The sequence below is a fragment of the Gossypium hirsutum genome, chromosome D03 (assembly GCF_007990345.1).
Source record: "Gossypium hirsutum isolate 1008001.06 chromosome D03, Gossypium_hirsutum_v2.1, whole genome shotgun sequence".
Lineage (NCBI taxonomy): Eukaryota > Viridiplantae > Streptophyta > Magnoliopsida > Malvales > Malvaceae > Gossypium > Gossypium hirsutum.
Window position 1 is genome coordinate 50,756,278 of NC_053439.1, and position 71,393 is coordinate 50,827,670.

At 34.2% G+C, this 71,393-nt stretch overlaps 6 protein-coding genes and 1 long non-coding RNA gene across 16 annotated transcripts in view; 1 reads left to right on the top strand and 6 right to left on the bottom strand.

Annotated features, from left to right (window-relative positions):
* Positions 1–8,796: 8,796 nt before the first annotated feature.
* Positions 8,797–10,747, bottom strand: LOC107927112 (CBL-interacting serine/threonine-protein kinase 11). The gene has a single exon (XM_016858088.2). The coding sequence runs from the start codon at positions 10,528–10,530 to the stop codon at positions 9,307–9,309; it is 1,224 nt and encodes a 407-aa protein (XP_016713577.2). The 5' UTR covers positions 10,531–10,747; the 3' UTR covers positions 8,797–9,306.
* A 7,483-nt stretch (positions 10,748–18,230) lies between these two features.
* On the bottom strand, positions 18,231–21,951 carry LOC121215586 (uncharacterized). Of its 5 annotated transcripts, none has more exons than XM_041090449.1 (3): positions 20,953–21,951; positions 20,470–20,831; positions 18,231–19,908 (listed from the first exon to the last, which is right to left on the bottom strand). In XM_041090449.1, exon 3 carries the CDS (start codon positions 19,791–19,793, stop codon positions 18,627–18,629), a length of 1,167 nt encoding a protein of 388 aa, XP_040946383.1. In that variant the 5' UTR covers positions 19,794–19,908; positions 20,470–20,831; positions 20,953–21,951; the 3' UTR covers positions 18,231–18,626. The 5 variants fall into 5 exon arrangements, with proteins under 5 accessions (XP_040946383.1, XP_040946384.1, XP_040946385.1 ...); XM_041090450.1 differs by having other exon boundaries at positions 20,926–21,951; XM_041090451.1 differs by having other exon boundaries at positions 18,241–19,912.
* An 8,624-nt stretch (positions 21,952–30,575) lies between these two features.
* Positions 30,576–32,480, bottom strand: LOC107927047 (uncharacterized). 4 transcript variants are annotated; one of them, XM_016858016.2, is made up of 3 exons: positions 31,907–32,480; positions 31,636–31,685; positions 30,576–31,019 (listed from the first exon to the last, which is right to left on the bottom strand). In XM_016858016.2, the coding sequence occupies exons 1-3, from the start codon at positions 32,019–32,021 to the stop codon at positions 30,753–30,755; spliced, it is 432 nt and encodes a 143-aa protein (XP_016713505.1). In that variant the 5' UTR covers positions 32,022–32,480; the 3' UTR covers positions 30,576–30,752. The 4 variants fall into 4 exon arrangements, with proteins under 4 accessions (XP_016713505.1, XP_016713506.1, XP_016713504.1 ...); XM_016858017.2 differs by having other exon boundaries at positions 30,576–30,992; positions 31,636–31,688; positions 31,907–32,456; XM_016858015.2 differs by having other exon boundaries at positions 31,636–31,688; positions 31,907–32,452.
* A 3,455-nt stretch (positions 32,481–35,935) lies between these two features.
* Positions 35,936–37,465, top strand: LOC121215587 (uncharacterized). Its single transcript, XR_005911515.1, has 3 exons — positions 35,936–36,202; positions 36,998–37,082; positions 37,172–37,465. It is a non-coding gene; the product is annotated as an uncharacterized lncRNA (long non-coding RNA).
* Positions 37,466–45,793: 8,328 nt separating this feature from the next.
* Positions 45,794–54,759, bottom strand: LOC107927136 (nardilysin-like). Of its 3 annotated transcripts, XM_041090453.1 has the most exons (19): positions 54,292–54,759; positions 54,141–54,216; positions 53,998–54,044; positions 53,647–53,759; positions 53,385–53,458; positions 53,100–53,195; positions 52,891–53,010; positions 52,273–52,506; positions 51,620–51,768; positions 51,125–51,281; positions 50,554–50,703; positions 49,848–50,227; positions 48,957–49,106; positions 48,515–48,697; positions 47,753–47,956; positions 47,540–47,646; positions 46,943–47,096; positions 46,714–46,835; positions 45,794–46,323 (listed from the first exon to the last, which is right to left on the bottom strand). In XM_041090453.1, exons 1-19 carry the CDS (start codon positions 54,619–54,621, stop codon positions 46,074–46,076), a joined length of 3,096 nt encoding a protein of 1,031 aa, XP_040946387.1. In that variant the 5' UTR covers positions 54,622–54,759; the 3' UTR covers positions 45,794–46,073. The 3 variants fall into 3 exon arrangements, 1 of the variants encoding a protein (XP_040946387.1); XR_005911516.1 differs by lacking the exon at positions 46,943–47,096 and having other exon boundaries at positions 46,180–46,323; XR_005911517.1 differs by lacking the exons at positions 45,794–46,323; positions 46,943–47,096 and having other exon boundaries at positions 46,775–46,835; positions 47,740–47,956.
* A 7,297-nt stretch (positions 54,760–62,056) lies between these two features.
* On the bottom strand, positions 62,057–63,364 carry LOC107927026 (uncharacterized). Its single transcript, XM_016857992.2, has 3 exons — positions 62,846–63,364; positions 62,508–62,611; positions 62,057–62,404 (listed from the first exon to the last, which is right to left on the bottom strand). Exons 1-3 carry the CDS (start codon positions 63,362–63,364, stop codon positions 62,125–62,127), a joined length of 903 nt encoding a protein of 300 aa, XP_016713481.1. The 3' UTR covers positions 62,057–62,124.
* Positions 63,365–64,963: 1,599 nt separating this feature from the next.
* The window catches only part of LOC107927129 (B3 domain-containing transcription repressor VAL1), a 7,167-nt gene continuing 737 nt past the window's right edge, over positions 64,964–71,393 (bottom strand). Inside the window, exons 3-13 of the mRNA XM_016858132.2 lie at positions 70,760–70,841; positions 70,556–70,672; positions 69,562–70,220; positions 69,344–69,440; positions 69,042–69,216; positions 67,971–68,044; positions 67,556–67,873; positions 67,389–67,438; positions 66,684–66,797; positions 66,501–66,568; positions 64,964–66,062 (exon numbers count right to left, since the gene is read on the bottom strand). Coding sequence (XP_016713621.2) covers positions 65,332–66,062; positions 66,501–66,568; positions 66,684–66,797; positions 67,389–67,438; positions 67,556–67,873; positions 67,971–68,044; positions 69,042–69,216; positions 69,344–69,440; positions 69,562–70,220; positions 70,556–70,672; positions 70,760–70,841 — 2,485 coding nt within the window. The 3' untranslated portion in view covers positions 64,964–65,331. The remainder of the gene's footprint in view (positions 66,063–66,500; positions 66,569–66,683; positions 66,798–67,388; positions 67,439–67,555; positions 67,874–67,970; positions 68,045–69,041; positions 69,217–69,343; positions 69,441–69,561; positions 70,221–70,555; positions 70,673–70,759; positions 70,842–71,393) is intronic.

Here is a 71,393-nt window from a genome sequence, read left to right on the forward strand (position 1 = left end):
CATATTTCAACCAGTATAATAATAAATAATAATGTACAATGATAATTAATATATTATGTATTACTATTACAGTATGTGATGTAGTATTACATAATGTAATAATTGGTCCAAAATCAAAATCAAATTTACCAAACGGTTTGCTTGAATTGGCTCGATTTGGTCAGTTTAATTGGTTTTAATCACTAACTATAATAGATGATAAACTATTACATAATGTAATAATATAGTATGCGGGGAGGGGATCCACTTACATTAATGTAAAACTAACTAAAGTAGTTGTATTCCCTTTCATATCTCTCTGTATGATTAATATTTTAACAATTCAACCATTGAATTTATCAATAAAATTATATTTGTCATGCATGTAAATTTTCAAACCGATCTGATATCTCTATCATATTGATCTCAAACACTATATCTATTAGTATTTATTGAATGATTAAAAGTTTTTACATAAAACAAATAATTAGAAAATTTTAATTTACATGATGTAAATTTGACATATATGATCTATATAAAATGTGACGATTGAAATATAAAATATGAATTGTGTTACTATCGTATAAAAATAAAATGAATATTTATGTTCGAAATTAAAATATTTAAAATTAAAAAAATTTAAAATTATTTGAATGTGTCAAAACCCATCTAACTTGACTCGAGTTCGAATCTAAAAATATTTGACCCGAAAAATTTTAAATCTGAAAAATCTTGAATTTGAAAAAGTTCAAACTTAGAAAAAATCCAAAATCTAAACTGATTCCAACCCATACACTCAGATATGTATAAATTACCACTTCCCCGAGATTGGTATCAGAGGTGCACGTGTAACAATTTCTTGGAAAAATAATATCATAGTGTTCATTGTAAGTCTTTATCTTTGATTTACAGTTCTGTTTATTTCATGTTTATTTGTCTCAAAACCCATGTATTTGTTATTATGTCTTTCTATTGTCGTTGAGTCCAGGGAAGACGTTAGGCCTTTGAGAGAAGACGTTTAAGATAACAGACGGTTTTAGGTACCTGAGATAAATAATATGGAAGAAATCAACTGTTTATATAAAGATAAAACTTGTAATCATACTATGCATATAGACTCTAAGAATGAAAATAACATTTCATCTCTGAGTAAGGGTTTTAATAGTAGTTTAGTAGATATAACTTCTGTATATTTTTATAAATTATATAATAAGTTTAGTAATATAGAACAAAAAGTAAATAATATAGGAGAGGTTAAAAATTTAGATTTGAACAACGAATCTAAAGAAATATTAACTAGTGTTAATAATAAACTAGATTAGGTCCTTGTTAATAATAATAATATAGAACAGGATGTAGATTTTGGTCATTTATATTTTGGAAATAGTAACATAATATTAACTTTATCTGAGGAAGAAGAAACTTCATCAGATGAATCGTCATCTACTAATAAAAATATAAAAAACATAAAAAAAAGAAAATATAAATATCAACAAGAATATGATTTCCAGTCCTATAAACAACTTATAGAACATTGGAAATATAAATTTACTAAAAGTAAGGATAAATTAGAAAGAATAGAATATTTAAAACTTATAGAACAACTTTATGAAAAACATAAAGATTTGTTCACTTTGTTTAATTATCATTATATGTTAAATTATGACACTATAGATAGTAGTAGTTCTAGTAATTCTGAGATAACTCTATAAATAAATCTAGAAGATTTAAAAGTTACTAGTTATAAATCAAATGAAGAAAATACTTCAACTGATGAGGATGAAAATATAGATATTCCAGAACCTATGAATACTGAACAAATAGATCCTTATGGAAAAAGAAAAATAGAACCAGATCTTCAAAAAGATGATTATATGAGATCTTTTAATAAAGATTTTGAAAATGTTGAAAATACAACTAGAATTTTTGGTAACAAAACAAAAAATATAGCTACAAATGATGTAAAACCTGAATATCCAGGAGAAACATTAAGTCAACCTATTCAACAAAGAATAGATGATTTAAATAAAAGAAATGTGGCTAAAGGAGGAATATATTTAGACCTAACTAATATTCCTATTTCAGACTATGAAAAAACCATAAACGATTATATTCCTATTTCAGACTATGAAAAAACCATAAACGATTGGGCACAGTCTATGACTATTGTTGTAAACAATAATACATGGTCAAAAGAAAATTTTTAAAATTATTTTGTAGGAACATTTCAAGGAGATGTTCTACAATTTCTCAGACGATGGGAAGAATCTGAGAAAGGAAAAGAACAAAAAGGGCAGTTAATCAACCAGATAGGAACTCTCAAAGATCTTTTAAGAGGATTAACTCTTATTCTAAAAATAGAATTTTGTGGTTATAATGATAAAAAAAAGATCAGGATAGTATATCTAATTATACCTTATCAAAAATTAAATTATGTGATATTAGATATTTAGAAGAATTTTCTAAAAAATTTCTTCATGAATATCAAAAACTTAAAAATGAAAATATAGAATTTTAGAAAAACCAATATTTTCATAAATTACCACCTCCATGGGATGAGATATGTATAAAAAAGTGTGTATTTTATTTAGAGAAACATAGTAATATACCATTAGAAAATATTGATACTATAGGAAATAAGATAAATTTTGCAAGAGAAAGAATAACTTTACACTGTTTGCAAAGTAAAGCTGCTAAACAAGTTAAGCATAAATTAAGTACTAATTATTATACAAAAATTCTAGAAAGTGAGTGGGAATTTGGATGTAAAACCGATACGTCCTAATAATTAAAAGAAAAATAAAAAATATGAACTAGTTAAATGGAAACCAGAAAATAAAAAATATACTAGTTATAACAAAAAGTTTGTTAGAAGAAAAACTTCTAAACCTAAAAAATAAATATATAAATGTTTTATATGTGATGAAGAATGTCATATAGCAACAAATTGTCCTAACAAAGGAAAAAATGCTAAAAAAAATGATTAAAAGTCTTGAAGAACAAGATTTAGAAATATGTAATCAAAATGAAATAGATCCTGAAGAAATATTATATGAATTAATATCAAAAATAGGTTCTGATGAAGAATATATATTTATGTTTAATATAGGAAGAAGTTCTAATAATCAATTAGAAGAAATTCCTAATTCTGAACAACAGGATATAAAATTAGGAAATTTGATTGGAGAAGAAAAAAAATTTTCCGATGAAATAATAGAAAAAATTTATAAAAATCATATTTCTAAAGAAGAAATATATAAAATATCTAAGTTCAAAATATGGACCGGGAGACAAACAGAAAAGATAAGTGGGAATACTGTAGCTAATGATACAAGAGGAGGATTAACAAAAATCTCATTATTTACCAAAGATAAAATTAAGAAGATTAAAAAGAAATATCCTCAAGTACGATATATCCATCTAGGGATAATAATGATTACTATTGGAGCACTATTTAGGAAATGTCATGATATTCCTATAATAGCTGTTCTTTTAGATAAAATATTTAAAAATCTAATAAAAGCACTTATTGGAGGAATTCAGTCTAATTTGCATACGGGTGTAATAGGATTTAAGGTTAAACCAAATTATTTTATATCCATTACAGATCCTCTAATAGAAGAGTGTCTATGCCTTAGAATTCAGACAAAAAATTTTGATATTAATGATCTAGCAGAAGATCAAGATTTTGATATTAATGATCTAGCAGAAGATCAAGCAATAATTTAGACTTCTATTAATGAATATACAAATACTATAGAGGTCGAAATCAAAGAGATAAATAACAAAATTATTGAGCTTCGAACCTAATAAATTTACTACAGAAATACAACCTAAATTATTAAATTTAAGGGATCTATCAATTCCAAAATATTGGATGATAGAAAGAATAGGTAGTGCAAGTATTTCTAAACCAGTAAGTACTATAGAATATATGTTATCAGGAAATAAGTTATACTTTAAAAACCTTGCTATAACTAATACAAATGAAAATTTAATTTTACCCTCTAATAATTCAATAGAAGAAGAAGATGATAATATTAGTAATAATTCTACACCAATAGGAGTAAAACTAGTTCATATCCTATTTTTCCTACAGAACCAAGTAGGAATTCTAGGAACTCCAGAATGGAAGAAATACAAACTTCAACGATTAAGCAACAAATGAAAGTTTGGGTAAATAATTTCCAATCCAGGAAATATAATACATATATTGAAATTACATTTCAATTTAAAAAATATAAAAATATTCTTTACATGCTTTATTAGATACTAGAGCTACAATTAGTAGTTGTAGAAAAAATGTCATTTCTGTAGAAAAATGGGAAATTATTAAAAATCCTATAAGAGCAATATGAATAGATGGTAATGAAACCATAATTCAATATAAAGCTAAAAATATTCCAATTTACATAAATAATGTAAGATTTGTCATTCCTAAAATTTTATGTTTTCCGGAAATGCATGGAGATATATTATTAGAAAATAATTTTATATGTCAATATTTACCATTTTCTATTAATAAAAAGTCAATTAGTTTATCTGTAGAAAATTTTTATATAGAAATACCATTAGTTAATAATAAATTTGTGTGTAATAAAACTTTTACACAATTAAAAGAATAAATTATGTATTTTTATGTACTAATAAATTATTGCTAATTATCTTAGCAGGCCTTATGGATAGAGGTAAAAAATCTCTAGAAACAGTTGGTGAATGGACTACTGTTTATAAAAAACCTAACAAAGGGAAAGCAACAAATTTCAAACAAGGATTTGTACCTGCATAAGTACCATTTTATCCTAACCAAGGATACTATGTACCATATCCAATGGTAAATCAACCAATTGAAACTTCTTTATCATTGACACCAAAAACGGTTAGTCAATCACAATGGTCCCAAAATCCAAATTCAGCGTTTCAAGCCAGTTATGCTGAAATGATTAAAGGAACAGAAAATTTGTTGAAACAACAACAAATTCAAGATACTAAAGATCTTTCTAAAATAAAAGATTTTTATAATCCTGGAAAAATAAAAGATTTTTATAATCCTGGTTTATCACCAGAATTTTATAATTTTATTAATGAAATATGAAAAACTCATGTTTCTGAACAAAGAACAAATTTCAGAAGAGCTCTTGTCAAGTTTTCATAATTTTTGGTTGAAAAAACATCCAAAGAAAATGAAGCTGATGAATTTTTATTAAAATCTATTTAATATAGGGATTGAGATGAATTCCAAATATTTATTATGGATATTAAGGAGATAAAAAATCTTCTTGATATATTTCAATATTTTATTAATAAAGAGAAAAATATTCCCATTATGAATAAAATGTTTAGGTTATGTTTACATAATAAAGCTAGAAATATTTTACTAGTAGAGATATTTAATAAAATAGATGGAGCATTAGCAACCAGCTAGCTCTATTTCAAAAAACATTTTCAGAATATTTCTTACAAGTTTATATTTTTACAAATGATATAGGAGAAGAATTTCCTACTATCAAATTTAGATTAGATCATGAACCGTTCGATATAACTAGTATTGAATGAGATTTTATAAAAGAAATAATAGTACAAAATTTTTCTTTTCATCTTTTAAAATATTTTCCTGCAGCTGTTAAATCAGCATTATCAAGCATCATACGCAATGATGATTTTTTCTACTATTTTTATATTCAAATAAGCAGCCTTATTGGTATTGCTGAAAAAGAAAGATTTTATCAGCCATATCAACTATGGATTATTCAAAAGATGATTGCAAGCCCATGATTATCTGCTATCAAAGAAAACAAAGAACACTTGGCAAAAACAATTGACAGGTGTCATAATGATTTTAGCTATTACCAAACCCAAGCTGGGATTGATTTAATAGCTAAAGCCAAATATCTTCTCCAAGAAAAAGATTATCGACTCTGGACAGATGGAAGAAGAATATTGGCATACCATTCTGGAATTATTGAAGAAAGAGATGAAGAATCCATGTGACTACTAAAAAAGATAGCCGACATAGAAATTGAATATTTTCCATCTCATATTCTGAAAAAAATCAAAAGCACATGGAAAAATTAGAATTCACCAAAACTTTCATTTGATTCATTAAATTTAGAAGAAATCGAAGAAATAAATCTTGATAACATCCAACAAGGATAAAAAAAAAAAAGGCTGACACCAAGAAAGAGGAAGCAACTTGAAAAAACAAGTCATCCAATACAAACAAAACTATCATCAAACTAATGATGATGTAAGCAATGATGATGCAATTAATGATGGAAGCAACCATTAATTCAACCATGCAAAGTGGAAGCAACCAGGTTCATGCAATTAAAGAAGTAATACAACAAATGCAATGTGGAAGCAACCACATCCATAAAGAGATAAGATTCTTATCAGAAACATTGTGCGAGATTCAAAGAACAATTGTATAGAGTTTTGAAACTCAATTATAAATAGAAGGAAATCAATTGTATAGCATCGAAAAATACTTAGCTTTCTTCTCTTTTGCTAATAGTTTTTCTTTGTAAATTTCTCTACTTTAATATCCAAGCCTTCCACATAAACCCACTGACTAAACCTTAGTATATGTATAAAAAGAGCGAGGAGACTATTGGCTACCGACCAGAGAAAATTAGAGAAACAGTAGGCATACTATTGTATAGCCCCTGTTTTTTTTTCCGGATAAGTACAGATTTTATGCAGCACTGACACTGTTAAGCTACATAAACAAACTCCAATCAACCAACTATGATTTTATTTTTGATGAAACCCAATTATTCTCCATGTCTAAAAATTAGTTGGTGAAAACTAATTCTTTTGGGATTGTGATCAAATGCTAAAGTTGCATATTTTATGTAATTAAATTGATTAATTTGTGAGAGTGCACCACTAATTTTTTCATGTTTATATAGAATTTTGTTCAGAGGAGCAATTTGGGGCTAAATAGAAGAAAAAGGAAACAATTGGGCTAGATTGAAGAAAAGAGCAAAGAAGGCGGGCCAAAGAATAATTTTTCCAAGATTTAATTAGCTGAAATTGACTTAGTGGGAGATTATGTAGGGATATTTTTATCATGGAATATTTTATTTTCTTGATTTTCTATGGCTAGTGGCTCTTAATTTAGCAAAGCCACTAGTATAAATATGAGACTACTTTGTTCATTTAATCATCAAGTCATAAATCAAACTTTCATCTTTGAATGCAATCTCTTCTTCACGTAGCTATTTGTTGTTTTTAGTTCTTTTTTCTTCAATTTATTAATTTCTAGTTAGTCACCAACTTAAACCATTTACAATTTCTTTTTCTAATTCCTTTTTCATTTCTAGTAGCTAACCATCCCACTTTAATACATTACCAAATTTCCAGCCCCCATACTTAATCACGCCACCCATCCTTTTCACCCATTTTTACATTATTTAATTTATCCAATACCAACATGCCCCAAACCTTAGCCAACTAAATCCATTTTTAGGTCGGAATTAGCCTCATCAAGACCCGTGAGTTACGAATCCGAGCAAATTAATTCCTAAATTCGAGTACTTTTTATTTCTTCGGATTAAGAGTATGATTTTGTCAACTCACAAAGTCAAATCAACACTAAGTCAGAAAAGATGTCGTTTGATTTAGTGTGGTTAGGCGTACAGTTGGAATTTCGAAAGGATCGATTGTCTAATCGGTTTTCTGTGAACACATTGGCGTGCCAAGTGGAGATTGTTGTTTGGTTCCGTCAAGAGAAGTAGTAACCAGATTTAAATGTCCCACGCGGTTGAGGACATTGGTTCGAGCTAGGCTATTCTAGAACGCAAAGCTGCCGAAGTTCTAAATCACGAACGTTTCATTGGTTGTTCGATCAGTAAGGGTTAGTTATTGGATGTTCCATAACTAATTTACACAAGGAAGAGTTGGTGTTCGAGGCGTCCTTGATAGCTATAACTAGCTTATTGGAAAAGAGGAGTTCATCTAATTTCGAGGATCGATTCAAAGACGAGAAAAACCCGTGCCTAAAGCTGAGCTTAATTTAATTAATTTTTCTTCAGATTTATTTTACTGTTTTTATTTCATTCTCAGCTTTTACTTTTCAGGCATTTTTTTCCCTGTTTATTCCAAGTTTTCAATTTTATTCTCCCCTCAAATCTATTGGGCACGACAACTGCCCAAACACGAATCTAGTCAAGAAAGAGAAACAATTTTCAGTAAACCCAGTCTCTGAGGGATCGACCCTACTCCCTATACTGCTTAAATTGCAAATTAGGCGTAGGTTTATATTGGTGGACTCGACACTCATCAGATTGATGGCTAGCCTCCTAATAATGTTACTTTGGTGTTCTTGGTTGTTCAGAGTATAGTTGTAGCCAAATAATCTGTCAGGAACTGCTCTCTGGATTAGTTGAAAGAGCCCTTGGGTCTGCTTTCCTGTGCTTCCATGTAGCCTGTTGTTCCTATTTTGACAGAGCATGTAGATGAACACATTCCAGGGCCCAGGCAAGCCTTAAAATTACAGGAAGAAGTGACTCGCCTTTTGAAACCCGAGCAATCCAAACAATTTTCTCTTGCCACCCCATATCTGTTTGAAGAACAGTCATGGAAGATATGATCTCTGGTTTCAATATTTATTGCACAGGATAAACAATCTGGGAGAACCTTGCAGCCCCATGATATCAGCCAACTCTTTGTCAGTAACTGATCCCAAACAGCAACAGCAAGCCATGAGATAAAAGAGTGTTTCAGAATGGCGACTTGGGCTGAGCACCATACCAATTTATTATTTATATAATCCAACAATAAACACAAAGACAGAGGATTCTGAATTAAGAGAAATTAAAGAAAAACAATAAAAATCCATCCCTTTATTATTTATATAATCCAGTATTCTCTTTGGCTGCACTTCTCTTATATACACCAAAAGGAAAGGTATATACAACACAATACAATAAAATACAAGCAAGAGAAATCCAATGGTAAACTTTATGTTGGGGATGGGGATTTTGTTAATCCCCAAATAAACAAAGTTCCCGGTTATCTTTAGTACTACTCCACCAAAATGCTGCTAACATACAGCAACTTACATAATTATAATAACTACTATGATTGTTATACTAACTTCTGTATGAAGTAGTAAGTTTCACTCATCCTTCTCCTTCTGCTCTGCCTTGGAAGGAAAATTCCTCCATTGCTGATGCATGTATTGTCTGTATTCTTCCCTTTTATTCACATCATTCATCAATCAATTCATAACAATAACAACAACAACAATAGCATATGCACCCATATTGAAATCAACAAGACTTCATCTCTGCGTTTCCACAAAAGCCAAACCACTACGTACGGCTAATTTCCCACTAGGGCAGGTCTAAGCCTGTTGTTCCAGAGTTCCTTGTACCATTGAGCATCACTGCCTGTTCTTTTGGTTTCCACCACAACCAGCTCATCGGTTAACTGGTATACCTCAATAGCTACCCCAGAAATCCCTTCTTTTCCTTCCAATTCAACGCCCCATTGTTTCTTCTTCTTGACCTTCAATCTCTCACCCTTGCCTAATTGCTCCACTTTCTCCACCAATTTCTCTGGGGACTCTCTCAATATGAACCGTTCACCGTAATCGTGAGACTCATCCAACAACCCCGACAGGTTCAAACCCGAGGAGAAGGATATCAAATCGAATGCATTCAACTTCGAGCTTGAGGCCTGAGCGTCATCCTTGGGTTGCTCCTCGTGGAACTTGGGCTCTTTGTAACCCTTCCTGAACCATGGATCCTTAAGGATCTCATCAAGGGAGATCCTTGTAACGGGATTCGTCTCCAGGAGTCGAGAAATGAACCGTTTCATATCGCTGGACATCCATTTAGGACAACGAAACTCACCGTTGTAGATCTTCCTGTACATAGCCATGAGATTGGGATCATTAAAAGGCAAGTAACCGGCATTCATCACGAAGAGGATGACGCCGCATGACCACACGTCCACCTTAGCTCCATCGTATCCCTTCTTTGACAAGATCTCCGGTGCGACGTAAGCTGGGGTCCCACACAAGGTGTGCAGCATGCCGTCGGCTCGGATCTGATCGGTTACGGCGCTGAGACCGAAATCCGAAACCTTCAAGTTCCCGTTGTCGTCAAGGAGGAGATTTTCAGGTTTCAAATCACGGTGGAATATCCCACGAGAGTGGCAGTACCCGACGGCGGAGATGAGCTGTTGGAAATACTTACGGCTGAAATCTTCGGTGAACCTTCCTTTAGCAACCTTAGCGAACAATTCTCCACCTTTGACGAATTCCATGACGACATAGATCTTGGTTTTGGTGGCCAGAACCTCGTAAAGTTTGACGATATAAGGGTGGTTCAAGCGACTCATGATGGAGATCTCGCGCTTGACGTTGGACATCATGGTGAGGTTGGGTAGCTTCTTTTTGTTGATGACCTTAACAGCGACGCTGAGGCCGGTGCGGAGGTTTCTGGCATGATAAACCTTGGCGAAAGCACCGCAACCGAGGAGCCGGCCGATCTCGTATTTGCCGAAAAGGGCATTACCTGGGGCATGTCCGATCTCTAGCATTGGTGGTGAAGCCAGAGATCGAACCCAAAAGGAGGATTTCTTCAACCTGAAATACGAAACGCAAAACTTAATTTGATGGAAAAAACCCAGATGAAGATGGAGGTCTTTTAGTTGGACTTTGATATTGGGAGAAAGACGTCTTTCATATATTAATATTTTTTTAATTTTAGTGGGTTTCAACAAAACTTAAAACCGAGAGCGTGTTGGACGGTGGAACTTTCCTTTCCGCTTGCCTAATTTACTTCAAATACGCGGACGGCGCTACGCAACAAAACATTAACTTTGCTAAAATTTGCCATTAACCCCTAAATTTAACTTTCTTATTTTTTATTCATAAAATAATATTTATTTTAAAATGTAATACGACTGGCTAAACCTGTCCATGGGCCGAGTGGCCCGGCCCGGCTCGACAGCCCGCTCGAAATATAAGAGGATTTGGATAAAAATATAGGCCCGAATATGAGCTTGGGCAAAAAAACGAGGTTCATTTAAAAAACGGATCGGGCCTCAGGTACCACTTTTTTGGTCTAGGCCCGGCCCGGCCCGAATATAATAAATATATATTTTATTTTTATTTTTTAATTTTAATTTTAATTTTAAAATATTTTTAAAATGTTTTTATTTTTTATTTTTAAAATAATTTTTTAATGTTTATTTAAAAATGAGCCGGGCCAGGCCGAGCCTAGGCAAAATTTCAAGCCCATATTTCGGGCCAGGCCGGACCTAGGAGGCAGGCCAAAAAATTTTTCAGAGCCCGGCCCATGGACAGGTCTACAACTGGCTAAAGAAATTCAATTTTTAAACATTTTAATTTTTGGAGTAAATAAAAAATCTCTAAAAGTGGCAGCCGATTATTGGGCGACGAGTTGACAATAATTGTGAAGCTGGCAATGTTGAATTTTAGTTTAGAAAATTGGACACCAACAACGGTTGTCTCAAAAGGCAGAGATTCCCATCTGCATTGTATCACTCTTGTATTATATGACGTTAATTTTTATATGCATTTAATTCCGATTAATACAAATTCAATTTGTTAAACATAATAAAAATATATAAATTATTTTTAATATTTTAACAATAAAAAAATCATTTGTACCATTTTTACTACACTAAAAATAGTAATTATTAGGCCCTTTTTGAAACCCTTAAACTCTCTCTGCTCCCAAGAGTGCTTTGCTAAGGAGTCTTAGAGATAGCAGTAACTGCTGCGGCTTGGGATGGATGCCAGCGGTGGTGATGACCGAGAGAGGAGGGATGAGATCTCTCTTCTTGCTGAAGAACTAGTTCAGTTATCTGTCAAAGGCTCGATGGTGGCTCCAAGTTCTAAACCAACATTGATATGTACGGTTTGGATAGAAAAGCTGTATAACACAGACAGCTTTAGGGCTCATATGAAAGGTATATGGAAAACAATGAAAAAGTTTGAAATACAGGTGGCTGGTCAAAATTTATTCTTAATAATTTTTGAGACTGAAGACGATCTGGAACTGATTTTGGAAGGAAGACCTTGGCTTTTCCGGAAAAGCTGAATTTTATTCGACAGATTATGCCAAGCGGTGGAGAGGGACCAGATCAGGCTTATTTCATCCCCCTTTTTGGATAAAAACTGAAACGTGTTTCCCTGAGATCGACAAGAAAGATTTATTGCATGCGATTGGTGGGACTTTTGGTGGTGTTCTCAGATCTGAAATTAGTGAAGAATTCTGTCGACTCAGAATTAATTTGGATGTCCAGAAACCACTTAGAAGAGGTATTTTTGTCGTTACTGATCATGTTAGTAAAGTATGGATCCCCTTTAAGTATGAAAACCTGCCAATGTTCTATTTTGGTTGTGGAAGAATGGGGCATGGGTTGAGTAATTACACTCAGATATCACCTGCAAGGAAAATTAAAATTAGTGAAAATCCTCCTTATTCGGTGGCATTAAAAGCAGAATCAAAATTAATTGGAAAAGAAAGTATGTGTTTCAATTTTTTGATGAAGCAGAAGGGGGTGCAAAGTTCTTATACTGGAAAGGAAAGTCAGAAGCCCAATGCTACAATATGTGCTGAGGAAGGCAACAGTGAGTTAGGGGGTTCACAGGAAAATTTTAGATTAAAGGAAGCGGGGGAGATACTAAAAGAACAAAATAGTGCTTCAAGTTTAGGGGAAACTGAGAGCGTGTGTAAAATTATCAAACAAAAGAGCCAGTTTTCAGACCAATAGAGGAATCCAGATGGGTTACGATCACAAGCTGACGGAAAAATAATAAAAGATTAGAACTACACGAGGAAGCGGAAGTCCTTAGATGCAGTTTTTAAAAGCTGTTTTAGAGAAAGTGTTGACAAAGATGGAATTAAAAGAATGAAACAAGATATTCCAGAGGTTTATAATGAAGGTTCTTCAGTGATGATGATAGATAATGATCAGAAATTAGGGGTGCAAGAATTATTGAGATTGGCGGCTGCCAACAGGCAAGCCGACCAGACGCAATGAAAATCGTAAGCTGGAATGTTCGTGGATTGGGGAGTCCACGAGCTTGAAGAAGACTGCGTTATTTTCTAAAGCAGCACAATCCCCAAGTGGTCTTCTTAATGGGGACTAAAGTTGATAAGCAAAAGATGCAAAAAGTTAGACGAAGCTGTGATTTTATGTATGGAATTGATGTTGAGGCTGAAGGCTCAAAAGGAGGTTTATGTTTAGCTTGGAAAGGACTTGATTGTCAGCTTACGTAGTTTCTCTAAATCTCATATTGATGTTTTGGTTAAAGAGGAGGAGGTCAAAGAACAGTGGAGATTTACAGGGTTTTATGGATCTCCCTATATTCATAATAAGAGTAATTCATGGGAACTTTTGATGAAGTTAGGGCAAGATAAGAACTATCCGTGGCTGGTAAGTGGTGATTTTAATGAGAATGTTTTCTTTTGAGAAATGTGGGGGCGCCCCAAGGGAAGAAAACAGAATGCAAATATTTCTGGAGACATTAGAAAATTGTCAGTTGGAGGATTTGGGGTTTTCAGGGGTATGGTTTACATAGGAAAGGGGAAATTTGCCAGAAACAAATATTAAAGAAAGACTTTATAAGGGGTGATAAATGATAAGTGGAAGATCCTCTTTCTGGCAGGTAGGGTTAACCATCTTTCTCACACAATGTCGGATCATTGTCCCATCCTTATTACTACAGATGGAGATAATTTTTACAAAGGCGATTCAAAGTTTAAATTTGAGGCGTGGTGGTTGATGGAAGAGACGTATGAAATTACCATCAGAAACTCTTGGGAGTCAGAAGCAGGTACATTTGAAGAGAAACTTGGAAAACTACAAGCAGATTTATTAGTTTGGGCGATAACAATTAAAATAAGAGGAGAAGGCTTAAAGAAAAAGTTAACAAAGCAGCTTGATATGTTAATGGGAGAACAAAGGAATGATAATACGCTGGCAGAAATTACTGACACCAAGATCCATTTGAATATGGAAATTGACAGACGAAATTTATTGGGAACAAAGGGCAAGGGCGAATTGGCTTAAAGTCAGAGATAAGAACTCAGCCTTTTTTCATAGGTTTGCTACATACCGTAGACGTATTAATTCAATATCCAGGTTGGAAAAAGAAGAGGGAGGAGTGGCTAATGAAGAGAGTGAGGTTAATGAAGTAGCTTCCTCCTATTTTTAGGAGCTATTTACACGACAAAAGAAGATGGCGGTGAAGGTTGATATGAGCAAAGCTTATGATAGGGTTGAGTGGGGATATGTAACACCCCTTACCCGAGACCGTCTCCTGAATCGAGTACGAGATGTCATCCAATTTAACTTATCGATTCGGAGCATAAAAATTTGCTTTTAAAATTAAATTCACTGTTCATAACAACACTGTCCACCTGCGCAACTGTCACTAATTTAATTATAACTTGAGTTACGAAACTCAAAATTTAAATCCGTAAATTTTTCGTGAAACTAGACTCATATTCATACTTACCATAAAATTTATCAGAATTTTTGACTTAGCACATTAGTACAGTTTATTCATTAAAGTATCCACTGTTTCACAGCTCGACAGATCTGACCTCTTGGCGCTAAAAATCAAATATCTAATTGTACAGAATTCATATAAGGTTACCATTAATTTATTTTGAAAATAGACTCACTAAGGAATCTAAACATATAAATTATGACCTATAATTATTTCTGTACAATTTATAATGATTTTCTAAAGTTAGAACAGGGGACTTCAAAAACCATTCTGACCCTGTCTCACTAAAATTTAAATATCTCAAAATATAAAATTCCTTTGCCTACACCTTTTCTTTCATGTAAAAATAGATTTGATAAGCTTTAATTCTATATATCATTCACCCTCTAATTCCATTTCTACTATTTATGGTGATTTTTCACATTCATGTCACTGCTGCTGTCAAAGAAACTGCTTCTTTGAATTAGTTACCATTTAAACATACATAACTCCAAAACATATTCTTTAATAACTACTTCAATAGCTAACATTAGCCATATCATTTGGACATGCTCAAAATGATTAAGACTCTATACATGCCATAGTTTAAACATTTTGAAAAGCACATAATACCGAGATGGTTATGATAGTGTGATACGAGCTCCGACAGTCCACTATTCGATCAAGTTTAAATCACTATAAAACAAAGGAAAGAAAGAGATGTGTAAGCTATAAATAGCTTAGTAAGTTACATGTAAACAATAATTACTCAATTAATAATTAACACTTTTAACATATAACTAATCAAAACATTTCTTAGCAATTTCAATCACTTACACATACACAATCTTACCAATTCGCTTGCATATACATTTTCACACTTAACATTTCATATTCACTTTAATTCATTATTAATCCCGTTGAACACTTGGAATATACACGGATACGTAGAGATTTAGCACATAAGTGCCACACTGATATGTAGCCGAAGCTACCACTGATATGTAGCCGAAGCTACCACTGGATGTAGCCAAAGCTACCACTGAAATGTAGCCGAAGCTACCACTGATCAATAACACTGGAAATGTCCACGGGTCTGCTCACACAAGCTGTCAGCTGTCTGCAACACATGCTAGATCACCCAGCACCCGGAACTCACTGTAACACTGTAACACTGGTCTCTAGTGACATGTCACTTGTATCCAATTCTATTCCTAAGTTCAACCGGGAATTTACACTTAACACTTTATTTTCAACACTTTATCACTTGAATAATTCATGAACAACTTTCCTTCCACATTCAATATTAATTCACATATCAAATATAATTCACAATTTATACAAATATAACTATTATTTACATATAACTTACCTCGGATGCAAAACGACTATTTTTGTAATTTAGTCGATAACTTTCTCTTTTCCCCGATCACTTGCACTATTTCTTCTTTCTTGATCTATATTAACACAATTTAATACATTTTATCAATATTCCATTCAAATACAATTCATACACAACATTTTGACACATTTACATTTTTCCCAATAACTTTTCAAAAATTCCACTTTTGTCCCTAAGCTCGTAAAAATAAAATTCTCTAAATTCTTAAATTTCAAACTTCACTAAATCATATTTCATGCTCATAACGGGCCTCAATTTCACAAAATCACAACTTTATGCACACTTTACCATCTTTCACAATTTAGCCCTTTTTTAACATTTTTCATTGAAATTCATCTAGTAAAACTTGTAATTAACACTTCAAACATTCATTATCTAACATCACTAATCAATTTACAATTATATCATGAATGGTTCAATTTTTAAACTTTAATTTCATTTAAATTAAATGGTAGAAACATGAAATTCAAGCTTCAATAAGCATAAAAATACGAAAATAATTAAAAACGGGGCAAGAAATCACTTACAATTGAGCTTAGGAAAATCAAAACCCTTAACTATGGTAACCTGAAACTTTCGGCAGCAAGCTTCTGATTTTTTTGAAGAAGATGGACACTTATTTTCTCTTTATTTTGTCTTTTACCCAATTTGGACAAAAATGCCCTTGACTCATTACTTAGATATTTTTCTAGAAATACCCTTTTGTGTCCATAACACTAATTTATGGTCTAATTGTCACATAAACACTTCCAATTTCATGCAATAATTCAATTAAGTCATTTAATCACTAATTAGACATACTTTGCATTTTTCTCAATTTAGTCCTAAAAATTCAATTAAGCACTAAAGCATTAAAATTTCCTATCCATATTTTCACACAATATTTGAATCAATCAGTAACTAATAAAAATTTATAAAATTAAACTATTTCACTTCAGATTTGTGGTTACGAAACCACTATTCCGATTAGGCCCTATTTCGGGCTATCACAGGATATCTGAAGAAAGTAATGTTAAAAATGGGTTTCGCATCAGAATGAGTTAGGTTGGTTTTGAATTGTGTTTCCACAACATCTTATGCAGTCAATATCAATGGAAGAAATGGAAGAACCTTTTCACCGTCTAGAGGTTTGCGTCAAGGGGACCCTTTGAGCCCTTTTCTTTTTATGATTTGCAGTGAGGGGTTATCATCTTTGATGAGAATGGCTTCGGTGGCCGAAAAACTAAAAGGTGCAAAAGCCAGTAGAAGAGGACCAGAAATTTCACACTTGCTTTTTGCTGATGATTGTATTTTGTTCGGCAAAGCATCAGAGAGGGGTGCTAGGGTACTAACGGATATTTTGGAAATATATGGAAAGTGTTCTGGGCAATGAGTTAACTTTAATAAATCTACAATATTTTTTAGTTCGAATACATCTGATGAGAAGAAAGAAGTATCAGCAAAGTTGGGGATTAGGACCTCTACAAATTTAGAACGATATTTGGGATTCCGAGTATGGTGGGGCGTAGCAAGAAGGAATCTTTTCAGCAGTTAAAAGAGAAGATTGTTACTCGGATTGATGGGTGGAGTACTAGACTGTTATCCCAAGGAGGTAAAGAAGTCTTAATCAAATCAGTGTTACAGGCTATTCCAACCTATGTTATGTCGTTTTTTTACTACCGAAGACTCTTTGTGGAGAATTTGAAAATATATTTGCTAAGTTTTGGTGGCAGAAAGCACATAGAAGAAGAGGTATCCATTGGTGTCAGTGGAAATATCTATGTCGTCCTAAAGATGAAGGTGGTTTGGGTTTCAGAAATATGGCTCAATTTACTATCTCCCTTCTTGCTAAACAAGGGTGGCGCATTTTGAATAACCCACATTCTTTAGTTGCAAAAGTTTTAAAAGTAAAATATTTTCCAAATGTTGATTTTTTAGATTCCCATTTGGGGAATAATGTCTCGTATATATGGAAGAGTATTTGGGCTACTAAGGGTGTCTTAGCTAAGGGATTATGCTGGAGGGTGGGTAAAGGTACAAATATCTCGATTAATCATGATTATTGGATTCCAGGTTTATCGTGAGATGAATTACCAGTTTTAACTTCGAATTTGAATGTTAGTAAAGTTGCGAATTTAATTGAATCAAGCACTAGTGTCACGGACTTAGAGTTTTCCCATGCGATCCGTGCGGCCTTAGGCAGTTTCTCTGCTCAAAACGCCTAAGTCAGCCTAACTTGTAACAAAAAAAGATTCAGCAGCAAAAACGCCCAAGTCAACTTCACTCGCAACAATAAAGGATTCAATAGAATTCCCTTAAGATTTTCACGAAGAACAACAGAAGAACGAAGTAAGAACGAGCCTTGAAAGATGAACAAAAGCAAGAACACTTGAGAGAAAAGTTTGAGTGAATACTCTCAAAATTCTTATTAATAACTCAATGAATATACAATGAGCAAAGAGGTCTCTATTTATAGTTGAGCCTTACAGTATATCAATAGCTATAATTAAAAGCTGAATACAATTAGAACTCTAAGCTTACATAACCAGCTATATACAAATAGAACTCTAAGATTCCATAATTATATCTTCTAGAACACTTCCCATTTCTATCAGGCTCTTGAGATGGGCTTTTAATCTCTCAAATCACCAGGCCAGTTTGGTTGGGCCAGTTTGGTTGGGCCAGTTTGGTTGGGCTAAATGACCTCCCTCGAACACGATAGATCGCACCAGTTTGTCATGGTTGCGAGCACCGACGTGCAACCCATGACATTCTCCCCCACTTGTTCTAGCGACGCCCTCGTCGCATCCTCCTTATGGAACTGGTCAATCTTCCCTTGGAACTGCCACAATGCCTCAGCAGGTTCCCAACTTGCTTCGCTATCAGGAAGTCCCCCTTTGCTTCCATAGCCTTGAGAGCGGCCTTCTTTGGACAGTCCTTAATCATATGTGGACCCTCACAGTGGAAGCACCTTATAGGCCCACTCTTTCTCTTGTCCCAAGGTTTCTTACCATCGCCGTTCCTAGTGGGCCTTTCTTTATCTCCCCCACTATTACCCTTTAATCTGGGTTTAGAAGAATTGGAATTGTCTTTCCTCCCACCAAATTCAGCAAGTGATTCTGCTACTGACATAGCCTTGGTGAGCTCTTGAACTCCTCGGCGCTGCAACTCTTGCTTCGCCCACGGTTTTAATCCGTCCATAAAGGAAAAAAATGCCTCTTTCTCCCCCATATCTGAGATTTGGAGCATAAGCTCGCTAAACTCCTGTACATACTCCCTCACAGTGCCTTGTTGCGCAAGCCGACGCAACCTTGCCCGAGCCTCATCCTCGGCATACTCTGTGTAAAACTGTGCTTTGAACTCACATCGAAACTCCTCCCATGTTTCGATTTCAGACCCACCACGTCTCACATCAGTGGACCTACGACGCCACCACAACAAAGCAACGTCAGATAAATACATCGCAGCAGTAGTTACCTTAGTGACATCCTCCGTGATGCCTTTGGCACAGAAGTATTGCTCGATTCCCCACAAAAAGTTGTCCACATCTCTTGCGGACCTTGTTCCCTTAAACTCTTTTGGCTTGGGAACATCAATATTGGGCTTGGGTGCGGCAGCCGCTAACCCACCATTGTCCAAGGCAACCTTGTAGATTGTGAGTTCACCCTTGAGCTCCGCAATCTCTCCCTTCAAGGCCACCACCACAGCCTCAATGGCATCATCTCTACCAGTCAACTGTTTCATATTATCCGTCACATACTCTTTAAGCTGCTCCTGCATGGACTGCAGTCCATCATGGAGCCTATCATCAACATCTTCAACCCTCTCCTTGATATCCCCCATTGAACTCTCGAGAGTGACGACGCGATCCTCTAAAGCTGACAATATGTCCATTGAGCGACTGGCTTTCCTAGCCCTCCCACCGGTCTCCATTCCCTCAACTTCTTTTGACATCTTTCAACGTTGACTTCGAACCTTAGCTCGGATACCAACTGTCACGGACTTAAAGTTTTCCCACGCGATTCGTGCGGCCTTAGGCAGTTTCTCTGCTCAAAACGCCTAGGTCAACCTAACTTGTAACAAAAAAAGATTCAGCAGCAAAAACGCCCAAGTCAACTTCACTCGCAACAATAAAAGATTCAATAGAATTCCCTTAAGATTTTCACGAAGAACAACAGAAGAACGAAGTAAGAACGAGCCTTGAAAGATGAACAAAAGCAAGAACACTTGAGAGAAAAGTTTGAGTGAATACTCTCAAAATTCTTATTAATAAATCAATAAATATACAATGAGCAAAGAGGTCTCTATTTATAGTTGAGCTTCACGGTATATTAATAGCTATAATTAAAAGCTGAATACAATTAGAACTCTAAGCTTACATAACCAGCTATATACAAATAGAACTCTAAGATTCTATAATTATATCTTCTAGAACACTTCCCATTTCTATCAGGTTTCTTGAGATGGGCTTTTAATCTCTCAAATCTTCGGGCCAATTTGGTTGGGCCAGTTTGGTTAGGCTAAATAAACTCTCTCGAACACGATGGATTGCACCAGTTTGTCATGATTGCGAGCACCGACGCGCAACCCATGACACTAGAACATGGAAACAAGAGTTGAAAGAGTATACCTTTCCGGAAGTTGTTGCCGAGAAGATTCTTTGTATTCCGCTTACTGAAAAACCACACGATGATTTCCAAGTATGGAACGCTGAAGCGTCGGGTGAGTTCACAGTCAGGAGCGCCTATCAACTATTACAAAACACTGAAAATAATCCTAGAGCTTATGCTTTAGGAGATGACTATAAGGATTTTTACAGGAAGCTATGGCTTCTTGATCTTCCTTCAAAAATAAAAATTACAGTTTGGAAGATCTCTTGGAATTTTCTAGCAACTTGGGTTAATATGCTTCTTAGAAGACTAACAATCTTTTCAGTGTGTCCTCGGTGTGGATCTGGACCTGAATCTATGGATCACCTTTTTCGTTAATGCCCTGTTACAATTTCAGTGTGGAAAGAGTTATCATTTTATAAGTATATGCAGGAAAATTAGTTGGGATTTATTCAGTGGTTAATTTGGGTTTTTACACAGAGCTCGGTATTTCAGTGTCGGACCTTCTGTGTTGCTGTATGGGCCATCTGGGGTGATAAGAATAACAGACTGCATAATAAAGGGTGTAAATCTGGAAAAGACATAGGAAGATTTGTTAACAGATACATTTTAGAGTTAGAATCGGTTGCACAAAATAGTAGACAAACTCCATCTATTGTTACAAAATGGAAAAAAACCAGAGGATAACTTTGTCAAAATTAACTTTGATGCAGCATATGAAAAAGGACAGAATAAAGCGGCTATTGGAGTTGTAGCCAGAGACAAAGAGGGTTTAGTTCTCTTATCTTTTTCGGAGGTTCATCAAAGGGTCTCCTCAGCTTTTGGAGCGGAAGCAATGGCGTGCCGGAAAGCTCTCCAAATCGGCGTTCACAAACAGTGGGAAAGAGTTATTATCGAAGGAGATTCTCTATCAATAATAAAAAAGTGCAAAGCAAAAAGCCCAGATAAATCAGTGGTGAGTGCGTTTATCCATGACATCCATCAGCTTTCGTTTTATTTTAAAGAATGCAAGTTTGAGCATATCCCTAGATCTACAAATAGCTTAGCACATATTTTAGCAACAGAAGCGAATAAACGAAACAGAAGGGATTAACTGGTCGGACGAGTCCCTGATGGTGCAAAATTTCAAGCAGAAAATGAAAGGCTGAGAGAACCAGATTGAAACGGGAAAGGGAGAAATGGAAGGAAGGAAATGGTGAAGAGCATATATCAAAGTGACTTTTTAAAGCTCTTGGGTGGTTCAAAACGTCTTGAAGAAGGAAAACAGGTGATGAGACAGGACGTTTAATAGCTTTTGAATCTGATTGGGTAGGTGGAGCGGCTGAATTAATGTTTTGCAGTTTTTATTTCCTTTTTTCTTTTCCTAGGTGATTAGCTTTCCTTTTATTTATGCTTCTGTTTGGTTTCCGTTTGGCCTAGTCTTGTTACTGGGCTTGCTCTATTTTATGTTTCTAAGACTTATTTGTTTATTACTAGTTTCAATAAAGCCCAATCTGAGTATTATTTCAAAAAAAGAAGAAGTAATTATTAGCTAGTATTTTACAAATAGAATTAAAATGATTACATGTGTCAATTGATTAATTTTTTAGAATTTTAAATATAATTTAAAAGACATTTGTCATATGTAAGGGAATTTTTTTTAGATATTTTTTTGGACTTATCTATCGATTTAAGAAATCCAATTATTTAGAAGCTTCTAGATTATGTTAATGTAAAATAACTTTTCAACTAAGCAAAATCTAAGTCTAAGGTTTCTTTTGGATCATCATTACGTTTATTTACAGTCAGTGTAAAAATAACGATAGTTAAAACAAAAAGAAAACTAAACGCAACCATGACCTGAATTATTTAATTTCTACTGAAAATTACGACAATGGTTGAAACAACCAACAAATTTTTAAAGAATAAAAAAATAGAAAATATTTAAAAATAAAAAATAAAAAATATAATTTGTTGGCTTGAATGGGAGGCTTTAGTTTTACTTGCAATAAAACTATAAAATATTTAACTAAAAATTATCATAAAACTTATTAATAAATATAGTAACTCTAATTTGGTATTAGTAATGGAACTTAATATAAAAAAATTAGTTTTCTTATCTATGCGATGTATGAGCTTACTTGGTGTATAAATTAGTTATAGTCTTAAAAATAACGAAGATTTGTCAAATTTTGAATCAATGTACCTTGAATTAATAATTGTGTAAAGTAATACTTATATATAAATGTACATACTTATTATATTTGAATTAAAAGATACATTTAATAAATTAATATTTTTATATATATAATATTTACACATAATATAATTTAATGCATTGCATGAGAGCACATCGTAGACCTGATCATGGGTCGGTCACCCACCCCGGCCCGAAGGCCCTCTCGAAATGTCAGAGGGTTTGGGCAAAAATATAGGCCCGAAAAATGAGTTTGGATAAAAAAATAAGGTCCGTTTGAAGGCCTCGGGTAAGGTATTTTGGCCAGAGCCCCCCTGACCCGAATTCACTAAAAGACAAAAAAATCTGGTCTTTTTTTTTTTAAATTATCATGCCATGAATTTGTAAGTGTTATGCTTCAAAATGGATTTGCTACCACATTTAATACAAGCTCAAGAGTAAAATGAAACTGGCATATATGCATAAACTAAAGACCCTCTAGTACATGTCACTAGGAGTCCCAAATACAAACACAATAGTTTTATACTCTCTTAATCTCGCTATGGTGTAGGACGATGATCCACGAGATGAACCGATCTTCCACAAGCAAAATATACCTACACACAAAGACAATGACGCGTTAAGCATGAGGCTTAGTAAGTTCAATGATAAATTCCTTTGGATACTCTTTGATTAGCCATTGAGTAAAATTTAGCATGTAAATAACACTTTACCACAAAAACAAAGGTGAATAACATTAAATTAATTAAATTTCCTTGTTGCTAAGCTTTATCCTAAACATGTATCTCAATCAAACAAGATTATATAAATATGCAAAGTATAAGTTTTAACATTTCTGCTCATGATTCATTGATCTTCAACTTAACATCTTTTAATAGAATTGTTAGATCATGGCCTTTAGTTTACTTAGAAACAATATAAATTAGATACATTGGATTAACCAAACAAACACCCTGAAATTTATGCTAGAAGAGTATTTATCCAATACCTTAGAATTGGATAAAAATTGCACATAAGTGCTTTGCCATGAGGCAAATTTGTCATAGTATTCTAACCATGACCTTTTAACTCAAAAGTGCATCTAGTCCCCTAATGGCATGTCAACCATATCCCAACTATTTGACTAAGTCACAAGGACATTCTATTAAAACTCAATTCCATTTATCAAATAACTTTTCAAGTCACAATATCATTCATGTTGCAAATTTTTAGAATATCATATCAAAACAACACAATAATAATGATTTTCCAACATTTCTATTGCCCTCACCTCAAATCTTCTGGTTTAGTAAGTGGGTATTGTTCCGAGATTACGTGCAATGAAATATAGAAAAGAATTCGAAGACTAATGTTACAAATTTTTAAAGAAGCATTTTTATTTTTAGAAAAATGAAAACTTATGGAATTTTAAAGGAGTTATAAGGATTAATTTTTGGAAATCGATGAAGTAAATCTTAGATGTGTAATTATGAAACACAAACTAAATTGAAAAGATAAAAAAGTTAAGGGCACTAGTGTAATTTGACCATATTAAGGAAAATAAAATTTAATAATTATTGTGGAGGATAATGGTGACTCAGATTGATTATTAATTCGATGGAAATCACTTTTATGACTAAATTGAAAAAATTAAAAAGTATAGAGACTATAGTGCAATTTTCCCAATGTTGAGGAAATGAGTTGAATAAACATTGATTAAGTATTATATGATCATGATAGTGTAGGAATGCAAGCAAAATTATTTTTGGGACTGAATTGAATCAAAATAAGAGTTTAGGGACTAAATTGTAAGTTTTTTTATTTTTATTGGGAATGGTCCTCAAACACAATTTATGCAAGAATAATTTTTAATTATGATTGAAAATTATAAATTAAAGTTTTGAAGGATTAAGTGCCTGGATGGAATAAAGAATAGTGATGAGATAAAAAATGGGGACTGAAATGCAATTTTACCACATGAAGGGTAATTTGGTAAATTTACATGGATTATATTTGAAATATTAAATTGGAGATATTTTAGAAGTGGGACTGAATGTGAGTCATTAAAATATTTTATTGGTGAAATATCATGGACCACACATTTGAAATTATTCTTTTATATAGCTTTTGACTTTTGACTTGAATTTTTAAACAAGAATAAAAGGGAAGAGTCCCCAAAAGCCCTAAGTTGATCAGGAAAATTGGACGCTTAATCGCAAAACTTCTATAGATTTTATTCAAAACCTACGCATGGAAACAAATAAATTTGTACGTTGAGTAATGGTTACTCAGTCGTGCTAACATAATTCAAATTCAATTATAAACTTAATAAAAACCAAATATGCATCTAACTGAGACTTGTCCATAGGCCGGGCCGGGCCCGGAAAATTTTTTTGGCCCGCCTCCTATGCCAGGGCCTGGCCCGGCCCGAAATATGGGCCTGAAATTTTGTCCAGGCTCGGCCCGGGAAAAATATCATAAGCCCGAGCCAGGCCTGGTCCAGCCTATTTTTTAATAAACATTAAAAAATTGTTTAAAAAATAAAAAAATAAAAAAAATATTTTAAAAGTATTTTAAAATTAAAAAATAAAAAAATATTTATTATATTCGGGCCGGGCCCGACCAAAAAAGTGGTGCCCAAGGCCCGACTCGTTTTTTAAACGGGCGTCGTTTTTTTGCCCAAGCCCATATTTCGGGCCTATATTTTTACCCGAATCCTCTCATATTTCAGGCAGGCCGTCGGGCCGGGCGGCACAGGTCTAATCTAACTAGGAAGATTATTCATATTAACCAACAACCATTTTAAGAACAACATTTTCGTTACGTAAACACTTGAAATCATTAAACTATTTACGGTTTCATATCAGTAATCATTAACTCACATCTTTGTCAACATTTTGCATGCTTTCATATAACTTAATTTCGACGCACCTTCCGGGTATTCGCATATGATTTATCATATCTAAATCATGTTTTATATTAATATCAATATCTCATTATAGATTCATATATGTTCAACACGTCATTTTCACATTTTAATCCCATTTAATCAAATCAAACACAAGAACGAATACTCGAATCAATCCACCATTACACCAAATATGCACCGAAGTGCTAATTGGGCATAAATGCATCGATCCCACCAACCACACCAGAATACGCTTGTACCCCCAGGGTATTTGAGCTGGTGATACATTCTTGACCCCCAGGGTATTACAGAACTATCACAATATGTACATGTATAGCATTGAATCTCCTACCTATCAATATGGACCCTATGGCATGCCAACTATACCCACAACTTTATTCGACAATATTAATAGCGCATATTCCATTATTAATCATCACATACTATTAAACAAGCATATACATATATAAATCACATACACAATGATCTTAATCAGATAATCAGGTATTTACGTACCTTTCAAACATAACCATAACGGTAGTTAGCTATTTCTAATCATTTGACAAACCAAGCATATACATTTAATTATTTAACAAATTTGAATTATGAGAGCATAAACTAGAGTATCTATTCATTGATGGCTTTGGATTTCCCTTTGTCCTAGGATGGTCTTGCGCCTTCTTTACCTATGAAATTGAAATTGAATACAAAAAATTAATTAATGACACAATTCAAATACAATTAAACACATTATATACATGAATGCATTTGATTCAATTTAGTCATCTATACCTTAATATCCAAAATACCTGGTTCTCACAATTTATCCAACCGAATTTAAATCCAACTTAACAAATACAGTACAAAGACCTTCTACAACCATTATTTATTTTCAAACCTCAAAACTTTCATCCCTTACAAATAAGTCCACATTAACATGTAGTTAACTAAATTACTTAAATACAAATTGAAGCTTAAATCAACAATTTTATCACACTTATAAATTACTCTTATCATGGTTTTATATAGAGTTAACCATGCATGTCTTGAATATTTAGCATCAATTTTTCTCAAGTTTTTCACCAATGAAAACTAAATTAAAGCTTATTAATACTCTAATTAAACAATTGGGTTACTCATATTTATCATCAATTAATATATTTCCATAAAAAATTAAAAAAAACAAAACTCACCTATCTTCCCAATTGAAGCTATGACAATGAAGGAATGGAGGTGACCGTACGCGTGCGTGCACATTAAAACGAATGATTTTGCAAAGATTATTTTGGAAAGTGGGTTTTAACTACAAGCGTACAATGTTAGTTGTAATATTTATAGTTCGATGAAACACAAAGTATTCCAATGGGTCGAACCCAAAAGAGGTAGCGATTGAGCAATTCCAAGCTACTAGCATGCAAGATAAGGAGTCTAACCAACCAATCATTAAATGATATATTACGAAAAAACATAAATTAAGGAAAGATTAACCTAAATTATAGCTAATGAACTAAAGGACTAAATCGTAAAAAGGTGCAAATGTGTGAAACTAATAATTAACTAACAATCAGTGGTTGGTTGACTTTGATGTGGTTCACTAACTCTCGAATTAAGGACCTAAATTGCTTAAACTCCTAAATGGTTCTATTTTACCTCTTGGTCTCAACTTTACCAATTTAGACGAATTGATTCGGTTTATCTATTGATCTCGCCGACTAACTCGGGACTAATGAATTGATACTCAACAAGATTACCTCTTGATCTCACTTGTCTAAATGTCCCTTTAGGGAGTCAATCTTAAGTTTTTGTGTTCATTCAATTTAGTCCAATTTATTACAATTTAGTTTCTCATCCAAAAATCAACTTATCCACATCTCCATCAACCACCCTCTTAAGAGTTTAGTTACCTATGCTACAAATCACACTAACAAACATAAAAGAGACATACATGGAAGCCATAAACATAAAACTTCAAAAAAAAAAGATGAAAGCTTGGATTTTTACTCTAAAAAACATAAAAGAAAAAAATGAGGATCATCCAACAATAAAAAAGAGAAAAAGAAACATAAAAGTTGAAGTATTTAACAAGTTAAACTAAAAGAAACTGAAATACATTAAGCTAAAGGCTGAAATGTCATTACAAGCAAAGGAAATGGACTAAAAGTGCAAATAAACCTAAGCTACAATGTTGCCTAACTTCACTAACTTGAATAACAACAAGAATAAGAAGAAGAGTTGCAGAAAAATATTAAATCTACAACTAAGAAGATTAAAAATAAGAAACCTTAGAAAAGTGTAGAGAAAAACTAAAGGAAAACCTAAGAGCAACTATCTAAAACTAAGCCTAAGTGTGTGTCTCCTCTCTCCTCAGCCAAATTTGGCTGTGTTTAGCAGTCATTTCTAACCCTTTTTCTTGACCAAATTTCCCTTGAATGACCCTTCATAGATTGATGCTTCGGTTGGACAAAGACTACCTCTGATGTCATTTTTTTGTCCCCTCACGACATCAATATCACGATACCCAAGGGTAGGATATTGCGACATCATCGGCAGTCTAGAACTTAGAGTTCTCCTTGGCAAGTGGGTATAGAGATACCCAAAGTGGATATCGCGATACCACTCGATTGTGATTCTAAAGGTGGAATATTGTGATTTCCTCTTGGGGCTTGTTGAAGGTATTGTGATTCCAAGGGTGGAATATTGTGATTCCCTCTCCTTTGGTGATGTTCTCACTCGATTCCAACCTCCAACGCGTCCCTACAACACTCAATCATATATTATGGCCCACAATGGCACAATTGGCCAATTTGGGTCTCAAAATAAGTAAAAAGAGACATTTACACTTATTTGATCTAAAGCCTAAAACTACAAAAAACTACAGAAAATACACGAAATTACCTAAAAACAAGCTCCTTAAATATATCAGAGAAGTCTAATTTGATATATCTAATTATGACAGATCAGGAGGAAAAAAATTGTTTTCTTTCTTTTCTAATGGACGGTGGAAGAGAAGAAAATGATGGAAGTAAAATTTTCTCTTTCCCACTTAATTTACACATATATATTTATATGCTAATTGTCAAACTAATTAAGTTAATTAGTTACTAATCTAAAAGCTTAATTATCTTAACTTTAATTAGTGGAATGTGATGATTCAACTTTTCGTTAAACATTGTCATGACATTAAAAATGGCTAAATTGCTATTATGGCCTTAGTTTAATTTTCCACTAGGCACCACTTCATTTTTTAATTCAAATCTTAATATAATTTAGTTATTGTACTATTTTTAATAACCAATTTAATTCAATAACACTTATTAGTTTGAACTTTTAAATTCATATGTGACTCGTAATTATTCTATTTTACTTATTTATTAACTCAATTGAATTAATTCGGTTCGAAACTGAATTTTACAACACCGTTGAAATCGGATCATTACAACATGTGATTATACGGTGAACAAATGTCTTCTTTAATTTTTCATAAACGCGCAAACATCAAACTTTAAATTATTGGTAAGTGAGCTTACGAATAAAATCATGAGAATTTAATGAAGACTCCAAGGCGTGAAATCATGACCATTTTTTAAGGTTTTATTTGCCCCAATCATAAATGTTAGTCAAGAGTTACCGATAAATGAACCTTCATAATATAATAATGCCCAATGACACATTTGGGTTTGACACTAACAAAAATAACCCATTGAACAATGTATAAGAAGAATAATAATTTTTATAAAAAAACTTCTATAATATTATTGTATAAAAAATTCTATGAATATTTATTTGGACAGTTACATCTATTACCAATAGATATACTTATTCAAATAAGTATCTATTTAAATAATAATATTACTCTTAGTTAATAATTAAGAGATGCAACTTCTAATAACTAAGAGAACTTAACACTTGTACTATTTCATTTATAACTCTCAGGAACATAGATAAATCTTCACTTGTAATTATCGAAACATTATAAATATTATGAAAATATTCGAGCAAACTTTCGGGTAAGCACCCCTTGAATTCTTTTTATTTTTCCTTTGGCAGTTAGAAGATTCATTTCTTAGGACTATGTCTTCAAACGTTCCAGAATCAGGTCTTTACAACAAAAAAGCCACCAGAAGGCCAGAAACAGAAGATCAACATGAAAAACAAGATAAAAGGTGCAATATTAACAAAAAAAAAAAAAATCTGGCATAGGCGAAAAATTGCAAGCAGCCAACCTTCACAAGATAGATAATGGTTATATGAGTGTTTCATGGTTGATAAGTATAGAACTTACCTTAAGGTCATACCTATCTTGGGCTAAACCATCTAAAACTGCTAGATGCGTTGATGGTGGTAGGTCTTGCTTACCCCATATAACCATTTCAAATCACGCAGCAAAAAGCCAGTTGATCCCATGAACAATAAACAAATTTAGCATAAACATCGCACAGGGAAAGTTATCATTGCTTCATTCGGGGTCCTGTTCCTGGCCTTGAATGATGAAATCAAATCCCAGCTCAGCCTATCCTTGTGATTTATCTAAAAATATATGGCGTTCTTGATTGTTCATTGACATTGTTGATGCCGTACGTGTTTAGAAAAATGCACGTGATTGCAGGAAACAAACTTTAGCACCATTGCACCCATCCCACAGCCTTCTTTTCCAAGCTTTTTATCTTTTTAAAGGCATATGACAGACATATTTCTTAATTTTTTTCATTATGTAGTTTTCGAAAAACAAATTTTTTTTAAAAAAAGTCCCTATCAGAATCATCACATTATTTACTAGTTTCTGTAAATTACGATGTTAGTCGCTAGTTACTAGTATTGGAAGGAAAAGTGACGAGCCAGCACTTGACAATTGATTCGGGTAATTTGATGGTCTACTTGATCTCCTAAATCCATCCATTTTGAAGTTCAAAAGATTAAAAGAGATAAAAAAAATTTAATGGAGGATTAAAATAATTTTTTTTTATAAAGATGGAGTTAAGAGTATATAATAATTAGTTGATAGCTTGTATAAAAGGAAGGCTAGGCTATAAGGGGTTTTTTCAAAGTGAGCAGCTCGTCTCATCTGTTGTTAATGATCACATACTATATATATATGTTACTGTTTTTTTACATATATATTTGATGGAAAAGAAACCCTATTTTCATCACAGTAAAACCAGCAATGGTCTATTCATTGTTCTCCAGTGTCACATGTACTAGCACTACACATATATTTATATGACCAAACAAAATTACGAGCATCATGGCATGTACAACTTATTGCCACATTTACACCTCCATGCTTCTGGATAGTACTCGGCAGTGACCGGTGTTCCAGGAGGTACCGGCACGTGAACAGGCTTGCACGGCGTGCACTTGCCGCACTTTGAGGCACACCGTGGCGGGGATGATCCGGGGCCGCTCAAAACTCTCCTGGGCAAGCTTGAAGGGTGCCCTTGGATGTCAACAGGTATAGACACTTGGTTTTCCTGGGCAATTTCCTGTGACAACCGAATCCTAGTCATCACCTACATGATAATTTAGTAGATGAAAACCCAAATCTATGGCTTTATTATTCCACCAATCTGCCCCCTACAAATACCTGAGAACAGTTATGTTCACGGGAAGGGAAGGGAAGGGAAGGGAGGGAAGAATACAAATAAATAACCTAGTCCTAGATAGTATGTGTTTTGGGTTAAAGCGCTGAGCTCTGCTACCGCAAGTTACCGAGACAGACTCGTTAAAATTAAGAAGATGATAATTCTAAATTCTACAATGGCGATTGGCGAATGCTGCCGCGGGGTTCACGAGTGTTGATTTCTTTTTTTTGTTGTTTTCCGGATAGAGATGGAGGTGGCGTGAAGCCCTAATCTTACACCATGATACTATGATTCCATTCGATGCATCTCAAGGCTCGTGTCGGTCCTTCCCTGCCCAAGGGCTGCACTACTCTACTCTACTCTACACTATTTATTTCAATGGACTCTTTGATTGATTCAAGCCCCCGTTTCTTATACAAAATTTTAACCCGCTAACAAGGGTGTCTAGATCGATTGCCCTTAAAAGACTATACTAGTATAAGATCATAGCATTGGTTTATTAGAGCAAGGATTTGAGAAACATATCCAGTGTGAAGTGACTCACCTGAGAACAAATACTATCCGCTGCTTGAGCAAACGGTAGAAACCGGAAATCTGCTGTCCAAGAAAAAAAACAGAGGGCTAAATTCAGATTATCATGCATAATAGCAAGCTGAGTTGAGATAGTAGAAGTAGAAACAGTTGTTTGAGTACAGGACCCATCGATTTGAGACCTTGAATCTGGACGCCCATGGGAAATAATTTAGAGGTCAAGATCTCCCTACATACCATACAAGGTTTTCCTTTTTCTTGTTAGATAAGGGAAAAGAGCATACCTCGTTGGCATGTGGTTGCAGTGGTGATGATGCTAACCAATACCCAAGCTGAGAAACAGTAAAGCAAGTGGGATTTGTGGGTGAGGTTTAGTTTTCTGTATCCCTTACTCTCCATGATTCTTTCTTTTGAGACTTGGAAGATTGAGAGGAAGCGAATTATGAAGCTAAGCAGAGAGAAAATGAAAGGGTTCTTCCATATTCCATGCAAGTGTGAGGCCAAACCACTAGTTAATAAATTTCATGTTGGAGAAAGAGAAGAGGGTTGTTAATTTTGAACTCTCTTTCTATATATATCTGTAGAGAGGAGTTGGAAACAAGTGGGCGGCACGTAGCTAAGAGGGGTTATTTTACATGGATGCAGCAGCAGAAGAGAGAAAAAGGATTGTGAATCTATGCGGATGGTGGCTTCCTAAGCTTTACCATGTTTGGATGTTGGATTCTGTTGCAGGCTTTCTTCACTGTCTTTCTGTGATTCCCAAACTCAGAAATACATTCACACCAACATCCACCTCTCCTCCATCCATCCAAACCCCACCCCACCCCACCCCACCCCCCACACACACTCTCTCTCTCTTTGTCTCTTCCGTTGCTTTCGAGTTTTTCCTTTAATTTTCACAATACCACTAAACATTGTTAATGTCATTGTCATAAAACCCTGGAACTTTATACCCTCTCATATCTAGTTTAAGACTTAGGAGCTAGCTAGTGATTAGATTCTAAGGACGGAAAAAGAGAGTAACTAATTCATTTATCAATCATACTATATCTAACTAATTAATATATTTGTATCTGTCCACATGAATGTCTGAGCTACTCTTGTTCCAACCACCTCTAGCCTCTAGGGTCTCCATCACCTGCTTTACAATAGTTTGGTCCTTGTCACGCAAATATTTCACTAAAATCACTGCCATTTGCCAAATGCATGCTCCTTTCCTCCTGCTGATTAAACATTTCCCTTTAGGCTAATATATTCCATAGGCCCTCAAACTTTATTATTTTGTTTAAATAAGCCCTTATATCTCTATTGAATATGCAACTAAGCCTATATGTTAAAATTTAACATAGACAATTATTTGTTTGTATATACATTCAAAATTATATATTAATTCTAAATCAAAATAAATATTGTGCTATAAAATTATATAACTAATTATTAACGTGATTTCACATCATCCTTATCTCTTTTTAATAAAAGAATGATAAATCAGATTTTTTCTCCTGATTTTTAGCATTTTTAAAAAGCTAAAAATCAGGAGGAAAAATCTGATTTGTCGTCCTCCTACTAGGAAGAGATAAAGGATGACGTGGAATTGTAGTTTCATATAATCCCTTCTTTTTAAATAATATTAAATGTTAAATATTTTAACAATACAATACGCAATAATTGCTTAGTCTGCTATAAATCAAAGATTAAGTACCTAGTTGGATACCGAATAACTTATAAGCTTATAAGTACGTATAAGGATATATTCAAATGAAGTGGTAAAGTTCTAGGACTTATTTAGTATATTAGCCTTTCCATTATTAACTAATTGCTGATTAATTAAATTCAAACACTGACCTTTTGATAAAAGAAAAAAAATTCAACTATTTATATATTTCTAAAGAAAGAGAGCCTATGGGTATAAAAGAGAATAGGATATGGACGTGTGTGTGCTCTTCATTTATCAATGAATTTGTAGATTCCAAAGGCAAGGAAGTATGGACAAATAATGCAAACATTGTAGTGTAGTGTACCATACGAAAGCAACTTAAGAAAAAAAAAAGGTTTTGCTTTTGGAAAAATAAAAAAAAACTGGCTTTCTTTGGTTGTTGTTATGGGTTTTTTTATATTGAGAGATAGGGATGTTTATGTGTTTAAAGATTATTGATAATGAAGTTATATTTTATTCGATGTCATATTTTAATATATAATTTTTTAAGATAAGTAATCAAATCAATAGTTCAAATCTCCATGTGCATTTTATGTATGTTTAGAATACAATATTGTGGTATAAGGTTTACTTCACCTATGATAAAGGTGGAAGGTTCGTGGGGTGCATAATTTATTGGTTTAGTTAAGTTCACTAAACGCGTATTGAGAGACACATATAAAGATATGTGGTGTAGGTATATCTGACTCGAGTTACATATATTGTGGGTTAAAAATGTAGATGAGTGTCCTATACGTTTGGGCTTTACCTAGCAATTGCTGAAAAACACTGGGGGTAAAAGTTCAATGGAGTCAATGAAGTGACACAGCACACAAATTTCCTCCACTAAAATCTACGATTCCAGTCTAATTGCTGTTGGAACTTGAAAAGGATTGGAAATGGGATTGTTGTGATAAGAAAGTAGGCATAAAATGAAATATGATGGTCCATACTTTATAGGATCTTGGCCTGAGTCCTGAAACTGAGATATACATGGGATTTGAAGAAATAGTCACTGAAAGAGTTAAAAAGTAGGTGGGGACGAAGAAATCTTGCGTAGATATATAGATGTGGATGTGGAGAAAGGGAAAAGTCTGTACAAAAAACTAATGAATGAATGAATATATATATTGTTATTATGCTTTTGTTCGTATCTAATAAAGTCTTGCAATTGGGAAGCCAACACTTGAGACCTGTTTCTCATGGTTTACTTTCTTCTTTTCACCCAGTAAACACATATGATGCAGACTCAAAATTCACCTTCGCAACCCCACCAAAGCTTTGACAGTGATAGGAAATGTGAAGGTGACGTGTGGAGGCAACCTTCCACCCTGTCAGTCAAACTTGTTTTCTATTATTTAACTTATAAAGCTGGCATCCCATTTTTCTGATAGCGACACATGGGTCTGATGACATACATGGGCTTTCAGAATTGTTTTGGATAGGACTCTGATTGCAAGCCCGGTGAGGACTCAACCCAACCCATGCAAGCTTTATCTCGATTCTCTTCTCTCTCTCCATCAATTGTTTGTACACGCCTAAATTGGACAGGGAATAAACAAAAGTTTCTCTAAAAACATGCATGAATTAGTGTTCCAGTTACGGTTTAGGGTTTATGCATTTGATTTTGATTGGCATGTAGATGGTAGTATGCCGATAGGATGCATTTCTTTCCAATAAAAAGATGATGATAATGATGATGATGATGGTACTTGTTGAACTAGATTTTTGTTTTTGGCCGTCTACTTGTTTAGTCTAGGCTAGTATACCTTCTTGAGCATTACTCCAAGTCGCATTTCCATTTATTTCGTAGCTTGGAGTTTCTCGAATGCACATTCATTATTTTTGTTACTAAATAAAAACTCGTAACACATTATCAAATATTTATACCTTTCTACCAAAATTACACATATTTATGTATACAAGCTCATACATATTTGTTAACCAATAAGGTGAATAAGAGAAAAAAAAACAGTGACTGAATGAATGGAGGAAAGATGAAGGTTAGGGAAGAGGTTTATTTGGGAAAGAGTCTGATAGTTGGAGAAGGAGAATTGAGTACGTAGTATGTATGGGATGTTTGTATGACCCTTTTATAGTAGGGGACAAGCTTTGTTATATGTTCTGAGATTACTGGCACTAAAGTCTAATTTGATACTTTTAACAGTGACGGTGATACAATATCTTAAAATAAAACGTTTTAGGACAATTGACAACCAATTACCTTGAACTTCCATGTGATCCTCACATAATCTCAACACAGATATCCAACCTAAGGTTCGCCAACCTGAGATTCGCAAATGGGTTCAAGGTCTCTATAGATGCATCGTAAGGTTCACGAGGTATACGGTAAGATTTGCGAGATCCGTTACATAAGTATAACAATATTATGCGAAGTAGTATACCACTACTGTCCCCCTTGGAACGTATGGCTAGTTAGAAGTTTTTTTTTAGATCAAACATGAGTCTTTAATTTAGCTTATCTTCAGGATTTTTAAATTAATTTTATATCATTGGTTGATAACAATTTCCGTATTTTTAGGTTATAAATTCGTATATAAGTTTCAAATTAGATAAAAGAAGAAAGAGGAAGAGATTGTGTTGTAAAAAGGGAGAAGAAGAAAAGGAAACCATTAATACAAACCGTGGAAGCAAAGCCATTTTAGTGCTTGCATTAACAGCCATGGTGATGATGACGGCGTTAGCAACCCATACGCAAGCAGCAAAGTTTAGTTGCGTTATGAGATGTAATGTGATTAAATGCCTTTGGAGTTATTCAATAATGAATCGACAACAATGTGTCTATGATTGCTTAAGTCGATGTGGTCATTGACCAAAAACCACATCGGATCCTCAATAGCATCAACCACGACTTTAGACCTTGGTATATCAAATGTTTTTTTTAATAGTTCCATATAAATTATTAATTATTAAAATTTTAATGAAATATTGTTTTTAATAAATTCTTTTTGTTTATTTTTGCAAAAAAGTTTATTTGATGACTCCACAAATAAAAATGAATACAAGTTTAATATCAAAAAATAGGAATTTTTGAATACAAGTTTAAAAAAAATGAATACAAGTTTAGAATAAACACATGTAAGTTTAGATGAATACCTATTAAAATGTTAATTATGTAATATTTTGAGAATTGTATTAGTGGGCATTTACGTGGAAAGAAAGAGAATGATAATCATTCTCATCTTCTCCACCGAAATCTCACCGTAGTAGGAAGAAAAAAAAGCTCTAAGAATTTCTTCAGCTTCCAATTTTGCATGATAAGCTAATTCAAGTCTATTTTACTTGAATTTAATGTTTTTGAAATTTTTGTGCTTCAATCTGGCTAATAGTGATGTTTGTTTTCAAAACTGTTAAAGATTTCCTGATGTTACCATGGTTGGATGCTTGAAAAATTTGGTGTTAAATGTTTAGATTCGATGAAAAGTTATGGAAAGGAGGTTTAATTGGTAAAATGAAAATGTGTTAGACAAATAACAACTAAAATGAAAACATTTCGAAACCATCTTAGAATTTCTATAAATATGGCAGTAAAAAGCTTAATTGTTTAAGTGTTAGGTTTAAGGGAATGCTAGAGCAATGGAAATGATCTGATTTATGTGTTTCATAAGCTGACGAATGATGTTAGTTAATAAAAAAATGAATTAAAATTATGTTATAGATCAAGAGTTAAATTCACCAAAAGAATATCGCGGGAAAGGAGAAGTAATGGAGTAGACTATTGTGGCGAATTATCATTCCGCCAGGTAAGTTCACGCAATAGGAACAGTTCTCCATTTTAAAATATCCACAAGAAATGCTTCAAATTGAATATATGCCTTACTTTTTGACTTAGGGATATCCGTGAAATAATCCGCAGTTTAATCATCTGAATTTGTGCGTGTGAGAAAAATAATCCGCCAAGGCGATCCACCACCTATTGCTCTGTAGTATGTTCCGCTACGAAAGTTTAAAGTATGTAATTGTTTTATGAATTCGCATAGTAACCCCTTGTGACTCGGGTCCGACAACCGGACCGAGTAAGGGGTGTTACATTTTAGGTGCTTGCTTCAAACTGTACAATGACTTAACCAATTTGCAAACTTTATTTTTATTTCCAGGAAGTATAAAACCTTTTGATTGTTTCATATATACTTATTCATTTAAGTCACCATTTAGAAAAGTTTTGTTAACATCCATTTTATGCACATGCAACTTATAAATATAAGCTAGTGCCATAAGAACTCTAATGGATGTTATCCTCGCTACTGGTGCATAAGTATCAAAGTAGTCTAAGCCTTCCTTTTGTTTAAAACCTTCAACAACTAATCTTACTTTAAAGGTTTGTATATAGAACCAGTTGTATTTCCTTTTGCATACCCATTTACAATCAATAGGTTTAGAACCTCTAGGTAAATCAACTAAGATTCATGTATTATTGGACAACATTGAGTTCATTTCATTATTTACAACCTCTTTCTAAAAAGATGCATCTCTTGAAGCCATTGCTTCACTAAAATTCTTAGGATCTTCTTCTAAATTTAAAAGAATCGGTGTTTTGTATAACACTTTGGTTTTATCTTCTTCAACTAAGAAGACGATTGAATCTGGAGAAACAAAGTCTAAATAAAGTCAGAATGTAGATGTTATTCTTTTCTCATTCTTTGGCTTCTTCTTAGTTCAATTGGTTCTTTTCTTTTCTTTTCTCGTTTCTTTTATCACAAGCAACATTATCATAATTTTGTTCACTACAAGTAGTATTATCGAAATTTTTTCATCATAAGCAATGCTATTAAAAACAAACTTATTTTCGAAGAATTCTAGAAGTATGGATTCAACAATAACATTACATTTTAAATCAAGTAATCTATAAGTCTTAAAGTTTTTTTTACATAACCAACAAAAACACTTTTTATACTTCTAGGGCCTAATTTTGTTTGATGAGAATCAAGTACTTTATCATAAGACACTCTCACACTTCCAAATAATTTAAACTTGGTTTTCTGCCATTATTCCATAATTCATATGGTGATACTTGTAACTTTTTTAATGGAACTCTATTAGTAATATGGCTTCTTGTTAATAATGTTTCACCCTTAAATATTATTAACTTAACATGTAACAACATACTATTAACCATTTTCACTAACGTTCTATTCTCTCTCTTTTTCTTTTTCTTTTTTACTATTCCATTTTGTTGGGGAGCATATGTTGTCATTCTTTGATGAATTATTCCATCCTCTTCACAGGATATACATAATGAATCTGGAAAATATTCAGCACTTTTATCACTTTGAAGAATTTTAATTTTTCTTCTCCTTTTGATTTTCCACCAGAGTTTTAAATTCTTTAAATTTCCTCAAAGGCTTCATCCTTTGTTTTAATCAAGAAAACATAGGTGAATTGAGAATAATCATCAATGAATATTATAAAGTATCTTTTTCCTCCTCTAGTTAGCACACCATTCCCATAACTCTTTATAATAAGAAGTATAAATGAAATAATTATCTACGTCTAATGAATATTAGAGTCCTAAAATACATCAAACTTATATTGATTTTTATGGACATCCACTTAATAATAAAATATTTATAAAACGTTTTTTTTTTCAAAACTTTATAAATATATATAAAGTCAAAAAATTAAAAATCTTAAAATTATATAATGGTAAATTATGATTTCTTTTTTAAAATCTAAAATGATAAATTTGAGGCCTTAAACAAGTAAATTATTAAATCAAGTTTATCGTTCTAATTATCTCGTTTTCCTCTTATTTAATTTTTTTTAAAAAGTTCTTAAATATATATGATATTTATGTTCTTTAACTTGGAATTTAATCATATTGTCAACAAGGTTTCAATATGGTTAGTTTAATTTTTTCTTTAATTTAGCTCATATAAATTTTTCTCGACTCAAATTTCATTTTACTTGACTCTATTCTAAAAAAAATTAAACCAAGTTAGAATAATAAAATAGTACTTGCCTCAACAAATTCAAAATTTTTTTACTCGATTCGACTGAATGCTCATCCCTACTCAAAATGATGGGACTATAAAAAAGGTTCAGGCGTCAAAGTGAATCATAGTTTCTTTGCGAGTGATAACCAACTCTTTATAATTAAAAAAAAAGGCTAAAGCAAGAAAGGTAGAGGAGTAGCTAGTGAATTATGAGAATAGCTTTGGCAGAAAGTAAATCTTGAGAAGTCTCTTCTATGTTTTGGTCCAAACACTCTGATAAAACAAAAATGGAATTAATGCAATTTTGGAGGTAATTATGGTTAATGATCCAGATTTGCATTTGGAATTGCTATTTGTTGTGGGAAAAAAGAAAACAAATGCAATCAAGAGATTCATTTGCATACACCGAAGGATCCAGAGCTGGTGGAAAAGGCTCTTGTCTTATGGTGTCAAAGAGATATTTATAAAATATATTTTACAAGCTTTGCCTACTTATGCCATTACGAGTACCATTTGTAGGTTCAGGTGGGCAAGGAAAAGCAAGGATCGTGGTTGGTCTACGTTGGCTTGAGATACTATGATGATGCCTAAGGTAATAGGGGGCTTGGTTTTAGAGATGTTTAATTGTTTAACATAGCCTTGATCATGGAGGTTGATGAATAGTTGGTATACTCTTTGCTTTCAAGTACTTAGCTCAAAATATTTCCCCAATGGAGATGTCATGAGTATGAAGTAAGTTGATAAACCATCTTTTGTTAGGACCAGTTTACTTGGGAAAATAAATAAAATGCATTAGTGTTTTTACTAGCAAATAGAGGTAGGTGAGAGTGTCCAGACATAGATGGTATGACCTTGTCTCATTGGTACATTATTGTGCGGAGCGAGGGTGAGTATTGTGTTGGCTCTCGATTAAACTGGATAGAATGTTTGTTTTGTTTAATGGTAGTTCTTTTAATCCCAACAGTTGATATGAGGACAAGTGAAGCAAGGATTTGGGGATATTGAAAATATATTACTGCAAACAAAATCGTTAGCACTAATAGGAAACCAAACTAAGTGTAGATTTCCTAGTAAAGATTGAAGGGGTCATAGACGATCCTGCTTAAAATTCAATCTCCTAGATAGAATATCGCACTAATGTAATTTAATAAAACACCATAATTTTTAGAGAGTAAGAACATGAGAGAAAAGAGAGAATTGAATTTTCTTATTTTTCTGTGTTGTGAAAAATAAGTAGAATAGCTTGCTATTTATATTATTTTCAGAAGGGGTAAAATGGTAAAACAGCAGTGTTAGTTTTCAAAAATGGTAGAGGATTTTCCTCAACTGAAAAAATTCTACAACAGAAAATATTTTAAAAAAATATTTCTGATTTTGCATTACCAACATTGCCCCACTAATGTAAAAGAATTGGAAAATTTTGTAAACATGAGAAAATGTAAAACGTGAGAAGAGCAATAGAGAAATTAGACGCTTAAGCGCTAGTACCTTATGGATTTGAACTAGTACGTAGTGAAATGAGTGATTCTTCTTTTTAACAAGTGAACGAATACTGAACTTGTTAAGATAAAGGTTAACTCATGACACACGACTAATTTCAGCTCCAATTGAGTTTCACGATAGACCAACAATTTAGCCAATATACCTCAGGATGTTGGTAAGTACTCTAAAAAATGACCCAACGTCTTTTATAAAAGGTGGCTAATCATTCACACTTATGTAGGCGATTTCATCAACTCTATCTCAGTATAGACCACCCGGACCAAAGTTATGAAATTATTAAGAGCATTTAACAAGCTCAACCTCTCAGTTTTATAATTTAGTGAATTCATCATGTCCGTCTCAATAAAACCATCCCAACTTTGGGATATGAATTCATTAAGTGAAAGAAACTCAACCTCACACGTCAGTGGATTCATCAAGTCCATCTCACTAGTAGGGGTGTGCAAATTTCGGGTAAAATCGAATTAATTAGGTTAATCGACTGAATTTGGTGAATCAATCGGTTAATCGAATTAATTTGGTCGGGGGTCGGTTAATAATTTTTTGGAAGTTTGGTTAACGGTTAATTCGGTTCGAAATCGGTTGGTTAACCATATTAATCGAACTTAATAAATAATATTATAATATATAAGTATTCAGTCGGGGGTTGGTCAGTTTGGTTAATTTTTTGGAAGTATAAATTAATCGGTCGGTTAATTCGATTAATTTTTATATGTTTTATACTTGTTTTAACCAAAAATAAAAAAATATATAAATTTCATTTAATTCGGTTAACCGACTAAATTAACCAAAAAGGTTCGATTTGATTAAATTTTTTTGAAAAAATTTCGGTTCGATTAATGGTTAAGGGTTTAAAAGGGTCAGTTAATTCGATTAATGGTAATTTGGGTCGGTTAACCGATTGAACACCCCTACTCACTAGGACCACCCAAACTCTAGGCTATGAACTCATTAAGAACAATAAGCTTATCCTTATACATGTACATTATGTGCCATAGGGATAGGTAAAGAGGTACACTATGAGTTTTTTCATGGTTTCGTTTGACCACATTGAACTTAGAAGACTAAGTTGGGTAACACCGTGAATTCCTCAACCAGTGGGTTTAAAACCCATCCCTCTCGACGAATCAAGAATCATTTTCCTACATAACCCTTTAGTTAGTGGATTAGCTAGGTTCCTCTCAGATTTTACGTACTCTGTAACACCCTAGGAAAATTCCATATCGGTAAAGCATGGGAGAGACCTGCGTATATAAAAGGGTAGTAACACTTAAGTGGAAAGAGGCCTTTTGAGGGTGTATGACCTATTCTAAGAACAAGGTTATGAGGGCCATGTGCGCTCAAGGCAGATAATATCTTACTGGGATGGGTGTTGGCTATGAAATTTATCAATGTAACACCCTAGGTAAATCGCACATCGGTAAAACACGGGAGGGACCTGGGCTATATAAAGGAGTAGCAACACTTTAGTGGAAAGAGGCCTTTTGGGGGTGTATGGGCGCTCCCAAGAACAAAACCATGAGGGCCATGTGCACCCAAAGCGGACAATATTTACCAGGCTGGGTGTTGGCTATGACATACGCCATGGCGAGTACTCCATTCTTTATTAAGTGTCTCACATATTTATGTCTTATGCATATATGCTTTTTCTTACCATTGTAAGCCTGACTTTGAGCAACACAAATGGCAGCCTGTGAATCATGTAATAAGGATACATGAAGTGTAGGTTTCCCTTATAAAGGACTCTTTGCAAACAGATTCCTGAGCCACTCGTCCTTTGCCTGGCTCAGTCAAGAGTTATAAACTCTAATTCCATTGTGGAGTGAGCAATACATGTCTGTTCAGCAGACTTATAAGAAAAAGTTAATCTATCTAAAATAAAGACATACCCACTTGCAAAGTTAACTTTATCAATTACCCAGTTTGCATCACAATATCTCTCTAGGACTGTAGTGTATATGAAAAATTCCAACTTCCAAGTCATTGTACTTTAATTTCACTTAAAATCATTTGGGGAAAGTTTAACCTTGATAGCATAGTAACTTGCGAACCATGACACTTTTCCCAAATTACTATGTCGATGCCCTCATTGACATGAAGCCACACTTTTAGTAACCTTGTTGCGTTGAGTTAACATTTCAGTCTCAAGTCCATCTTAGGCCTTTAGGGCCTAAGGTTATAACCATTCAATGTGCATCGGACTTAGTATCATCTCAATTGTTGGTGTAGTCTTGTCTATACCCATTCATCCACCGAACAATTAGATTAAATGCTACAACATATAATCATTAGGTTACAATCTTTAAGAACCCTTAATGGTATGACTCTTTGTCGATTGAATATTACCATGCATTTGATACTTAAAAATGTATCCCCTAGATGTGGCACCAACCGCACTCTTGCGACCCCAACACTAAAGTTCTCAACATGGAAAATCCGGACACATTGGTCATCCCCAACTTAGGCCCTCTTAGTCCCTCCATGGTCACCCCATTGGATGTGGTCATCTTGCCCAACCACAACACATACGGCATCACCGAACTAGGTTGATCTCAATATCAATTTTGGACTTTAATGCTCATTCAAGAAAAATTTATCACGCCGCTTCTTTCCCTACACAATCTCATAGGTTGCTTGAAAAAGAAATCCCCCACTAGTTTTTTTGTTGAAGCTCTTGGACTCGATAATCCTCTAGTCTACTTTGGTTAAAAATTTTGTGACATTTGGACTAGCTCCACAAATCTCATATATTAGTAACTCATCATGGAAAAAGGCATTGTAAGCCCTATCCCAAACACAAGGATCCAGTGATCCGTTCATGGTCCTCTGACCAACTCAAACTCAAGGGTCCTTCAACCCACTTAAACTCAAGCTCGCTAGGGCTTCCAAGCCTATCTTGACCGTAATGACCATTGGCCAACGCAGATGGAGCTTGCAACCAATCCAATGCTACGTAGGCACACTCTTGCACTACTCAAGTGCCTCCAAACCGATTGCCTCAATATCACACCAACTTATTTAAATCAAAATTTTCCTTCGTTCTCTTTTTTTTCCCTCTCTTTTGAGATTCAAACCCTAAGACCCTTTAGGAATTCACGGTACCCAGAGTTTACAATCAAGTCTCATAGGCTTAACTCTAAACTTGGAACAGGCAAGCCAGAGTTAAACCACCTGAGATCTGAATCAACAAAGCCAAACCCGCGTTCCAACACCTTAAAGCCCCCCATTCAGGTTACAAGCTCGCATTACCAAACTCGATTTCTAAATTGCCTGTAGGAGTCTTCATTGGTTCCAACAACGAGAAACGAAAATGATTCTCATGTTCAAACAATAGCAAAGGAATCAATTCTAAATTGTTGGAAATATACTATTGCAAACAAAATCGTTAACACTGACAGGAAACAAACTAAGTGTAATAAATAAAACAATCACTGTGCCGTGGAAGAACCACTGCCTTAGAAAAATTTTTGCCCTGATTAATGTAATCGAAAATAAACGTCGCCCCTAACGTTAACACATTACTTTCAAATTCGTACACCTGAATGAGGAAGATGAAACTCAAAAGGATTGCCCTTCTCGTAAAAGTCGGGAAATAAACTAGAAGAAACTCAAGTAAACCACATTAGGTTTAATTCTCAGAAAAGATTGAAGAGGTCACAAACGGTTCCACTTAAAACTCAATCTTCTAGACAGAATATCGCACTAATGTAATTTAGAGAGCAAGAACAGGAGAGAAAAGAGATAACTAAGTTTTATTGTTTTTCTATGTTGTGAAAAATGAGTAAAATAATCTATTATTTATATTATTTTCAGAATGGGCAAAATGGTAAAATAACAATGTCAATTTTTAAAAATAGTAGAAGATTCTCCTCAATAGTCAGATGGCTTTTCTCAATCGAAAAATATTCTACAAAAAAAAATATTTTGAAAAAATATTTCTGATTTTGCATTACCAACTGGAGACACTAAAATTGAGGATATATTTTACTAAATTGAAATTACTCGATTTTCGCTGTTATAGGTGGTATTGGAAACTCGTTTAGAAGAACCCCACATTTCCTAAAATTAAGTTGTTTGCATGGTGCTTGGGGCATGAAATCCGTCCTAAGACTGCAAGGATAACTTATACTCCTCTCTAATGATTCTAGGTGCCGGTTCTGTGGCACACAAAGAGAAGACATTATCCATGCTCTAAGAGATTGTCTAGTTTTTTTATGATAGACTTGGACCAATTTATTGATAATTAATACTTCTGGGTGTATTGATTGATTGGAGCATTCTATAAGAGTTTTGGATTGTACTGCATTCACGAGTTTGTTGGTTCTTCCTTGGAACATTTGGAACATCAACAATAATGAGGTAATTCATGGAAAGCTCACTCCTCCACCTGTTGCATTTGACTATGCGAGAGGCTCGCATAAAGATTTTGGGAGGCATAACAATCGAGACAGATGCACTGAAGGTGAAGACAGAACACAATTGTGGACGACAGAGAGGTAGTGAACAATTGTTGGGTTGTGAACGAACTTTGAGGCTTGTCAATACAGACTTCCACTTTGAGCCTCAAGTGATCTCCCCATTTAATGCTTTCATTTTGTCATTCTCCATTGTTGCCATGTGGGGGGAGATTGGGGATTTGAATCCACAACTCGTAGGTGGAGAAATCAACTCTTTGAGCTTGGCTCCCTTAGGTCGATTTTTGAGAACTACGAGCCTATCCATGATGGGCCATTTTCGTACCCTTAGATAGTCCTTTTGAGTTCATGGCTACAGGGCTTTGAAAGAGCCATCCTTTGTTCACTCTAAATCTTGGGGGATGTAACTTAATGAGCTCATAAAAAATGACTCTACATAAAATAGAATGTTTTTGAATTTTTGAGCTTATGACTGCTATAATATAGGTGAATCAACCAAAGAGAAAAAAAACTGAAGTCAATCTATTTTTTTTCTTGGGAAGTAAAACGCTGCGAGTCTTTCACTCACGCTTCCGCTCATTTTCCATGTCGGGACTGAAAATATCACCACAAAGTATCATATCTTTGCAATTAATCCAAATTTAATGAGAATACATAATCCAATTAATGTTAAAATAGGTTTAAATGCTATACTACTATATCTATGAATCCACCAATTTGGTCTGTCACCAACATTCCTTTGAATATCGTTGTTGTTGTCGTTCCCACAGCCATCTTTTCATCGTCCAAGCGGCCAGTGGACCATACGATCAGTAATTGTATACTTTTTCAGCGTAATTTGTCTTTTCTTTTGGTTCCGCCCAAACAGCAATTAGCTTTACATTTAACAAAGGCTCGGATAGTACTTGGATGACATCTTGACGGCTGCAAGGTCTTTAATGTGCTGCTGCTGCAAACAATCTGTTCCACTTTCACCCTCGTTTATGTCGGTGTTGCATCCCCATACACGAACTGCAAGTTTTCGACATTTAGGAGATGGTTCTTGCAAATACGTCTTATACCAGTTCACAATGTCTGCCTTTTGGATGCTTCTGAGTTCCTCTGCTTCCGCCTTTGATAAGTCAAACATGTACCTGACAGTTGACCCCATAAACAAACAGTTAACATACAGCATGGAGGAGAAGAGGAAGGCACAATGCTATTTTACATATAATATATACACATCTCACACCAGCAAAACCCTCAATAATATTCTCCACTCAACTGATACATCACTGAACCAACGCAGAAGCACAAAAGAAACAAAAGCAATAGTCTTGGTGAGGAGAATAGCCAACTTAACAGCCAATATTGACTAACATGACTACCACCTACTCTGCACAAGGTTGTCATATAATAGTTGCATGCCACAAACCGAATAATTCTTTCCTCTTCAACTTCTACTTATTGACCTAAATATAAAATTGTAGCGCTTAGAAACGGAAAATCATGTTTCACCAACCGAAGTACCATACGGATAGTACCTATTATCAACAATCTGATTCCAAAGGCGATTGGTTTCATATAAGAGGGATGGATCTTTTTCCAGCAGCTTAGCTGTTAGTCCACTCCTATAACTCTCAAACGATTCATCATCAAGGCCTGCCTGCAATGCATTAACAAGTAAAAACAGACAAACAATGTTTTTATTAAAAGATAACATAAGGAATACAGCAGAGCATGCAATGAAAAGATAGCTGACTCAACACTGACCAACAAATCTGCCAAGCTGTTTATGAAGTTGTCTGTTCTCTCCTGCAAGTAAACCGGACTATACTTGGAAGACTGAATACAGAAACAAAAGCCATAAACTCGATAGGTCACTCGTGGGCTACATTCAACAACATAACCTAGTTGCTCCTTTGTCCTATATTCCAAATTGAATAAACAATTAGACAACTCATTTTAATTTTTCAACTTAGCACTGACCAAAAAATAAAGGGAAATATATATGAAATGGCATGCTATCACATTCAATTTACACACGCAGGCATCCCTAGAAACACACAATCCACCAAAGCTTGCAAAAGCATGCATACAAACAGATTTTAGTACGTAACTAGCGCAACCTAGACAATAAAGACCTCAAACAAGGCATGACTGCAGCCTTCACAGAATCAGGACAACCCTTTTTTACAAACAGGAAAAAGATCAAATGAATTTCAATCAACCAGCTTTCCCCAAAAGACAAGGAAAATTTTTCACTTAATTTGCCCATTTTGGTATGCTTATGTGCTGAACACCTAAGACAGGCTAGCAGTATCAAAGATTGATTAGCACATTTTCGGACTTTCAGCCTCAGAAAAATACCTTAGCTGATTAAAAAGCGGTTCTTCCACAATTTCATCAAAGAGATCTATCAAAGCCTTCAATTTTACTGCTTCCACCTCTCCTTCAGGCTCAATTTGGAAATAAAGCTGCAACGCAAGGCCAAATGATGTAAACAATAATAGCATAAAGCATTAATAAGCAAAGAAGATATTTAACTGATATTTCATAGAGAAACTGACCATCATCATTTACCTCGAGCACTGAGTTCGTTTCAGACTTATTCTTTACACTGACATCTCTCACAAAGTTGGCACCAGAGGGAAAACATATCACTTGCTCCCTATGTCTCATTGTGACTGGCATCGGTTGTACAGAAAAGTTGCTTTTGAAGATATTTGATATGTCAACTACTTCTTTTTCTAACAAATTACCATGGAAAAGGCCCTCAATATAAATCTGTCCAACATATGCAGTTAGAATTTAAACAAACTCAAACAAATGTCCTTTAAGAAGTAAACAGGAGTAACTATCAAAAAATAAACCCAAAGATTGAATTAACCGATTCATGTTCCTATCAATAGTATCATGAAACATCAAGAAATAGCAAAACAATCAACTTTTGGAATCTGTCGTTCTAATTTCATAGTAAATGCATCACAGATGGGAAGACTAATTGTATTTTTACGTTTTCTTTAAAATATTTTAGCTCCATTCATGTGTACATATTGTAAAAAGAATAATACATAAATTACATTTAAGATTCAAATGGGAAAATAACTCTTCTTAGAACAACCACTTCCCACTTTCAGAGGTGATTTAATTGTAAGCACAAAATGCATTCCGAATAAGAAAGTTAATGATACTTTATCCAATCTTGAGATCATTAACTACAAGAATATTTTGGGCAAAAAAGAAAATACAAGAAAGTTCACCCAATCAAAAGAAAATTTAAGCTGATGGAAGAAAACAATCATATGAACTTGCCAAAACCCAAACACCATGTGTCAGTGTTACCTGGGAACGGAGCTCAGGAATAAAGGCCCTCAAATCGGATAGAGAAATGTCATTTAGAGAAGAAAGCTTCTCGTCAACATCATAAAAACTCTTGCATAAAATCTGCAGTCTCAAGTAGTATGAGTGACTTAGAGGCTTCATGTTAGAGTTTCTTAAAGTTCTCTCCATGTTCTCCTTAATAACCTGTCCAATGCAGAGTCAAATTGTGAAACACAGCAGAAGACCTCAAGAGATCTATAAGAACCAATTAAATTATCAATAGGTAAGCGAATAGTAGAATTAATTGATAACCTGTTCTTCTAGATGGTAAGAAAATAGATTAGTTCAGAGTCAATCTTTAAGGTGCCAATCTTGATCAAACAGCACTTTGCTCTTTTCCCAAATATTGACAGCCATATTAAATGTACACCAAACACATCACAATTTGAGGAGATGTGTGTACCTTAAAACGGTCATCTGTAGGCAGAAAAGAGTTTGTGATTGCCAAAATTTTTCCCAAGAGAACAGGAAGCTTATCATTGAATCCATAAAGCTTCAGCTCTAACTTGTCATCGGACATTGCCACTGAAGTTTCAAGCTTGGCAATACTGGCCTGGAAATAAAATTCTAATCACATTCAAATTTCAACAACAAATGCAAGAACAAACCTAAGTAACATAGAGTTAGAAAGAAAATGAAAACAAATTATGACTATGTTTAGAAACCATGCAAAATAATACACAGGGAGAAGGAAATTTTTAAGGGGAGATTATTTGTCAACAACTCAACAAAAATGTCGGTAGGCGCTTCATCAGTGCACATTACTTATTAAATTGGTGCCGCAAAGACAGCTTAATACAGAAATGTAGATGGTTCAGCTGTACTATTGATTACTAATAGTGATTACAATATACCCTCAAATTCAAAGATCCTAAAACATGTATTTCACAAATACTTTTGAGCCATACAAATATTATTAAAATTTCTGTTTAAGAAATCAAATTGAAAAACAATATACTACAAGTAGATCCACCGATCCAGTAATCCATGTCCTAAGGCCGGCCAAATACTCACCTAAAAAAACATGATTAAGGGTAGGTTTGGATGGGCGATTGGGTGCAGTGCGGTGCGTTTAGCTTACTTTTTGTCTCACACTACAGTATTGCTACAGTATCTAGTCTCATCGCCACCGCTGTTTTTACACTAACCGCAGGTAAACGCACCGCCCATCCAAACTCACCTTAAGTAGTTTAAGAACAAGTTAACATTTCAAGATTCCATGCAACAAATTTCAATAAAAACGTGATCAATTACTAACAGAAAAGTTAAAAATGATAAATGATAAGTAATCAACCTGATATATAATCTCATTGAGCTCATCCTTAAGGAGGTGAATATAAAGTTCAGTCAACAAACAACTCTTCAAAGTACGGTATGCCCCTTTTAGATTAATCCGAAAATATGTATTTGCCCGAGGAAGTTTGAAAGTACGATCAAGCTTGTACCAGAACTTCATCAATGGTTCATCAAAAATGCATATAGGCAATGTTTCATTTGCAGAATTGATTTCTGCAGTGTCAGCTCGAATGGAGAAATCACATGGAATGAACTCATTTTTCAAAGGCAGATGCAGTGAAACATCAATATCTGGGGGATCTTCCCATAATTCCATCAAAGATGAAGAAATTTCTTCCTCAGAATAATGTGATTCAAACCAGGGCTCCAACTGGACATCTGCAAAAAAGAGAGTATACAAAGCTTAGTTGCTTTCCTACAATTATCAGTATATTATATTGATTAGAAGCAATTATACACATTTTAGCTGAGCGGAATCACCATAACACAAGAAACATGCTAATGGTGGAAATTCACAATGTAAAAGATGCAATCCAACCATAATAATCTAACCATGTAGCTGCAAATTAAAGAAAGTTTTATAGCTTCAAATTAAATAATTTTTCTGACTCTTATAACAAGAAACATAGATAGTCTAATAATAACAACAACAACAACAACAATAATAATATGACGGCTAAACAGAGCAGAACAGAACACGGTACCTTGTGATTTGAAGAATTTTGATACTACATCAACTCTCATGTTTTTGGGAGTGAAGTAACCAAGAATCTTTCTTATCATTTCCTCATCCCAGAACTCAAAGACATAGTCTCCATAGATAACATGTTCTGGTGGATAAACAAGCAAATTTTCTGCAACAAAGAAAAACAGGGAATAGTTAATGGTGAAAAGAAGAATCATTGTAAAGATACCCTAGGAGCAGCATCAAAATACCAGATTTAGAAATAAATATAGCTTTCTTTCTATATTTATCAAATTGACGTTAAAAGTTATCCCTTAACCCAGACAATGATCAAACGATATAATGCGTTCCCAGTTGCTAACATTTGTTGCTTCACAAATGATATGGATGTACCAGTAAGTGTAAGTTTGTTTAATTTACATGAGGCACATCAACAAATTTCAATGCATATAAGCACCATATCAACTATTTTCCAGTTTCAAGCCAAAAGAAAATTCAAGGATGGCAATGACATTAATGTAAGTAATTTAGATGAATCATAATTTTTCAACAGATGCAAGTTAAAATTTTGAAAAACAAGAGGAAAGAACCTGCAAGCTCTGCAGCATAATCATCCTGAGGTTCTTCCTCAGCAAAACGGAAGTCCATGTTTCCCATATCCTGCAGCTCCTTAAATATCCATTCTTGGGGGGAAAGTTGACGCAATAATTTAAGATATTGATAAACATAACCAATGATGTCAAATATCTGCGAAGAAAAAGTGAAGCACCATTAACAATTGTGGGCAGAAACACAAAATTCAAGAAGGAGCCTTAACTAATGTAAGCACGTACAATATAGAAACACAAATGCAGCAATAATCATAGTAGCAGTAACTGACTATGTACAATTTATTATAAGATTGAGCTAGCGTTAACAGCAACACAATGGGAAGATAAAGCCAACCAATATCCTCGGAATTTGAGATGGTTTTTTCATGCACATCCCACATGGAAGTATATGTAATACCGCATAAAATGAAAAACAAGAAAGAGAAGTTTTATACAGAATGTTATTTGCTTTGAAGGTGTAACAATATATGCTACCTTTTCCAAACCACAATCTGTAAGATAGATGGACATGCTAAAGATATAAGCAACAGAGGATCGCTGCATTCCATAGTCTGAAACACCAGCAGATAGAGAGGTTACCCATCCTTTAGCTTTGAGAAAGTAATGCAGGCTTCCTTTGCCCTCTGGAAAAAGGAGGGGAAAAAAGATATTACATTTGCACTTTAGTACACAATGCCAACCATATACAATTTCATCAAAGTTTAAGAAGCACAAATATGTCTCAATGAATTAGCCAACAATAAAAAGAGAACAGAGAAAACAAGGAAAGGAACTTCAAGGAATAAACATGAAACTAAGATCGAAGCATTGTTTATCTTTTCTATGGCTCTAAACATGAAGGGAATAGTAGCAACCATATTAGTTATTGTAAGGCATGGAAATTGAAGCAATAAGGAGGTATAATCATGGAAATTGAAGCAATAACGGGGAATAAGCATAGAAATTGAAGCAACTGAAAAATACCATCCACATTCACAGGCAAATCAAGAATTACTTATTACTTATAAGGCATCAAAACTGGACAGTTCACATTTTCTTCATATTTGCACATGCATCCTTTTCTTCGTTATTATTATTTCCATGAGCAACCTACTACTTAAGCATTAGGATAACACAGAATTACATACCATGGCCAAGAAGATGAGCCAGATAATCTTCTGGTTTCTTCAGATACGCTTGCAAAAGACAAGGCAGAGCCCACCTTAATTCAAGGATATGGACATCCTTAACAGCCTCTAACCTGTAAAGTTTACCAGCTCTCCAGACAGGACCTTCCACCTTAAACTCTGGCTTTCCTTGAGAACCTTGTCTGACGTCAGAAAATAATTCAACAACCCATTGCTGAAGTACATCCAAAGGCTCTGCACCATCAAGAAGTATTATCATGATTATGCTATTAAAGATGTAAACAAATAATTTAGATAACAATTACACCATAATTTTCTTCCAACTCACATATGTACAATAAGCACTGAAATTCCTTCAAAAAATTAGAATAAAATGCTTAAGTATGTTTAAGCTTTTCATGGAAAAGTTATAAACTTAAAAAATTAGTTAAAAAATCAGCTGTCTAAACAAGGTAAAATGGATATGAAAAATAAAACAAAATTTTGGACAGAAATGGAGGAAAAAAGAGGCAGTGAAAACATATGCCATCCAAGTTAAAAGCACTGTTTCCCTCAGAGACTAGAAAGAGAGAGTAAACAATGGCCACAAATCTAGAGAATCACAACAAAGTAACTTACCACCACCAATTACCACTAACTTCATCAGTCCGCAATGGTAATAATCATTATACAGTTCTAGTATTTGCTTGCGTAGATCAATCCCTTTCTCAACAGCATCAATCAGGCTCTTCTTGTTTCCTTCCATTTAAGACAAGGAAAATTCCCATTTTTCATGCCAGTAGACATAAACAAATCATTCAAAGAGAGAACAATGACAAGAATCTCACCCCAAGAGAATCTATTAAAAGGGTGACCATCTTCAGATGTATGGCACTGAAGTTGCTGAAGGCGGCAACTATCATTCTGCAAAACCTGGTTAAATTCTACAATCCCATTTTTGTTTAAATTAGAGTTCCATTGAGAAATCATGAATATACCATCAGTACATGTAATAACAAGTGTAAATGGAGGACGAGAAAAAAACTATTTTCCTATTTTGGGGGGCGAAAAGGCAGAGAAGGGGGGGGGGAGGCGCAAGAAAACAGATATAGACTCAAATTAATGGTGCACACCAGAATCCACAGCAAGCACCTCTCGCTCCATCGCTTCAAGTTTCACAAGGGGTGAAATAAAAAATTGGGAGAATCTGGTAAAGACAAGAGACCAACATAAGTCCACAATTCTGATGACTTAGGGAATCAGTATAAACAATGAAAGACCAAACGATTACTCCATTAAAAATCCCTATGGTGAAGCTCGAATCAAGCAATGGAAAGTAACAGGAAAAAGAAAATTCAATAACTAAGCTCTGCCCTTTACAGTTTAATCATTTACCTTCTCATAGCACCCTTGAGAAATTCTCTTTCAACTTCAAAATGGTAGCATGTATGCTCAGCTTCAGTATATGCATTTGATGAGCCTCCGTGTTTGGATAAGTAATTATCATACTAGCAAAGATAAGTATCAATGGAGGTAGGCCAAACAATTATGACATTACCAACTAAAAATAAACACACCGTTTAGAAGTAGGATAAGAAAAAAAAATACAGTTTAAATTGACAATAAAAGAAGCAGGCAAAAAAAAAAATTTCTTGTGAATATCATTTCTAAATTCTGATAGGCTAGCAAAAGAATGACAAGTTAGGCATCTAGAATAGCAATAGGAAAGATTATGGATGAACAGACCTCGTTTTCATCGGGAAATTCAGTACTACCCATGAATAGCATGTGTTCTACAAAGAAATAAAGAAATTTAATGAATATAGGCAGAGCAGAAATAAGTGCAGTTAAGCAGAATGGGAAGTGAATAAAACTGTAAGTAACGAAACCTAGAAAATGAGCAAGACCCTGCGCCTCAGGAGGGTCAGAGAAGCTGCCAAATCCTACACACATTGCTGCCGCTGCCTGCGACCAAATTCGCAATATATGAATCAACTAATGTCAGGACTTCAATCAATAAAAGGAGGAGAAAAGACGAACCTTTTTAGTCTGAGCAGTCTTCTCTTTCTCATTGTCGGCGTCGGCTTCGTCTTCGTCTTCGTCTTCTTCTTCATCATCCTCATCTTCATCCCCACCTCCATCCTCATCTTCACTTTCATCTTCATCTTCATCTTCAGCTTCAGGCTCAGTCTTATCTGGCAAATGAGAAGGTTGAGGAAGTCCGTCGGGGTAAATCTGGGGATCGTGAACCAACAAAGCGACGAGACCATTGGAGAGCTGGATTACCCTGTAGAGTCGGCGGTCGTTTGCAGACTTAATTACCACACTGTCCGATGAGTACTTCAATACGCTTCCGCCGGAAACCATCATCACTTTTTCCACTTTGATACGAAGTGTGACAATTTATTAAGAGACTAAAACTTCGGTTTATGAGTAAATATTTAAATCTTCCAACAGTAAACTCTAGTTCAGCACTTCATCAGCTTAACTATAAACTATCACTCTCGCCCTTTAATTAGGTCTTCCTTCGTGGACGGTTTATAAGCCCAAAGCGCACACCCCGAATCTTTTTTTTTTTTTTTACGACTTGGGTTTTCATTTGATGTGAGCCCAAATATCCAAATCCATCCAGCAGTTACTGGTAACTAAATATTCACAAATTTCTTTAAAATTCAAATTTGTTTATTATTTCTATTAAATTCAAAGTATTATTATTTAAATTTAAATACAAATTAATTAAATTATCCTTCAGATTGAATTCCCTAAATATTTTAATTTATTAAGTATTTTATTTTTGTTTAAATAAGTGAATAATGGAGTACAATAATTAAATCTAACTACGTTATTCATAAAAGTAAAATAAATTCAAATATTCATTTTTTACATTTGAATCTTGTATTCATAAAATTAAAATAGATTTGGATAATGGGTATTTAAAGGTTATATCTGCATCCACTCCAAATCTGATGCAGATAATAATTAGAATATTTAAATTTATAATCCAAATTCAAAAAAATTGAGTTAAATATTCGTAAATATTCAAATTTGCACTATCCATCATCATTCCTATGTAGTACATAGGTCTAAGAGACCGAATGAGAGTGTGTTTATGATTAGGATTAAAAAATTTAGAATGAATACCAATTCAAGCTTTGCCTCACCTTAACTTTCAACCTATTAATATTATTGAATATTTCTATCCACATACGGAAAAACTTTTGAATAAAAACCGATCGATTAAAAGGGTAGAGAAGCATTACATGGTGTTTAAAAAATAGTAAAAATAATGAATGCTCTAGAAGCCAACGTCTTTGCCCAGTAGCAAAAATATTAAGTTATAGGTACGAGAGTTTGATTTCAATTCTAAGCAATTTCAACCTTATCTCAATTATAAAAAAAGAAGATAGATACTCAACAAAGTCAATATATATTAATTTTTTCGTGATTTGATAACTAGCGTAAGTTTAAGAGTTAAAAAAGACGAATAATTAAATGGATGACTAAAATAACTTTTTTTATAGTTGGAGGATGAAATAAGTTATTATTACTTATGTGTTTTGCACCTATACATAAGCACTGCCCTTTGAATCATCATTCTCCCTAATCTCGAGCTTTCTAATGATGGATCTAAAAGCTCCTTCAAAGACAATGTTTCTAAAGTCCATGGCCTTGGCAAATAAGTGCAGCTTGTAGAGTGGCCAAAGCTTTAACAGCAAAAGGCCGGGGGTAGGTATATTCCTGCTTAAGTAAGAGCAAGCCCTTAGCACAATCCCTCTTGAACTCTTATGATAACTCATGTACTTGATGTTTTGTTTTCCAGAATATAGTAGGTGTCAAAGTTCACCTTCACTAACACCAAAGCAGGAGGGACCAGTGCACCTTTTCTCTGACCATTAGAGTATCCTAAACATTTGTCAATGCTTCAATATATTTAAAGTAGCCAACAATAAAGGTAAAGATTCCTCTACTATTTGGACTACCTTCATGAATGAGTTTATTTCTAGAACACAGCAAAGCCCAAATTGTGATTTCTATCTCAGTTTGTTCCAGACGACGATAAACAATTTGACTAACCATTCTTCATTGTTGGTTTGCATGTTGTCATGTCGACAATCAATCCCAAGCTTCACCAACAATCCTTTTGCAGTTTTCACTACCCCTAAAAACGTGCTTTGAGTTTTCCACTTTCAGTGAACATCTTCGGCATATAGGATTAGACAGCACTCTCTTAATGCAAAATTTTATTTTGAGGCAAGAAAATTTGTACGAATTTTCCATAAGATGATTTTAATATTTGTTGGGGATGTAATTTTCCATATTCTTTTGTATAAGTTTTTATAAGCATTAGGGAGAGTAGTTTGTAAAGTCCCATCAAGCAATATATTGTATCCACTATGCACCTGATAATGGCCAGTATGCTTGCCCCTCAAGATAAGCTTCTCTTCCTGATACTTAATTGGAATAGGGATGCAAAGAACACGGTTTACCTTACCAGGTGAAAAAAAAAGAGAGTGCAAATCTTGATTTCTTCATTAATCAAATCTCTCACCCAGTTCACATTCCTAATCCTTGGTGATTAAATCATGCTGCACCCACTTCTAAGGAGCCATTTATCTTCCCAAATATAAATGCAGCTACCTGTTCCAGCTTTCCACCTCAAACCAAAATTCAGCAAACCCCTAGCACTCCATATGCATTTCCATATCATCGAAGGTTGTGATCCTATCCTTGCTCTCATAAAATTACTATTTGCATATTATTTGGCTTTTAGAACCTGTTCAACAAGAGAACTAGGATTCACAATCAATTGCTAGCCTTGTTTTCCGAGTAAATTTGCTTATATCACAAAATCCCGTGCGCTCATTTTCCTTTACAAGGCAAAAGGTAAACTATAAACACCAATAAATGTTTCTCCTTAGAATTTGCAACCAATAGTAACTAGTAATCGCTTCAAGCTCCTTGCAAAAAGAAAACATGTCCGGGCAAATCAATATCACTTGTAAAATTGATTTAATGAACACTTCTTTACCACATTGAGATAACAAATAGGAACTCCAATTATAAATTCTCTTTTCTAACTTGTCTCCGAAACTCATAAATGTTGTTTTCTTATTTTGACCCATCATGGTGGTGTTAGAATCTAATATCGTTAGTGCAGTATATTCGTCAATTTATACTTGTAATTTTTCGAATAAATTGGTTTAAATAAAATTTCATTATACAATAATATCATTTATATATGTCTTTAATGGTTGTTGGATGTAAACAAAAATGTAAGCAAATATTGACTCATTAATTATCTAATGTTTAACTACTATTAAGTTGCATTATGTGGTCATATAATAATGCGAGAAGATAAATTAGATTAGTAGATATTCTAAATAGCCTGTAGTCTAATTGAAATTGAACAGATTGATTGAAAGATTATTATGTCGTTTATTAAGTCCAATTTGAGAGATGTCTTGTCTTGAGCATCAGAGTGAATGATTCCTAAAAAATAGAGACATAGATGTCATTGTCTGGACTAACAATACATCAAACAGGATTCAAGTTGAATTTATCCTAAACCCCTTTATAGATTCATTCACTTATGATATTCATAGTGTAGCATATCTTAATCCTGAGTGCATGATGGACTATGTATGCATGACTGATATACTTTGATGTAAATGAAGGCTTGATTTCAAATAAATAAGGAACCGAAAGTTGATACGTTGGATATACATCTTTTGCATGATATAGCATCATTCCGCAACGGTGGAATTCATATCTCAATTAATGGTAAATGATATCATCTCATTAACATTACATGATTGATGAAAAAAGAACATAATCAAGGGCCATTTGTCATAAGTGTAACGACCCGATTTACTACGGTGTTGAAAAATGCGGTTTTGGAACCCAATTTCGTAAACCAAGTCAATGAAATTATGAACAGAAGGTGATGTGAGTCACATGACCCAACCTTAGACCCATGGATGTGATGGGCTTTCTTTAACTCAATGCTCAATAATAAGGGAAAAAACAAAGCAAATTAAGGAAAGGTTGAACGAAACTTTTCAAGACTTTGTTATAAAGGTCTTAGAAGCACATACGAGGATAAAAGCAAATCAAGATTCACTTTTTTTGTTTTCAAGAAAATCAAGAAATGTAATCTTAGTCCAGTTTTGCTATTTTGGCTGATTTTAAGAATTAAGAAAATCAATGTTTCAAATTTTAGAATTTTTTTATCCAAGAAATCGAACCTTGAAGTCGGTGCGCGATGGATTACATGTACAAGCCCAAGTTCATTGGTTCATTTTAAATGAGCCAATTTTAGGAGCGAATAGATCACAAGTCCAAGTTCTTGAAAATTGGTTCATTGGGATGTCTACAAGCACATCATGAAGTTTGGAAAATGACTTAGTTGAACACAAGGACAAACTGTTAAAGTGGTCCAATTTGAAAACATTTTAATTTCTGTTTAATTTTACTTAATTAGTGGACCAACATGTTAATTAGTTGATGAGTTGTTATACTTAGTTGATATATTTATTACATTCCTTACATTTAGGAGATTAGTTAAGGGTTGATAGGCTATAAATATAAATACGGTGTGACTCCATTGTATTCTTTATTCATTGATTATTCACTTTTGAGTTAATAAAACTCTTTTTAATTTTTCTTTTAAAGAATTTTTCTTAGGTTTTCTTTTAGAAGAGTTAGTAAAATTAGAGTTGTTTGAAGAAGGTTATGAATTCATCTTGTTTCCAAGGCTCTTAGACTTTTCCACGCACCATGTCCATCTTTTCGATCTCTCTTCTTTTTGTTTGTTTTTTTTTCTATTTTGTTCTTGTTACGTTGAATCTAATCTTTGATATTTCTTAATTCCAAGTCTTATTTCAATCAAGAGGGGCATTCTCCTATCTTTTCTTATCAGGAAACATCCAAAAATAGGAGTTCTTTATTTTTCTTGCTGTTTGAATTCTTTTGTTACAAAACAATTTGCTTTAACTTAATTCTTCATTCTACTAAACTATTTTTGTTATTTTGTTTAAGATTGATTGGAGGCTTCTTTAGAGTCCAAGAACGATTTCTTATCTTCCAAGAAACCTTATTCTGCTCATTCTTGGACTCCTTTTGGTCGTCCCTCCCTTTATTTGTTGTTAGGTTTTCTTTTAATTTGTTTTCATTCAATTTCTAATTTGTTTTTGTTTCTTTTGTTTGACAACTTTTTCTTCATCAACAACGACCCAAATCACTCCAAACACCTGATTACTCATTGTTTTGACTGATCGAACCTTCTTTTTTAGTTTTTCTTGTGATTTCATTCAGGTTTTAGCCTTAGTTCTTCAAATTTGTTTTAATTGTTTGCTTTCACTTAATTGACAGCCTTATTTCGTTTGGAATTCATCAAAAACAAGTATTTTCTTGACCGACTTAGATTCCTTCAAGAACCCTAATTCTTAATTCGGTCTTTTTGTGTTGTTATTACCTGATTTTTGTTGTTACCCTTTCAATTTTGACTTGGATTGTTTGCGTTTCAGATTGAGTCAAACTCTAAGTTTCCTTTCATTCGTCTAGATCCCCAGATCAAATCTACGACTTGCACAAACTTGCGATCTTATTTCGCGCACGTCCATATTATTTGGTATCAATTTACTAGACATTTTGGGTCTTCTTTGAGTTTTTATAAACTGACTTCCAGCAAAACAACCTTAAAGTAGTTTTTTACCTAGATTTTTTTTTTGAAAAGTAATATTTTTCAGTGGGTAAACATTTTTCAAATTATCTGAAATTTTACACACTGATTTTTAGCACCCTATTGGAATATAAAAAAAATCCCACAAAAAAAAAGATCAAAAAAGTGAAAAAAAACCTAGAAAAATACGAAGATTTTTTTTTTAAAATCGTAGATTTATTTTCATGCCGAAACTTTCTAGATCAGATCTATACTATTTGAGGATGTTCTAGTTTAAATTTTTTGATTTTAGAAATCAGGAACTCCTTGAACGAAGTTTATCAAGTTGCTTAGTGGTTTTCATGTTTCACCGATTTTTATTGAGTCTTAGCCTTAGGTTTTCATATTTTTTTTTGCTTTTTATTGTTCCTTTACGCATTCTGACATTTTATTGTTTCCTATGTTAATAGATTTAAGCATGTTGCACATTTCTTCCTCCGTGTAACACAATTTTTTTGTGTCTAGTCAATATTGGACTCCTAGTGCCACTAGGTTTACTTTGTTAGTTCGATTCTAATGCATTCTGATTGATTGCTTATTAACAGTTTTAAAAGACTTAAAAAATTAATTCTTATCTTATTGAGAATGCAATTTTATTTTTAAGTGCATAACAGTGATGTTTGCTTAATTTTTCTTTCTTTAGTGTTGTGTTTTATTAAGGATTTCACAATGACTCGTGATACTCGTAGTAATAAAGGAAGTGATAATAGCAGGTGAAAAGCCACTAGTTACCATGAAAAACCATGGTTTTGTGACGAATGATACATTTGGTACTATAATCGGAAAATTGCAAATGGATCAAGAGACTCGAGATGCTCGAGATCAGTAAGGGGCCACTATTCTAAACACAATCAACAAAAAAAAATTATTTTAAAATTCAATAATTTTTATAACTTTTTATAATATTTTAAATTTTTATATGTTTGTATAAAATATTTTAATAATATTTATGATTGTTTATATCTTTTACAATCTCTTATGATTTTTATAATTTTTTAAAAATATAATTTTCATAATTTTTATGACCTTTATATATACAATTTTTATGACTTTTACTAGAAAAATTCATGATTTTAATGGTCAACATAATCGTTAATGGATAGGCATAATCCGTTTTTTTTAATTAACAATAATGATTCAAATGGACGTGAATTAAATTGTAGTAATTAATTGACTTTCTGATTTTTCTTTTTTTTCATTATTAATTTTAATTAAATGAAAATTAAAAGTGTGACCTATATATAGTTTATAAGAAAAGTGTAATCTATCCTATAATAATTAAAACAAACTTGTGATAAATAAAATTTAAGGTAGACTCAGAAATTGTTAATGATGGAAGTTTGTCTTTTTCATAAATTAAAAATATTATAGAACGTTTTATTAAAAATAAAATTTTATGCTTAGAATTAGATTTATTATATTTTATTAAAAATCGTGCAAATAGCGATAAAAGCGATGCGACTGAACAAGACCCCAAACACCATTTAAATCCTTGTTTGGTTGATTTGGAAATTTTATTGTTCTCTGATGGGTGTTGAAAATATTGCAAATAAGTGAATATGTATTAGGAAAATTGCCTGTGGGGTACTTAGACGTGGCCCTTCTGACCCCTTGATTGGGAAAAGTAGAGCAAGGATTAATGGTTATGCAGGCATGCTGTAGTTATTCGAAAAAGATGAATCAATTATGAAAGGAAAAAATGAGAGTTGGGTCACAGCCAGCAAACCAAAGGTAAAAGGTGGTGCTGGAGTTGGAATGAAGCTAGCATTTTACAACACATTTATGCTATCTTGAATCAGGTAAGACCCCTAATGCAATTGCAGATGGCCACCAGCACATATATAAAGATAAATGATTCTGTATTTATATCTTTTTGTATAGCTGAGGGTAAAAATCAGGAGGGTTTGGCTTCACCTGTAAATAGCTATATTGATTTCACTGTAGTAGATACAGTTTTGTTTCGTAGCAGTTTCCTGCAAATTCCTTTGGACGGTAAAATACAAAGTAGTTAATGCATAATATCCTATTTCTGATAGGATGGAAAGAATTACGAAACAAAGCAACAATATAACGAAGGCTTAAAGACCAAAAATAATTAGTTCAGCTTTGACCAAATAAATATTCAATAGAGAATAATAGAATAATATAGCAAACTAGATGGGAAGGTGGTGATGAGAATAAGGGGAATAGGCAGGTGAGGTAGCGACAAAAGATGGGGTGCTGCTAGTAGTAGTAGCCATCGTGGTCCTGGTCCCGGTTGGAGTCCTTTGAGGGCTTCTTGACCTTGACATCATGCTCAGGGTCACGGTACTGCGCCCATCTGCTCTCTCCCCGCTTCTCCGAGGCCCTTTCTCTGCCCACTTCAGCTCTGCTTGCTTCACCATACTCGGGTACCTCCAACAGCAGCCCATCTTTCCTGCTCTTTTTATGTACCTATCCAATCACTCATAAAACGTTCTCTCTTATTGTTTGCACATCTATATATCTATATAATTCACTCCAAAACTTAACTCTTCATGGGGAAATGTTAAGTTACCTTGGGCTGAATCTTCTTCCCAAACACAGAACGCACTTTCTGCCTTCTGCCATTTCTCCCATCCCAATACATACGCATTGCCTACAGTACACCCTTCCACAAACCTGCATATATATGCTAGCTAGTGGTAATCTTGAATTGTTCAAAAACAGAGATATGCAGCGTATATATTTTTGAAATTGGTTTCTAAACTAGAAATTAAAGTTTCTGACAACTTATTGGCCATATCCTAACAGCATAAATTCATTAAACATCAGCTTCCAGTCATATAGTGTCTCGGCCATGCAGCCGTTGCTTTTCTTTTGCACAAATTAAATGAAATTAAATATCTTGGTTACCAGGCATCGATGGCGGAAGATGTATATGTAAGTACTGCAGATGGTGCATATGTTGGAGTGAGGAATCCCAGGGCGGCGTCTTTGCCCTCTTTCCGGATAGTTAGATGCCGTGCTTATGACGCTTTCGTCATCGTAGGACACCCCATGCCTAAACTCCGTATGACCCCTGGGACTAGTTCGTTGAGTTTGATCCTTCCAGGCACGATGGTGATCCATTCCCACGTGGGAATCAAAGTTGTCAGTGTCATGAACATAATGTTTATGGTGATGGTTGGCCCCTTGCAGGCCTCTGCTGAAATCAAGGCTGGGAAGTTTGGTCAAAGATGATCCTAATTGTTTTGGAGTTGGAGTATTGTCTTGCTGAAGGGGATCCATCGCGCTGGTGCTTCTGTTGTTATCAGATGCGCTTGCCTTTTGCTTCATGTCAGCTAGGTCCTGGAAAGTGAGATTAACAGAGTCATCGGGGATCCCCAGATATAGTTGTTCAAGCTCCACTCGGGCCTTGGCCAAATCTCCCATTCTGATGTTGATGATTCTTAATTGCTTCGATGCACAAGGGAGAGAGGTTTGTGGGGGAATGAAGTGTTCCAAGTTATTAAGGGGTGAAAGCGCGTTTATTGTAATGTTTCATTGAAGATGGAGACGCGTATGTATATTTAATTTAATAAAATGCATGGCCGGACTAGACGATGTTATACTTTGGCGTGAGGTTCTTCAGCCTCATTATCAAACCACAATTCTCACCAAACTGATCTATCATTTGATTGCAATTATTTTAATGTGGTGTTGGAACCAAGGAAAGCCATATATTATTTGGTTTATGATTCATGGGTTTAGTTTGAGAGATTTAATCTTTTTCATGGTTTTGATGTATAGATTTACTTTGAGGTTGATTTCTTGACTCAATTTGAGTGGATAAATTTAGTTTGAGAGATTTATGACATAATCGAAATCGAGAGATTTAATTAATAAATTTGATTTAATAATGGTGAAACCAGAGAGAAGACCATTAGTGGCCTTGAACACCCATCTCAATTATTCATTCACAAAATTAATTATGAAAAACTTAATAACCTAACCTATAATGTATGTGAGAAGATAAAAATGAAGCAGGTGAAGGCCGGACTACATATTCATATAGAGATAAACAAATAAAGATGAAATTATATATTTGTCAGAAACAATGGTTAGAATTAGTGAAGGATTGAAGTAAAGTTAAAAATGGTAACCAAACAAATGCATGCACTTGTTGATAAGTAAACGGAAACTTCCCCTCTTAATTACCACTCATGCATGTCGCATTCCATATTTTGGTAATGCAAAAGCTAAGTATAATATTAAATAACACTCAACCTAGTATTATTATATTAAGATGTTTGGTTGTTAAATATTGTGATATTTATTATTTACCATCTGTCTAAAACCAAATTCCATAGCAATTAAAACAAAACCCTTTCGTTCTAGGAATCGGGAAGGAATTACTTATGCCCCTTGTATTTTATTTTATTATTTTCCTTTAGAGTTGAATGCACTTATGGATAAATAAACATTGTTTGTTGAACAATTCGTTTATTAAATAAATAAAAATAAAGTTTTGAGGCTTGTTTATTAAACTGACCAAATACGAATAAGAATAGTTCAATTCATTTATCTTTATGATCAAGTTTATTTATATTTATTTAAAACTCATTTAACAAATCATTTAAAACTTATTTATTGTTCAATTAACATATATTAAAAATTATTTTGTTCAATATGTGTTTTATTTATAATATAATTATTAATATTTATATTTAATTATTTTATATCTAAAAAATAATATATATGTTTATTTATTGTTTGTTTATTATTCATGAACACATTTGAGAACATGTTAATATTAAACAAATAAGCATAAACACATAATTTTAAATAAACGAACACAAATCAAAAGTTTAAGTTTAAGTTTTTTTAAAAATAAATAAACAAACATGAATAGAAGTCCATGTGTTCAAACTCAATTCATTTACAACCCTCATATCGAAAAAAGACCTTCCCCACCAAAAGAACAGGAAAAGGAGAAGAATACAATTCACTGATTAAATTATTCTATCTGCAACAACCTGGAAAAAGAAGGAATTAAACCAACCGATTACATTTGAATAAATTTAATATGTTATGTTCTGTTTTAGCGAATTCAACTTGTTTATATCGTTACTTATAAATATAGATGATTGATAAACCAAATCACGGCCACCACCTAGCACCAGCAGAATGTATGGATAACAAGACAGCCCGAGCCTTAGCCTGCCATAATAAATGTGGAAAGAAACGGACAGACAAAGACAAAGAGGCGCCCCATTTACTTGGTATAAAGGTAACCAGCTTAACAAAGGTTATTGCAGTGTGTGTGTATTTGAAGATGTGAGGCTAACACCTACAGAACTAATATACCTGTAAAAGGAAAGGAAAAAAAAAAAAGAGCAGCAAATCTGCCAAGGACATTTTCATTGAAGACTATTTCTCTCCAAGCTGGGCCCCTTATGCCCTACATGCTCCCATCCTACAGATGCAAGAAACTCTTCATCAGAGAGGGGTCTCTCATTCTCTCTATTAACTTTTGACTGAAAATGGGACCCAAGGCTACCCTGTTGCTGTTGCTCAGTCTTTAAGCTTTCAATTCCATTTTGCTTAATGTAATTTTCTACTGGCAAGCTGGTAGCTTCAACAAAACTCATCATATTCAATCCTCCTTCAAGTTGCACATCTTCACGAATGGGGTGACAATTCAGGTCTATTTCTCCAGTGCTGGCCTCTGCTACCTCACGTTCAATTCTGCTTCGACTTCCTTCATTTTCTGAATGATCGTTTCTTGTGTCCTTCAGCTCTGTTTCATCCATTTGCTTCTTATTATCCCTTTCGGAAATTTCTGCTTCATGTTCTGATTGGCGTTTCTTCTTCCGTAGCATGAGTGTTTTAAACCGGCGTTTTACTGTCAAGCACACATTACAGGTGCAATTCGCTTTGTGCTTTCCCTTCCCACTTGGAGGCTGAATGCACACAATGCAGGTACAACCAGGACGGTGTCTAGGATGTTTTGTTGTAGCTCCAACTGAAGACTCCCCCACATCACCCATTTTGTCACCTAGAACTGCAGCGCTTGCCAGAGCATCCAAGCCTGTAGGTTCAGGTTCTGGGGCTACCTTAGGGCTTTCTTGAACTTTTGCCTTCTTCAAATCTGGGGAAAGGTTTCAAGTGGTGATAGTAGTCAAGAAGTATAATGAAAGTCAAATAGGACACCAACTATAAGGGCTGAAATATATATACACGCATATATATATATGCATACATGTGTGTGCATGTATGAGTGTCTATGTGAGCGCATGGCACATTTATTCATGCCAAATAATGAAAATAATGCAGCACTGTCACACATACACAAAGAAAAAAAAATGCAGTCTGTAGCTAGTCAAGTATCACGGTATACAAAGATATGCATATGTCTACTTGCTCAAATGTGTGCAAAACTAATGCGGCATTAACACATGAATAAAGGATCATTTACAGTATACAAAACGTTCTGAAACCATCTTCCTGTAGAAAGAAAACCTACTTTGTTTTCCTAAAATTATCCTAAATAATGTGCCACAGAACCTCTTCTGGAATATTGCCCTACCTGTACCCACTTTGAGAATATTCTCCAGTTCCTTTGGGCCGGTCTCCTCTGGTGCAGAACATGCACACCTAGGAACACATACTCAATCAGCAAAGCATAAACATCAAGACTAACGTTTCATCCCACAAAATGGTCCCTCAATAGTAGCAATCTTGTTAAAAAAAATAAAACAGAATGTCCCACCTGCTAGAATCCCAAACATTATCAGAACATTTCCACTTTGAAGGGAGGAGAACATCAACTGGTAACCTTCGCCATTTGGAGCAATCATCGCACTGGGCCCATTGCTCCTGTTCCCTACAGACAATCCTCATATATTCCAGTTAAAAAAATATAGAAGAAAAGAAGCTATACAAATATGTTCTTTACCAAATATGCAGCAATGTGAGATCTTAAAAGTTGTTCCAGCATCTATGGAACTATAATTCATGGCAAACTGGTATCATTCCAAAAGCAAGAAAAAGTTTCAATAATTAAAGTAAAAGAAGGAAACTGGAAAGTCGCGGTTATGTTCAAAAGAGACTGCATAACAAACGATTTAGAGAGACAACAGATCAGAGCGTGGGTATAAAACCAAAGTTTTCCAAACTGAAAGTTTGACCACCCTACGGAAGGATTTTAATGCTTTGAAGCATTGTCAGCATTCACAATCAGGAAATAGCTCCAAAACTTAGACTTCTGCTAGCAGAAGCAAGACTACTATAGAACATGTTCAAATAATCTTTTACAGTTCAGACCCTTTTGCAGATGCCCTAACCATAATCTTGCATGATCTATGAACAATGGCAAAACAAAGACAAATACTAGAACCACATTATAACTTCATCAACTGCCAATTTTTCCAATGACTAATGAGAAAATACAGAGAAATGTGTCATGTAGGCTTACCCAGATGGCCAGGCACCAAATATAGTCCTCTTTCCAAAAACAGGGGGTTCCTAAACAAACAAACATCATTGATCACAAACTTTAAATAAACATAGTATATATGAATTTGCATCAACAAATCATCACGGCATTGTTATAACAAAAGGAAAAAAGTGATTGCTACATACATCATATTCTTCAAATTCATGGTCCTCAATAGTCACAATGCTAGGCCTGACACTTGGGGGTGGACGAAGCAAGTCCTGTGCTTCTTCCCATGTGAGCCTTAACTCCAACGCATCTACACTATGCATCAGCAACCTCTTACTTTTGGATCCAATATTTCTAGTCTTCTTCTTCTCTGCATTCATTGCTAGTTGATGCACGGAATTCTCATTTGCCCTGACTCCATGGTCCTCATCTCTACTGCGACTAATATTTCCATCAGGTAAACCAAAATGTTCAGACAGAGCATTTCCAAGAAGATCCTTTCCTCCTTTTGGGGTCTGAAAAAGACCAGAGTAAGCACTCACTGTAGACAAATACTCAAATAAGTTTGAAAATCTTCATAATGATTCCAAAAAGGTTTGCATGGAGCTTGACCTGTGTATCAGAGTTTGCCGCCTTCCGGAACCCCATAACAAGTTTACCCCCAGGATCTATTCGACTAAATGTAACTGCAATGGGAGAAAAAAAGTTATTACTAGTAAATAAGAGAAAGAAAACTTGAAGTCTGCAATGCAAGTTGACTTCTCACTAGCATTATAAAGCTATTAGATTATCAAGGAAAGAGGATACATAAATGCACTAAAGATCTCAAAAATAAATAAAATTTCACACAAGGAAACTGACATATAAAGTGAAACAAACAATCCAAAACCGTGGAGCACACAAAAAAATGCAAAGCAGGAGGAAAAGAAGAAGCAAGTACTAGTTTTGCTCTTCAGTTCTAATGGAAAAGAATTTCACACAACCTTACTGAAGAAATCTAGTGTTTTCTTTTCCTGTTTCACATCATAAATAACTATTACAAAATGAATATAGATGGAGAGCAATGTTATAACTTTCATAGCTATGCATGTACCATGAGGAAAAAATAAAGTTCCTCAAATAGGATGTAATACCTAAAGACATAGAACGGACATCCAAGCTATTAATTGGAGTCAAGGAAACTAACTCTAGACGCAGCATAAAAGCAACAGATTCAGACACCTACACGAGATTAAGGTCCATATAGAGAAACCGAAGTGATGGAGGGGTTTTATCCCTTTAAGAATCATAAAGGGACAGTTCCTAGTTATAGCCTCCACAACTGAGATCCTTTAAAGGAAAAATTATCTTTTAACATTTTCAGATAAAGACACATAATAGAAGTGCATAAAGTGATCACTCTTAAGGCTTGAACCATTCTCTTTTTGTTCTCAGATCTCTAACCTAGAGGTACATTTCACCAAGCAAATTGCATTCAAGTTCTAATTCTTGGGGAAGTTGTTTCATTAGACATCGAATTATTTCCACTACAAAACCATTGAGCTATTCTGTACAGAGAACCATTAAAAGGATTCCTTTTCTATCACAATAAAATTATCAATACAAAATCAAATAAGGAACAATAGCATAGATATCAAGCAAGATTATACATCATGCTCTTAGCAGTAAAGTAACAGATTATACCAGTATCGCCTGCTCGTAATTGCATGGACTGGATACAAGGAGTAACACCCTCCAAAACATACATCCTACTATTGTTATTTGGCCAAAATCTGAACTGAAATGTCCATTCTTTCCCATTTACATCTTGAATCCTTAGAGGAAGGCCTTCTGATTGTGAAATTGGAGGAAAATATGCCTGCATTGATTTCTAGTTCATACAAATGCAATGCCAGGACAAGAATGAAGGGGTAGATAGGGGGACTTTGTTGCAGAGGGTGGGGTGCAAGGAAAAGGCATGAAAGTGAGTATATAGAAAAACTTACTTCAGCACATGCTTTTGGGAGCACTAATCGACCAATTCGACCAGCATCACTGGCACTGAGAACCTTCTCAAACAGTGGCACAATGGTAGATTTTAAACTTCAAATTTGCAACTTAAGGTGAACAACAAATTTGAACCAACAGAGTTAATAAAAACTACATATATAAATCATTCTAGGAAAACCAGAATTTAGAAACTTAAGCTAACAATCATGGATACTCTCCCGATAGTTTCTGTAGCTCTTGGTCAGTAATCCTGGGCCAATACCGAGGAAGTAAATGATTTTTCCCACGTCCCTCAACTGGTGGCCTTGTGATACGTGCCTGAGGAATCATGCCTTTATTCAGTTCTGAACTTGTTGTTAGACCATTTTTAGAGGGTTTGGGCAATATGCGACGAGATTGCTGCCCTTGTTGAAAAGAGGACCATGTTTTGCTCGGTTCTTTTCCATCAGCTAGCCCACTGGAAAAAGGCAGTAAAAAATTGGGATTGGCAGAAGATCCTCCCAAAGACATGCTCAAATAAGGTTGTGGAAGTGAATCCTGAATATCTCTAACGTCCAAAGCTGATCTAGCAATGTCTAATTTTGCAAAGTTAGCTGGTCGGACATATGGTTGTGTAGCATTTGAAAACCCAGCACCTACTTTCTCAGTGGGGCATATGACTTCCTCTCCTCTGTGTTGCCCAAGAGATGCATTTGCATCACCTCTCTGAGATTGAGGCAAGAGGTTGCATTCATTAGCCTCCATGGATTTGCACAATGGTGCAAGTGTTCTCTCATCAACATGATCACTAACTGCTTTACCTTCAACAGCACTGGATCCAGCATTATTCATTGGCACTGCTCCAACTCCTTCAGGGATTTCATCACCATGTGTCTGCAACACAAAAGGTAAAATAACAGTAGGAAGCAACAAGAACACGACCAATTAATATTCCAAACACCAAATTACTTAATGTGCCATTTCAATTGTTAAAATATTGGTTCCTAGATCCTACTTTCCGTGGACTTCGGTGCTACAACTGAGAGCATCACTACAAATGAAGCAAAAGATTACAAAAATAAAAGGCTAGCAGAAGAGCTACGTTGGTGTAAAGAAGCATCAACTTTTTCCCATGATCTCAAACCAGGGTTACCATATATGTTTGACTGAAACGAAAATTCATGTTAAACATCAAAAGAAGAAACCAAGTGAGTGACAGAAAAAAGTACCTGAATTCTTTTAACTGTATGAAGTCGGGAGCTCTTTGCGCAGCTGATACACCCAACACCACCATAATCTAGGAGTTCAAGCAGATAATTGGAGGCTATGCATCCACAGTGAAGATGCTGCCATATCAAGTTTAATTACTTAAAAATGATAGACAATTGATTATTGATTGAACTATAATAAGATCAGCAGGATTATCAGCTTACATTGCCGCATATTCGGCACTCCCTCCAGCCAGATTCCTCCAAGTGGAATGTATCACAATAGACGCCATCCTCGTAGGCAGAGCTTAAGCACAGAAGTCAGAAGACAAAAAAAGAAAAGAAAAGAGAAAGCATTGAAAATCAATAGAATTAAACAGTTAATACATGAATAAAACAACACTATCGCCTTAATAGTTCAGGAAAAAAAATCTAAGTCTCTATTGGAAGTAGAATATCATGCACCAATGCACACCGTCTGAGAGGAGGGGAATTCCATGCAGCTCCTGATCTATTTTAGCAGTATCAGCACTTAATTTAGGTACATTGATGATGCGTATTCTACAGCTTTTAGCAATAATGACTCGAAATTTAGAAGACCACTAATGAAGTGCAGTTTTGAATGGTTAAATAACATTTATGTTTTTGAACACCAGATTAAGCGCAAAATCTCACAGGTACTTTTACGATCTATAAAATTAATACTTGATTTGATAAATTTCTGAAAAAAGGGTGAAAGTACCTGTGAGATTTTGAAAAACGTAAAACAATAAGGGTGATAAAATAAATCCAAATTTGTAGTACTAGTAGCAAGGAAAGCGTTAAATTTGAAACCCAAAACCCAAAATGTGGAACTGAT

Excerpts from the sequence above, each read along its gene's own strand:
- LOC107927112 (XM_016858088.2), bottom strand. The coding sequence starts at position 10,530 with ATGCTAGAGATCGGACATGCCCCAGGTAATGCCCTTTTCGGCAAATAC.
- LOC121215586 (XM_041090449.1), bottom strand. The coding sequence starts at position 19,793 with ATGTCAAAAGAAGTTGAGGGAATGGAGACCGGTGGGAGGGCTAGGAAA.
- LOC107927026 (XM_016857992.2), bottom strand. The coding sequence starts at position 63,364 with ATGGGAGATTTGGCCAAGGCCCGAGTGGAGCTTGAACAACTATATCTG. Across the intron at positions 62,612-62,845 it reads TCTTCCGCCATCGATGCCTG|GTTTGTGGAAGGGTGTACTG; the intron begins GTAACCAAGATA and ends ATATATATGCAG. Across the intron at positions 62,405-62,507 it reads GGAAGAAGATTCAGCCCAAG|GTACATAAAAAGAGCAGGAA; the intron begins GTAACTTAACAT and ends GTGATTGGATAG.
- LOC107927136 (XM_041090453.1), bottom strand. The coding sequence starts at position 54,621 with ATGATGGTTTCCGGCGGAAGCGTATTGAAGTACTCATCGGACAGTGTG. Across the intron at positions 48,698-48,956 it reads CTACAGATGACCGTTTTAAG|GTTATTAAGGAGAACATGGA; the intron begins GTACACACATCT and ends TGCATTGGACAG. Across the intron at positions 46,324-46,713 it reads AATCAGATTGTTGATAATAG|GTACATGTTTGACTTATCAA; the intron begins GTACTATCCGTA and ends GTCAACTGTCAG.
- LOC107927047 (XM_016858015.2), bottom strand. The coding sequence starts at position 32,021 with ATGGAGAGTAAGGGATACAGAAAACTAAACCTCACCCACAAATCCCAC. Across the intron at positions 31,689-31,906 it reads TGCAACCACATGCCAACGAG|CAGATTTCCGGTTTCTACCG; the intron begins GTATGCTCTTTT and ends TTTCTTGGACAG. Across the intron at positions 31,020-31,635 it reads CGGATAGTATTTGTTCTCAG|GTGATGACTAGGATTCGGTT; the intron begins GTGAGTCACTTC and ends ATTATCATGTAG.